This window comes from Clinocottus analis, unplaced genomic scaffold (genome assembly GCF_023055335.1).
Source record: "Clinocottus analis isolate CAN_PGR_092001 unplaced genomic scaffold, fCliAna1.0.p SCAF_18, whole genome shotgun sequence".
Taxonomy (NCBI): domain Eukaryota; kingdom Metazoa; phylum Chordata; class Actinopteri; order Perciformes; family Cottidae; genus Clinocottus; species Clinocottus analis.
In genome coordinates this window covers 10,907,254-10,979,170 of record NW_027175909.1, presented here as the reverse complement: position 1 = coordinate 10,979,170, position 71,917 = coordinate 10,907,254, and the positions used below count along the sequence as shown (strand labels likewise).

At 40.3% G+C, this 71,917-nt stretch overlaps 4 protein-coding genes across 6 annotated transcripts in view; 1 reads left to right on the top strand and 3 right to left on the bottom strand.

The window, feature by feature from the left end:
• The window catches only part of zbtb47b (zinc finger and BTB domain containing 47b), a 19,773-nt gene extending 11,045 nt beyond the window's left edge, over positions 1–8,728 (bottom strand). Inside the window, exon 1 of the mRNA XM_068582311.1 lies at positions 8,520–8,728. Coding sequence (XP_068438412.1) covers positions 8,520–8,522 — 3 coding nt within the window. The 5' untranslated portion in view covers positions 8,523–8,728. The remainder of the gene's footprint in view (positions 1–8,519) is intronic.
• Positions 8,729–11,164: 2,436 nt separating this feature from the next.
• nktr (natural killer cell triggering receptor) lies at positions 11,165–25,615 on the bottom strand. 3 transcript variants are annotated; one of them, XM_068582377.1, is made up of 17 exons: positions 25,514–25,615; positions 23,773–23,850; positions 23,014–23,088; positions 21,712–21,819; positions 21,271–21,315; positions 19,881–19,968; positions 19,065–19,094; positions 18,808–18,953; positions 17,566–17,782; positions 17,230–17,406; positions 17,046–17,133; positions 16,429–16,577; positions 13,721–16,348; positions 13,420–13,503; positions 12,955–13,014; positions 12,043–12,144; positions 11,165–11,839 (listed from the first exon to the last, which is right to left on the bottom strand). In XM_068582377.1, exons 2-17 carry the CDS (start codon positions 23,828–23,830, stop codon positions 11,770–11,772), a joined length of 4,125 nt encoding a protein of 1,374 aa, XP_068438478.1. In that variant the 5' UTR covers positions 23,831–23,850; positions 25,514–25,615; the 3' UTR covers positions 11,165–11,769. The 3 variants fall into 3 exon arrangements, with proteins under 3 accessions (XP_068438478.1, XP_068438477.1, XP_068438479.1); XM_068582376.1 differs by lacking the exon at positions 25,514–25,615 and having other exon boundaries at positions 23,773–25,315; XM_068582378.1 differs by lacking the exons at positions 23,014–23,088; positions 23,773–23,850; positions 25,514–25,615 and adding an exon at positions 20,973–20,996 and having other exon boundaries at positions 21,712–21,777.
• Positions 25,616–25,657: 42 nt separating this feature from the next.
• Positions 25,658–30,994, top strand: sec22c (SEC22 homolog C, vesicle trafficking protein). The gene is made up of 7 exons (XM_068582379.1): positions 25,658–25,911; positions 26,680–26,891; positions 27,102–27,265; positions 27,430–27,609; positions 27,764–27,882; positions 28,280–28,345; positions 28,437–30,994. Exons 2-7 carry the CDS (start codon positions 26,710–26,712, stop codon positions 28,635–28,637), a joined length of 912 nt encoding a protein of 303 aa, XP_068438480.1. The 5' UTR covers positions 25,658–25,911; positions 26,680–26,709; the 3' UTR covers positions 28,638–30,994.
• A 7,878-nt stretch (positions 30,995–38,872) lies between these two features.
• Positions 38,873–69,399, bottom strand: vipr1b (vasoactive intestinal peptide receptor 1b). Its single transcript, XM_068581527.1, has 13 exons — positions 69,346–69,399; positions 64,551–64,641; positions 62,363–62,473; positions 55,884–55,984; positions 53,432–53,529; positions 50,320–50,452; positions 46,846–46,999; positions 46,627–46,687; positions 46,471–46,543; positions 44,641–44,732; positions 43,925–44,054; positions 43,363–43,404; positions 38,873–42,269 (listed from the first exon to the last, which is right to left on the bottom strand). Exons 1-13 carry the CDS (start codon positions 69,397–69,399, stop codon positions 42,078–42,080), a joined length of 1,332 nt encoding a protein of 443 aa, XP_068437628.1. The 3' UTR covers positions 38,873–42,077.
• Between the last annotated feature and the right edge of the window lie 2,518 nt (positions 69,400–71,917).

The window sequence follows — 71,917 nt, the reverse complement described above, 5'->3', positions numbered from 1 at the left end:
CATCGCATTTGCCCAATTTTTTTAGGAAGATAATTAAGGCATCTAGAAAAGACAACACTTCCCCAACCGGCCTGATGGCAACACTTTCATTGAAATGAAAAAGTTTGATGCTTTGAAACTACTTCACCACTAACCCAGTGTTGATGAAGCTGTGATGAATGATGCGCAGGATTACTGCTCGGCCCAAGAGGAGGCTGCTGTATTCAACAGATGGAAAAAAACTCAAATCTTTTGGCAAATTATTGCTGTTGCTAATTCAGTGATCAGACTCAGAGGTGCAGGTCGAGCTCACAGTCAATGTGCCAATCAAAGCTTGTGACATGAAAGTAACCGGCGAATCGGCAGCCAGCTGGGCCATGTCAGGGTCGCTGGTATGCACTTGGCAGAGGCCCGGCTCTTGGACCCGAGCCAGACAGAGCCGGGTCCGACAATGAAATCCTTCTTTCTGATTTGACTTTACTGGTGAGAATGACCTTTTCTCTCCCACACCTTTGCACGAGATGGCCCGTGTGGATTTACTACTCTGTAAAGTTTGCGTCTCCGTCACTGTGGCTGTGCTGTGACCTCTGCAGAGCTGCCGTTTTAAAAAAATCAGTTTTTTACTTTAATCTAGTCGACTGCGGGGGCCACCTGTAACAGCAGCCTTGACCAAAGTGGAGCTGGAAAATATCTTGAAAGTTCATCCCTTTCAATGTTCCTCTTGTGTTCAAATAAAGCCACCGGTTCCCCAAACTGCTATCCCGCTGCTATTTTGCCTCCGCCGTGTCAGACGGCAGACTCATAAAGCCAGAGAAATAAAATTGGCATCTACTTCGACGGTCTTGTTTGCTTGCTGAGGTGAACAGACTGATCCATTAGCGGGGGCCAATGTCAGAGCGCAGCACAGAGTTGTGGACACATCGATAGTGCGAGGGAGGGCAGGTTGCATTCAGGCAGGAAGGAGTCTCGGGGGGGAAACACAGCGGGGGTTAAAGCTTTCTCTAAACCTGCAAGCAGACCGCTCAGACTGAACTCAGTGTCCTCTCACATCCCCGTCTTCATCTTTCTTAACAAACATCTGTGAGCTATAGACAAAACATAACATCACAGTATCGTTGTGTGTTACTGTAATAAACATATAAATTGCAAATTATTTGGACAGTCAGCTATTTGGATTATTCACCATCAAGTTTAAGTAAGTAAAAAGAAATATTCCTCTCTAAGTATGCAACTTCAAACAAATGACTGCGACCAGGAGTGTGGCTTTAATGCATAACGTCATAATTATGTTGAACATCAGTTTACATTTAATGTGTGATTTAGCGTAAATGAACCGCTTTGTAATTTAAATTGATATCGGAAAATATTGTTGTTGTCATAATGATATGTCCATATTGCTCAGCACTAACTTCTATCATTATTTGACAAAAATAAATAATAAATAAACTTTAACTCGCGTGATAGCAAGAAAACCATCATCAAGACAAGACTTGTCTGTCAAACTTGTGAAAAACGGCCATCACAATTTCCCAGAGCACAAATTGTTTGCCCAACCGACAGCCGCAAAAGAAAAATATTCAGTTTATAAAGATTCAAAGCAGAAAAAAGATAAACTACAAATCTTCTCTTGGAAGCAGCAATCTTTTCGCTTGATAAATTACTTTTACGACATTATACACATTTTTGATTTATTGTTTTGTCAACCAACGGTTTTTATCACAAAATCCATCATCATAAGTTGCATCTATTGTTCTTTTAGACCAAAACTGATACAATTAGTGTAATTATTAAATGAGTTGTTTCAAAGCAGTTCTTTAAATTCCACCAAACTACCTAAAAACAATCCATTTAAAACAAGAGCAACTTGCTGAATGTCAAACTGTCCGTATGCACAGTGAAGTTTCCACTTGAACATCACCATCGGAAATAAAATGAGATCACCAAACCATCCACAGCCATGGAGACAGCAATCCCTTGAGCTCAGGCATCAGCCCCTCTTGTCACCCAGTGGGTGGGTGGGTGGGTGGAGAGGGGGCGGGGGGGGGGTTGTGGGCCACTTCCACCCACGAAGCTCTCCAACCTACAGTAAAGAGCACACTCAGCAGCCCTCTTCACAGCGAGGCCGCCTGCTGAGCGGCTCGCCGTGACTGACACCCGGAGGAAGGAGAGCGGGCACCGTGTCAGGCCTCATCTCCCTCACGGGCACGGACATGGTAGGAGAGCAGAACACACACCGATCCCTGAGTCATCAGCAGCGCAGACGAGAGCAAAGCATGACAGACTCGAACGCAAACTCTCCACAGAGATCGCCCGGCTACAACGGGCGAGTTTGGCCTCACAGTGACGGCAAAGTGCTTCTACGTGGCGGGGTGCGGATCAGGTCACGCGTAAACACAACCACGCAGAACGAGACAAGGGCATGTCATTTCTGGCACAGTCCAATCAGACAGCCATTAAAAAGTCATCAGGCTAATGACTGACACCGTGTCCTCTGTGTGCTCAGCAGACCTGCCCCGCCGCCGAGGCCAAACGACAGACAGGTTTAGTCCCAGAGAAGCCGAGCCAGAGAGGCAGTTCTGACTCTCCGGGGTGAGAATCGCGGCTTAATCTTCGGGGCGTTATCTGGTCGAGCATACAGGCCGGGCAAGACTGGCACGGACGGAAAGCATTCTGCCAAATTGTCAGCGTTTATGTCCAGTCATGGATGGATTACTGAACAGGCCTATTGGGTACTGGCCCAGGGGCCTCAGGTCTCATGGGCCAGGGCCTCCAGTTACTGGACTGTCTGTATTTTGGAGAAGTAGAACCAATGACACAGCAATGCAAAGGTAAAACAAGCACAAAGCGACAAAAGCAGACTCCAAAGTGATGCAGAAGGACTCCACAAAGATGCGCACAGCAAACAGTCTTTTAGTCTGGCTGTCTTGCTCCTGTGTTAGAGGGGTGAGTGTGTGTGTGTGTGTGTGGGGGGGGGGGCTTTTATATGTCTGTGCTGCTTATAATCCGTCCATGTGTCTAGTGGAAGATTTCTCCTCTGTCTGCAGTCTGCACTCCCTCCTCTCCTCTCCTCTTTAAATCCAATCAGCACAGAGACCCAGCACTGACCTTGAGGTAGAAGAAGCATATACAGTAGCAGATGCACGAGCACACCCGCACACGTCTGCAACCCCAAACGCCCATGCAAGCGTACCTGCATCATAATCATGCATTTGTGCCCACGTCAGTACACAGGAAATAAATAAATCTGCCGTATGCGTTGACACTGCTGATGCATGCAAAGAGGATCTGAATGTGCCCGGACTCACATTATCCTGTTATCAAACATGTTGCTCTTAGGCGAGCCAGACTGGTAATATCACCAGAGACAAGGTCTCACTTTTAACAAGCCCTCCGGTGATCGTTAGAACGTCTATGATAAAAGAGAAAAATCTAATAAAAATCAATGTTCAATGACTAAAGGGGGAAGCAACAGCAGCGGTCGGCAGCATGCTCGCTGCTGAGGTCAAACGCGACACGGTCACATTAAAGTGGAGTTTAATACTCATCGGGATGACACTTTCTATCTGATAATCGTACTAAAGGCGGGTAGTTACACCTTGTGGCTATGGGATTATATAATTCAGAAAATTAGTGGCGCATGTGATGCAGATTGGTGGAGAAAAATCTGTCCTCATAGATCATCCAAACTCTGCATTTAAAGCTAAACACATGGATGCGTTGTGGTGTACTAAACAGACCTATTACCTCACTGTCTGGCTCTTTAGCTGCTCGATACTCCGCTATGGTTCACCAGGTAGCCGCTTACGTTGCCCGTCTGCTGTTTGGGGCTCCGCGGATAACGATCAGCGGTCAAAAGAAAAGAGCTATATATCACAAGCGGAACTGCCTCAAGTCATGGGAACTGAATGGGATTTCAGGTAAAAGTGTACGGCAGCACATTATCGGATGCAGCAAAAGGAGAATCCTAAATGACTTTAAAATGAGCTGCTAGTTTTTCACTTCTCTCTTTCCACTACTTTAGCTAATTATTTTATTCCCCTCGGGCCATTAAAACATTTAACTTTCTTAACCACAGTATTCACTGCTGGCTGCAATTAATAAAAGACAATATTATCAGCATTAGTGCTGCTCTAATCCCACACATCCCATCTCCACTCCACACTGTGGGCTTTTCCCAGTCCTAGTCTAGCAGCCTGGACTCGCCACAGTCGTGCCCTGGTGGAGCTCTCCACCAGCTTTCACCTTTAGATTTAAATACATTTCCATCTATATGTTAATGCAACCACAAGTGACAAGTCAATCTACAACTGATACGCGTTTACCCGAGCATGAAATTGGGATGCACAAACAAAAATAAGGATGAGAACAGCATGAGCAGCATCTTGGCGACGTACAGTACATTAGAATTTGACAACGTGAGCAGGATTGCCTCGACTGCATGATTTGCGAAGCGCTTTTTCCCGGCTTGTCCTTAGAACGTGCCGGACAACAGCATGTTTCATCTCTTTGGTGAAGTCCACGACAGTGCGTGTCGGCCAATCACAGGCGATGTTGAAAGGAGGCAATCAATCGGCGGTCGTCTGGAGTTGGGATGACTCGGACGAGCAGTTGGATAATCAAAGAAGCGGCCTCGAGGCGGTTGTAGGGGGGCAGCGATGAGGTTGGACTGTTCCGCACTGAGGCTCTGCCAGGAAGTTTGTGTCTGGACCGATGAGCTGGGAGAGGAAGCGCTGAGTCAGGAAGCCTGGCCAAGAGAGCGGCCCGTGGTGCTGGCATCTCCTACTCACACACACGTTACAGCGCTTCACACACCAGCGCTCCGCTGGAGTCCTAGCACACTGTTCCCAAGCCAGCGCCGCACACGCATGTGCATAACGGCGCGCTCACACACACACACACACACACACACACACACACACACACACACACGCCTGCTGTGCGTGCATTCATCAGCCAACACAGGAGATGCGACGCCAAATACCTGTGGCACAACCAAGTGTGCAGGGCTGCACAAACGAGATGTGTCTATTTGTGAAATATCAAGGTGGAAAAAGATCAGGAATCCCAATTTATCCAAATATGTACGGCACAAAGAGTGAAAGGTGCACCTTTGAGGTGATCTTCTCCAGACAAAAGATCATTCTGATGTGGAGCAGGTGCAGACATACCCGAGGGCAATTACACGGGAAGAAACTGTGATCTTCATTACCCCTTTTATAGTACGACACACCGAGAGAAGAGGCTAACGCAAGACTCTAAAGAGACCCTTATCAGAGGGATCTCTCTGGTGTCGCAATACTCTGTGTGTGTGTGTGTGTGTGTGTGTGTGTGTGTGTGTGTGTGTGTGTGGGTGTGTGTGTGTGCAGATGATATGTTTGATGAGAAGGTCAGAGAGGACGGAGGGAGAAAAAAAGAAGAAGAAAAAAAAGTAGAGGAGGAGCATCGGCTTTCTACAGCCGCAACCAATCAATGGACGGCAGAGAAACGGTGAATATGAGCAGAAAGGAATAGTTAGACATTTTTGGGAATGTATTTTGGTTTTCTATTGAAGAGTTATACTGATAGCGTCACTCTCACAATGACTGTACATTGGATATGGAGCTACAGCCGGTGACCGTTAGCTTAGCTAGCTTTGCTCGGACTGGAAACAGAAACTAAATCCTTCAAACTGATCTTCTAGCCGTTTGTCTAGACTTTATGCTAAGCTAACCAGCTGCTGGCTGGAGTTGTATATTTAGTGGCAGGCTACCGATCTGTCCTCATCTAACTTTCTGCAAGAAAGACAGTAGGTGAATTTCCCAAAAGGTTAAAAAAAGAAGTTTAGAATAAATAAGTGATTGGTTTTAGTTATAATAATATTGTGATGAAAGGAGTGTACTCTTCAAACTGATGTGCACACATTCTATCCTAACATTTGCACTTCTCTCAACCTTCCCTTCAGATAAACAGCATGAAATGGGTGCTTCGGAAGAATGTCTGTACAAACTAAACGTTAAACAAATATTTATGATGACTATCAGATCAAGCATCCCTACTTTCCTGCTTGGCAATTCTCTAAAAACAGCATAAAAACTCATTCCCATCAGCTTCAAAGCTCCCCATAAGTCTCTCCCTGGCCTGAATTCAGCTAAAAGCTATCAGATCCATTTAAACAGAAAACTCTCCCTATATCTTTAAACGCCTGGCAAAGGCTAATCAAAATCCTCATATCAAGTTTGGCAAAAGAAAAAAGCAGTTTGGCCTCTATGACAATGGGGTTCAAAGCTATGTTTTAAAAAGTCCCATCGTGGGTTAAATGAGTTTGTTGGTTTCCAAGATGAAAAGACGCCGACACCAGCTTGTCCTGCTGGGAAACAATACAAATGGATTCATACAAAGAGTAAAGTCAACCTTAATCACTTGGGAAAACTTGTGCCATTTTCACCAACAAGAACAAAAGAAAGCTTGCATAAGCCCAGTGACTTTGACCTTGCTCTCTGCAGCCGCGTCCACTGTTTCTTAATCTCGAGGGCCATAAATCAGCAGCACCTATACAGTGTAGTCAGAGTTTCCAAGGAGAGCGGCCTCCTACCAGGGGCCGAGGATGTCTGCTGTAGTTTGTTGCCCGGGCTCAGGAATGGCCGCACTTGTCACAAGGACTAAAGGCAGTTTCCTCGCTCAGCACCCAGAGACAGTGACGCCTCAAAGTCAAGGGTTGGCAGGAATGCCCTGGATAGGCAGTTACGTAAAACTCACAGCACCCTGCGAGGAGCGAGAGAAGGAGCTACTCGGGACCAACCAAACAGCGTGGGATGAAGGAGCAGTGAGTGGTATGAATATCGAAAAAGTGTGCATGTGTGACACAGATTTACAGATTCACAAATCCCTCAAATTAGGTGAAAAAGTAAAACAATCATTTGAAGAGAATGGAGGAGAGATGATGGGCCTCTGGGCATAGACATGTAAAAGCTACCCGGATCCTCTGACATAAGAGAAACACCCGCAAAGACTACAAACGACACGAGCACACCTGTCATGTTGTTCATAGTCATTTTGAGTCTAATCATACATGTTTTGTGTCTCTTTGTTGTCGTTTTGCGTCACTTTTTTTACTTGTTTTGTCTCTTTTTGTGGAAATGTTCTGTATCTTTGTATTGGTTTTATTGGTTTTCCAACTAGAAGTGTGAAAGGTCACTTCATAGGGACACTCTGGTCCAAGGGCCACCTGACCCCTTGGCCCCGGTAATAATAATAAAGCTTAATATGGTAGGCCTGTTCGGTAATCCAACCATGAATAAGGGAATTTGTGGATATAAAGCTATTGATGAATGCAAAATTAGCGGGAGACTAATCCGCTTTTGATGTCAACAAAGTAATTGCAGAAATTATCTGGGGCATGTTTACCAAAACAGTCAAAAGACACAATATCTCTCATCACCGGAGCATTGCATTCACCAAGCACACTTTGTACTTTGTCAGTGATTACTCTCGTGCGCGGCACACACAAAAAAACATTGAATAGAAAAAAAAGGGGACGAAAAACAGACCAAAATCTCTCTCTCTCCCTCTCTTTGCTCCCACCAGAAGCCACCCAGCGAGCACCAGGGCTAACCCCACTGACCTGACCCAGATATTAACCCAAGCCTCCAGATGTGAACGCGCACTGGGATTACTCCACCACTGCATCAAGCTCCACATGCTTTCCTAATGAGGCATCCTAATATGACCCTGGAGACAGAGCGGACTGTCTGCCTCACTATCTGCCTCCATTGCCAGAACTCTGTCTGTCTGTGCAGGATCATCTTCATACAATGCAAGGAAAAATTAAAAAATAAAATAAAAAAAGGTTGCAAATGAGAGTGTAAAAGTGAAGAAAAAGAAACTGAGCTCATGCAGCAGACAAAACACCCCACACAACTACACATGATTCCTCAAAACAGCACACTGTGACTATCAAACCGCATCACGGAGCATTTCAATTGCACGAGGACACTTCCAAGGATGACGTGCTGAATATCCAGACACCTCTCCGGCCGAGTGTCACCTGCAACAGAGTGAAGTTATCAAGCCACGAAGAGAGTGACATCTCCTCCTCTCGGAGACGACACACGAGGATGCATGAATGTCACCGCGAACTTGTCCTGCAGCGGCCGCCGGGGGAGAAAGCAGCACTTTCCCTCGCGCCGTGCTCCGTTTGCACCCGTCACGACCTGAGCCCTTTCGCAGGAGCGCCCTGATATGAAAGAATTTAACTCCTTCTCCGCATCAATGTAGCTATTGTAGCCATTGCATTCTTTCGGCAGCTTCAATTCCCCCCTCCACCCCCCCAACCCCCCCAACTTGTGCCGCGTCGGCAAGTTACAAACTTCGGGGTAGAAAGCAGAGAACACACGGTGGTGACAGCCGGCGGTACGAACACACGGCGAGGCGCAAAGTGCGCTAAGTTTCATCGGCCTGCTAAGTAGCTCAAATTTGCAAGAGATCAAAGAGGGACACACACACACACACACACACACCAAAAAAAAATAAACAAAAATGCAGCGCTCTTCTCCGTAGCCTACCATTTTGATCCAGCGTTTCGAGGCTCAAAGGAGTCCCAGAATAACTCCTTTCGCACCAGTTTTCCCCTCGCCATGAAAATGACCGTTGAATTGTCACATTTCTTCAGTTTTTGCCTTATCCTCAATCTTTTTTTTTCCCCCCCGTGCTGCTGTAGCATTCAGACAGACAAAAATGCAGAGGCTGCTTTTGCAGAAGGAATTGGTGATTGGAGCTCGGGGATCATATGGGCTTTTTGTCAGACGTTTTTAAAGGGACACGGTACCGTTTACCGTGGAGTTGCGAGACAGACGCGTTTCTTTGTACCGAGGGCTACTTGGATGAGGTTGGTTTCTTTTTCCCTTTTTTCCCCCCTTTTTGTTTGGCGTCAGCAGAGGAACTGTGGGAAGGACACGCAGCCATATGGCGCAAAACCCCGGTGCGCTTCCCCTCTCGCTGTGCGCTCGTGCAACGGTGTGACGTCACTTGGGCAGAGAGCTGCGGAGGTTCAGGACGTTCATTCATTTCCTCTGTTGCAGAAGTCATTGTAACTTCGTTTACACCACATATGAACAGCTGTCCGCGCCATATGTCGGCCCGTCATAACTTCTTCATGACCATGTCCCTGTATTTGCACGTATGAAAAATACCAGGGCCACACTAACCTCAGGTGCCCTGGGGCTAACATTACGTATTTAGTCAGGATTTTTGCATCATATAACCATATTATATGCATAACATAAACAGTTATAATAAAGGTGTTAAAACTAGATGCTGGCCTCCTCTGCGGGGCCTCTATATGAAGTAATAATAAAATACTTAGGGCCCCGATCATTTCTGTTAATATTGTGTTGAGGTGGTGCATACATACAAACGTCAATTGCCACTATAGGACTGTAATAAACGATACATGAAACTATTTCAAATTATTTTCTTGATTAATCAATTCATTGTTTTGACCTGATGTCATGCTTTTCAAGAAACGACATTCAAAACAATATCTTGTAATCTTCAAAAACACAAAAGATAGTCTGTTTACCATGCTCTGTGTTAATGTGCCAAGAACAATCAATTATCAGATAGTTGGCTTTTCATTTTCTGACACAACATTGGAGCCCCCATGCATGTGAGTTGCCGAGTTAATAATTCAGCTTTGTCGTTAACCCCCCTGAAGGATCCCTGAACCCCATTGCCATCATTCATTCCAGAGTACAATGTATGGAATAGAAGTCAATATGTTCATAACAAGGTGGGAAAAAAATTGATAGCAACCTGGAGCAAGTCTCATTCGTCACTTTATGTCTCGAACTCAGTGGAGCCCACAACACCAGTGTGGATACAGTGAAGCTGTCCACGCAAGCAAAGATGACAAAAATCTTAAAACTAATTTAGCATGAAAAGGTTTTTAATATAGAGTGTGCTGATTCTTAAAAAAATATGAAAAAATTGGGTGGTTTGGAATGCCTCACCAGCAAAAAAAAGTGTTCAATATTTAATACAGCATTTCAGACCTTGAGAAATTGACGAGGAGATATTCTGTGGAAGGTGACAGCCAGGTAAAGATTTTTCCTTATAAAACCTTCGGCATTGAACTCAAATGAAGCAATTTTGAAAGGAGCCTGGATATTTTGAGTCATAAAGACAGTATTTTGTGAAGGAAACATTCAGTGATTTAAAGGTTAGGCACGAGTAAAAGTCTTCTGGGCTATTTTATGACCTTGTGTAAACGTACAGTACATTGTAATTAGTTTTGTTTGATTTGCTTTTACTAAATATTATATGTGTTATATGCACACTAAGATGCACATACATACATTCAGACACTTATACACGCATACATTTACTCATGAATATTCATTAAAAATAAACAGAAGCCAATGCAGGAGCTCAACGCCTTCAACACAAGATGAACACGATTTCCTTAAATAAAAGGAAAAAAAGTCACATTTTTTGTTTTTTTGAGGCCCATAGAGGTGAAAGTATTTTGTTTTGTTTCCTGAAAAAAATAAAATCTATTTTTTAAAAAATCATCTTTTGAACTAATTGTCTTTCAAAGGTTGTTAATGGCCGATATTTGGGCTCTGAATTTTACTTTACCATTTTGCAAAATCCCCTAATAAGATAATTTCAAACACAAAGTGTAAAATGTATTAACAAATACCTCCATCAGCATCAAATCCATTAATTTATCCACCAGTGCATCACACGATGTATTCTGCGACAAAACAAATTAGTATAAGTCATCGAGAACAGGCCTGAATTGCAGATGAAAGAGAGTCACCGTTGCATTCAATGGGATCTGTATCTGATGGACGGTGCTTCATGTGAGAGAGAAACTCACACACCAGTTCTAACCGGCCGTAAACAATTAGCAAAGAGGGAACACATCCTAAATTAGTTTCAAGTGTGAACAATAATTTAACGGAGCAGTTTCACACTTTTTCTCATTCCAATGACGTAAGTGAAGTTATAGTTGCATGACATTTAATAGAGAAAAAAGAAAACTACAATGAGTATTTACAGTGCAGCTCACTGGATTTAGCTCACAGGTACAGACCGGCTGCAGTTCTGAAGTGAAAGCTAGATGGCGCCATTATAGAGGTACAATTTCTCCAGAAACTGACGTCTGTGCACAGTTACCTACTGAACATTGTGACATAAAAAAAAGAAATGTAGGCTTAAGATGTTGTGATATTTATTATGTGTAAACATTCCTAACTGTTCAGACATATTATACTTCGTTTACAGCTTTTAACATTCATGACCGAGTAATAAACGTGTGGAACAAAGACAAATTACAGCTTAACACTGCTACAAAAAGTGATTTCTTCCATTGAACAAAGGCTTCTTCTAGAAATAAGACAGAATTTAAGGCATAACCTCAACCTATACACACTAACTCCTCACAAACGTCAGAACCGAGAGGATTAGACACTCGCAATATAACATTTGTACATTTTAGAATACAAAAAAAGGTAGAAAATGAATATATCATTATGCAATATAAAATACATATAGCTTATTTATTTTTTTTATATATCTACGCTCTTGTTCTCAGCTGACAGGCCCTGAAAGAGGAAGATCTGCTTGTAAAGCGATTTACGTATTTACATTCGTTAATATTCAATCCCTCAGGCTGTCATACAGTACAACCGGGTGGACGATGACTTTTCCTCATGATAACAGTAACAGTGACGGCGTGCGTGCAGAGTGTCCACACTTTGTTGCGTTGATCTCTTTTGGCAGACTTCAAACCAACAACCTGCCGGCGGCTCAGCTGTACCGACTGCTGCCACTGTGACTGCTGCGCCTGGAAGAACTGCGGCTGGACGAGCGGTACGACCTGCGAGCGAGAGACGCCGATAAAAAAAACTTGACTTTCCACGTGTGCATTAATAGATGCCTACACCATACTGTATGCAGGGTACGTTTTGGTGTTGACATTGCAATGTAACATTCAACCACAGGGAGGAAAAAAGAAAAGGTTAAAAGGCTGAAGGTAGACCAGCCAGCTTGCTGGGTTCACCAAGGGGCAGAGCATCTTACCGGGATCGGCGGTCTGAGCTCCTGTAGCTGTCGCTCCGCCTGCGCCCTCGCCGCCTGCTCGCACTCCGACTCCGACTGGAATAGCTGTCGGAGGAGTCTGACCTGCATTGACGCACAGAGAGATTATTTTAGAGGCATCTCCAGAAGAGTGTTCAGTCACACAGATCTACTTGGTTTTACAAGAAAAAACACCGATCACACTGCGCGTGAAGATAAAGAACCACCAGTGATTGTATGACGAAGACATAGCACAGCTCTTTAGATGTGGTCCGCGTGCTTAGAGAAGAAAGATTGATTGGTTATTCCCGCTTCACGCTAGATAATATAATTAATGACTACAGATATGACGGATCTCTTCTAGGGCTGCAACTAAGCATTATGTTAATTATCGGCTGATTATTTTCTGGATACAGCAATTCCACTTTTGTTCTATAAAATGAAAGAAAAAGGCGAATAATGGGCAATACAGTTTCTAAAGCCTAAGGTGGCGTCTTTTATTATCTGATTTTGTCCTACAAACCTGAGGAAAAACTATTGCACAAGGAAAAAAACAGAAATCTTCACTTTCTATGAAAGCATGAATCAAAATAGCTAATAGAATAAATTAATATTCACCTACCTGTTTTATCTCTAAAGTCTTCACACAGAAGCCTTTTGGTGCTTGATGTGTATTACTAAGTATATATTTTACCCACGCAATTATATAAACTCTATTACTAAAAACGTAATGTTACAGCTTACGAAAACTGGCAGGTATATAAATACCTTTTAAACTCTCAACACTGAATTTAATTGTGATTAAAATATAAAATATTCTGTATATGGTGTTGACATGATCATGTTTATATTCATGATTATGAAGACTCATCAACAATTTAACGTTTCTACTTAAATATTAAATAGCTCACAGACCTGGATCTTCGATGGCGATTATATGAGCGACTTCTGGAATGACTTCTACTGGACGTCCGACTGAGAGAAGAAGAAAAAAATCAACAACTAAGATACACAAAAGAAGAATCATACATAAAATACATAATGGAAAATATACACAATACATTGTACAATATGTGTGTACAGTTTATTATTATTTTACCATGACACACAGGGTTTCTGACAAAATGACAATTTTCTGGACGACTTGTGCGAGAGTTTGTAAACTAATGTTTTGGCACAGTTGTGTTGTTGTTAAACCTGGAACCCATGGGGGTGACGCATTTCTTGACAAGGTTGAAATGTAAAATAAAGAGCACGGCAGTGAAGCGCTCCAAGGTTTCTTCTCTCTGTGGCCTCCGCTGCTTTAGGCTGAAAACGCTTCCCCTCTGGGACCCATTGAGGCGCCACAACAGATTCTTTAATGGGTGTTTCAGGGCGTACCTGTGACTCCTGTAACTTCGATACGTGCTGCTGCGAGAGCGCGACCGTCCTCTTCCACGTCTGCTCCGACTCCTACTGCGGCTCCTAAAATAATTAAATTGCGTTATAAATCACATTAAGATCGACCAAAAAAAAAAGTCGGTACTACAGACAACACAGACTGTTTTATACCGAATGATTCACATCCATCAACTTTATCGCCTCACAACATTATTGTCCCAGAAGCCTCTCCAGTATTTAGAAAGATTTACTGCTGCTGCCCTCGTGCTCCTCGTTTAAAGAAAAGTGCTTTTGGCCTCACCTGGAAAAGTAGCTGGAGCTGCGGGATCGACTCCTGGACCTGCTGGACGAGTGCGACCAGCCTCTGGAGCGGGACCGGTGACTGGAAGCCGAGCGAGATTTCTTCGGGGACCGCGTTCCCCGCGTGTTTCCCACAGAGAGGGAACTCTCCTCGCTGGAGCTCTCCTGGTTCCTCGGCCTCTGGTTGAGTCGCGCCGTCTTACGGACCTCATCGAACAGGGAGCCCGGTCGGACCCGGCTTTGGCTCTTGATCTCCATTCTCACTCCCTGCGTGTTGGGAGGCTCTGGAATGTGGACGTATTTTGCGGTGACGGGCGGCACATTCATGTTCTGGACAGCGGACGATCCTTTCAAAGGCCTCCACTTGAAATTAGTCACAGTGGTTGCTTCGTCCTGCGGGCCGCCCGCTGTAGTGGAGGTAACAGAAGGTGGCTCTTTGCGGTGGAGCAAAGCGCCATCTCTACTTGTCACATCCGAGGACCTGGAGGTGGATTTTAAGGTTAACTCGTTACTATTTAAATCCTGTGTGGCTGGATGTTCTACAATTTCAGCATCATGCTCTGGTGTACAAATGTCCATGTCATCTAATGCCTCTTGCTCCTTGACGCTGGGTAAATTAGCCCCGTTCCTCTTGGATGAGTGAAGATGAAGTTCAGGGTGTTTTGTTTTTTTGTTAATACATTCTTTCGCTTTCTGTTGCGCCCCCTCTTTTTCTGTATTAGGGTTCTTGTTTAAAGAGGTCAATTTTTCCTTGATGCTGCCCACATCAGGCCTTCCTTTGACAACTCTACAAGGACTCGGTTTCTCTCGTTTTGATTCATCCTCTTCTTCCTCCTCTCCAAACTCCAAAGGAGGTTGCCAGTGAAAAGTCTCTTTGAGCCTCTGATGTTTCCTCTTGGATCTCTTTCCTTTGTCCTTACTGCGATGGCTGCTGCTTTTGTTCTCACTTCTTCTCTTGTGTTTATGCTTACGTTTGGCCTTCTTTTTGCTCCTGTGCTTCTCCGGCGCCGAGGCCTTCTCAGGACTTTCCTCTGGCCGACCACAAGATTCATCAATCCTGTGTGACAGTGCAACCACTGCCTCCGACGACTTTCTGGAAGTCTCATAATCCGATTCTGTACTAGCTTCCCCTTCCTCTTTTTCAGATATAGCCAATGTCCTGGAGGTTATATTTTCACCATCACTTTCTGAATTCCATCCAGTAAGAGCAGACAATTTATTGTCAAGAGGTTTATTGGACTCAACTCCTTTTTTCTGCTTTTTCGACAGGGTAGCACTGTTGCTTTGGCTGACTTTATCACTGTCACTATCCCATTCAGACCTGCTATTAAAGCGCTCCGCCAGCATGGAGCTGCATTGCTTTGTTTCCTGATCCTGTGTGCTGCCGCTCTCTTTCATTTTCTCCAAAGAGACACTTCTCCTCGAGTCACTGATATCAGGACCACGCTCACTGCTCGCTCTCTTCTCTGATCCTTGCTGTGAAATGTACGTATCTACATTCTTGATCCTCCTCAGAGAGCTGTAATACTCTTTCCATTCCTTGTCTAGTGAACTCTTCTTGTTGCTGCATGTTTTCTGGGACTTTTCAGAGTCTTGTCTGCTGTAGGAAGATGATCTGCTTTTATACTTTTGAGGGGATCTAGACCTGGACCTACTATAACTTCTGCTCCTTGAGCGGCTGTATGAGCGGCTGTAGGACTTGCTTCTGGAGGACCTGCTGTGTGAGCGCCCTGCAGGTATGTGGCTTTCAGAGTCACCTGGCAGACACGTTGGTGTAATGGGAGTCTGAGCTTTTTCTGTAACACTAGCTACTGTTTGTCCAGTGGAGGAGCTGGGAGCTACTTTTGCTTTAATCTCCTGAATGTTGATGTAAGAAGGCTTCCATGGCTTTTGATCGGGTTTCCAGCGCGAAGGTGGGGGACTGTCGCTCATCGGGATCACTGGGGCACTTTCAGGAGCCGGGATACTCGGGAGTCTGGGGACAGGTGTGACTTTGCTCTCTGGAAGCTTTTCAGATATCACAGAGTCTGCTTTGTGCTGGCTGGCTTTCCTCTTTCTTGGGGATTTGGATAAACTCTTCTTTCTGGGAGGAGACAAAGATCTAGATCTGTACCTGGATCTTGATCTTGACCTGGATCTAGACCGGGATCGAGAAGAGGACTGAGATCTGGATCTAGACAAAGACTGACTTCTAGACCTCGAAAGGCTTCTGGATCTTGAATAGGACCTAGACCTCCCTCGAGATCTGGACTGACTTGATGAGTAGGATCTAGAGTAGGACCGTGAGTCTCTGACAGACAGCAAGAACCGCCGTCTCCTCCGGGTTGATGAATTTAGCTGATCTGAAGAAGAGTGGGTTGGAGAGCGGGATCTTCTGGATTTCCTCTCTGATGATACTGACCTTTGCCCCACTGACAGGGGAGGCTCTTGAGGTTTGCTCTCGGAGCTCTTCTTCTTGCTACGCTTGCGTTTTTTGGCCTTCTTCTTGTGTTTGGCTTTCTTCTTCTCTTTTTTTTGTTGGCGGTGCAAGCTGGACATCTCAGAGCTGCGGTCTGAGGAGTGTTCTGCAGACCGGGACCATGCAGAGTCACTTCTGTCCTCCCATCTGCTTGAGGATTGGTCATTCAATCTGTTAAGTAAAAAGATGCATGAAGAAGAATAAAGAAATAACGGATGTTTGAAGTTACAGCGTAAAATATGAAGTCCTACTTGTCTCCTTTGCTCCATCTCTCAATGCTCGGTGGTTGATAGACTTTGGTTCTCTTCATCTCTTCTTTCCAATGTGGTGGAGTTTCACTGCTACCACGCTCTTCCACAGATGCAGAGCGTGATTTAGACCTTGTGGGGGTGTGATATCTCTGCAACAACGAACATATATATTGCTATTTTAAACTACATTAAAAAGAATACATCAAAATTCTTGGCAGGTTCATTAGATGCCGGCCCAAATGTGACAATCTCCACCCACTTTTTGAGAACTACCATTGCACCATGCTTTTCTTGCAATCCAATTAGAGCAGACAGGATAAAGGGGCTGAAAAACACACGTGCTAAAACGCAGCGTTTATCTGCATATTATACATATTAAGAGCAGAAAAGTTATGCATGCAGAGATGAGCATAAAGGAAACATCCATCCTTCTCTTCTTGGATTGTGACTGCTTAAAATAAGCAATATCTACTGACAAACCCCTTGACACCAGCTGTGTGCAAATATTGGCTCTTGGAATTAGTCAAACAAGCAGACTACTCCATGAACAAATACTAAATGAGCCCCAGATCGGATTATCTAAACAGAAAAATCGCTCTTATTTGAGGCGAGCGTACCATTGTTCCTCTGCCTTTGATCTTCCGTCCAGACTTGGACACCGCTGGTTTCTGGTCAGTTGAAACAGACGTTTCTTCATTCTCAACTCTGAAAAGATCAAATTCCAAAGTGAAGAGCTATGGTTAATAACTTCAGTTTATACTTATCAATGATGAAACTGAAATATATTTAAAAAAAACTGACATCTCTGTTTTCTCTTCCTGAGATGGCATGTCGCGACGCAGCAGGAAGCGGTTCTCTGGCACCGGTGGGATTTCCTCCGGTCGGACGACAGGCTTCTCCCTCCTCCCACTCGGCTCCTTCTCTCCTTCCACCTCATTGTCTCCCTCCAGCATCTCTCTTTCCACAGGACTGTGTGAGCTTCAACACAATATCCAAAACAACATTTTGTTACTTTAAAAACAAACCCATCTCTCAGTTAATTGTCATCACTTATATTTATACTTAAAAAAACTGATCAGACTGAAGGTTCATGTGAGTAATAAGCAGGTAAAGTTGTGATCATGAGTAAAAAAATACTTTTGTTCGACGGGCTGAATGTTCTTCTCCGTCTTTGATTCCCTCCTTTTCTTTTTAGGTCGTTTACTCTTCGCGTGTCTCTTGTGCTTGCGATGTTTTAACTTTTCATCTGATTCGCTTTCAGATCCCACTGAAGAGGAAAATGCAGAGGACGAGTCATGGGAATTAAGAGACGAGTCAGCAGAATGGGAGGTCCTTTTCCTTTTGCCTTCAAGTACTGGAGAAAGAAACATAATGGCGTGTGTGTTATTTCATATACAATATGCTTCTTAGTAACAGTAATCAGGAAAGGGTTCAGGGTGGTGTAATCAGTACAACAACTAAAGCTTTGTTTGATTCTACTCGGTATGTTGGAGGCAATGAAAGCACGCCTGGCAGAGTCAGGTGGGCAGATGCCAACTGAACTTCACAGAGATCACCTTGCTGATCCTCATTAAACAGAAGATCAGGTTACACGCCATGTAACTAATGCCAGTGGGGGAATGCTGGCATTAAAATGCCAACCTCTTCCAGAATGAGCACAAAATATGACCCAGTTACAAGCATATGCAAAACCTTATTCCCGAAAGGAAATAAAACTAAAAGAGAAAAGTAATAAAAATGTGTTTTACGCTTTTGTAGTAAAGGTCCCTTGTGTAGGATGTTGAGGGTGTGGGATTTACTATTTATTAGGGTATAACTATTTGAATCTGAATGTAAGTATTATTGTATTTTCATTATCTTAAAATGAGCTCTTCACATCTACATAAGTAGCTACTCCACTATGTTGCAATGGCATGTTTTTACTGTGTACATGCTTCTACTGTAGCCTAGAACCGGCAAACCAAACACTGGCTCTAGAGAGGACCTTTCATGTTTTTATGTTCCCTGAAAACCGTCTGAGTTTGATGCGCTTGGTAAGAGAGGGGGAGGGATATTCAGGTGGTAGCAATCTGCAACCTCAACACTATCTTGCTCAGCTTCCAGTGGTCACTAAATCTTACACACTGGTCCACTGGCACTAATAAAAGTTGACGCTATCTATTTTGCAAGGTCACAGTCGCTGCATCTTGAGCTTAGCGCCGCTCGAGACAATTGTGACTGGTTTAAAAGAAATAGAAACAAGCCAGAGCGTTTTCTTTTTCCTTTATTCCAGAATGATAGATACAATGATTATGGCCTTTCCATTGGAACAACAATAAGAGAACAGAATGAAGCTAAACCTAAACCTACGAGAAAACACAGATCAGTCAATAAACTTACCATCATTAGCAGACTTTGTGAAAAGTTGTCCACAGTCCATCACTCGGACATCAGCGTAGGGTCTGCTGGCTGAATCAGTCTTCAGCCCTTCAACCTTCTTTATCACTTCAAATCCTGAGATGACGAGACCAAAGACGACGTGGACTCTGCACAAAAGAGAGAAAGAAATTGATGCCTGTTAGAGTTCACTATTAACAAAAGACCATTGCAATGCTCTCTGTAAGAGATTAAGTAACATTGGATTTTTTTTTTTTTACCCATCGAGGTGAGGTGCCGTCTTGGTTGTGCTGTTTTGCAGAAAATCCAATAAAGAAGCCAGGAAAGGTCAACCAATGGCAGTAGTAAGGGTCATGAGAAAGGGAGAAAAAGGAGGAAAAGAATGAGAATAAACAAGCAACTTTAACAAAGCATGGGTGCTACTGTGCCACAGGAAAAATCTCAAAAGGTAAAGAGTTTGTGAGAATGCCATTTGTTTAATGGTATTTGACTGCAAATTAATTTAGAAAAAACTGCCATTCACAGGCAAAACCCTCAACAATAGTGTATTGTCAATTATATGACCGTGTAAAGATCATACGATGGAAGGCAGTCAGTCTACATTTTCTTCTTTATGCTTCAAGAGTTTTTTATGAATTTATAATTTATGGTGACAACCTGTTTTAGTGATAAATTAAGTGAAATAATCTCAATCCATTTGTGAATATTGTTCAAAACATATCTAAAATGACCACTATACTGCAGAATAGTTGGTAATACAAACAGATGATGGATACAGTCAGGAGAGAGAGAGAGAAGCACAGCCTTGGAGACACATTACCTTGGAAGAGCAGGATGCTAGAGTTTCTGTAAATTTTACACAAGAATGGCAAGAGAAAAAAGTAACACATTTGTAGGTAAAAAAGAATGAATCCATGTTTCCCTGCACTTTGAACTACACACAGAGAGCGGGTGAATGACGTTCACACTCAATGACAAGTTCTACTCGACAGTTTCAAAGGGAACAGAAAGCAAATAAATAATGGAAGGGACAGGTTAAATGGTAAAGTTATTAAAAGGTGCAGAGTGTCACTCACATGAAAAACTGGGAACCGTTAGTGTCCTTCCCGCGATTGGCCATCGACAACAGGAAAGATCTGTCGTGTTTAAGAATGAAGTTCTCATCTGTTGGCAGCAGAGAGAGAGGGAGCGAAGTCTCAGAGTGCATCCTCTGATACATAACAACGGAAATAATCAGGGAAGAACAAGACAAAAGGAATAACCATTTTGAACCAACAATCTAATCATTGCCTCACCAACCTGTCCTTCCATACAAGCAGTTTTACAAAAGGTTTTTGTTTGTTACTTATAGTCATTTACTTAAGTTATGTGACGCAAACTGCTTGCAATGGATTGTCTATCCATTCTTTTGCTCTCATCAAGGTTACGTTATCCCCGGGATCATTACAAAATCCTCAATGATAGTGGATTTAAAAAGGATTGAGAAGATTTTTAGAAATAGCTAATGTTTCATAAGTTAGTTACTGCGTTACTATGTAAACTGGACCAAAAATAGGCAAGTACATGCGCACTCTGCTGAGTCACCTATTTAAAGTTGGTTTCAAGTTTCCTGTAGATGATTTTCATAGCAGACTAAATAGCGTGAACCAAACACACTGAATGCTTTAGCTAATTGGCCACACACACACACACACACACTCACACACACACACACACACACACTAAAGTGAATATAAATAGTTAATTGACTACATTTAGAATAAAACCATGGAGGTTTACTCATAAATATCATCAAGCGTTTTGTATGAAGGTTATTCTAATTTAAGATAACATGCTCCCAAACGCCTCAATCTTTATTTCATCATAATTAATCATAAACATCTTATTGCCACTGTGGTATTTTATGAGTCTTCCTATTTAGTCGAGAGCCTGGAGCACGTGTGTGACAACACGTCGTAGCAGTCATGTAGCTATAAATACCACATGTGTAACATTAAAAGTAACTTGAGCAGCACGAGGCCCAGTGTGGCTGTCTGAATAGAAAATCCTGAAGCTTCAGTACAAATGTGCATCTGCAGCGTTGCAAACATTTGCACCGTTTTGACTGACAGAGGAAGGTGGTGGAGACAATGTTGACATGGTGTTACTGAGCTGTGTACATCTCTTACCTTCTCATTTTGCAAAAGACCACTCTATAAATAAAAGAATATGTTGAAAGTTTAAGGCAGGTAGATTGTAGCTTTCAGTAATACCTATTCTCCATGCGGATTTGATAAAGCCCATTACTACTAAATAGAAGACAGCACTATACAATGGAAAAGTGAAGGTCAACAGAGTCATACAAAGGAAAATACAGAGAAAAAGGCATTATTACCACAGGCACATGCAACATTTTGTTCATGCAAAAGTAGCTAAGAGACATCAATAATAGAGAATGTTTTTGAGGTAATTAGATATTTACATTACCTTCAAAGTAGCCACCGTATATGGACTCTCCCCCTCTTCCATTTCCTGCAGAGATTAACACAATAATGTAATTTTAAGGAAATTACAGAACATTACAGAATAAAATGCTTTCTGCAGAATAAGTGCATTTTGGACAAAGAAAGTTTTGAATGTGTGTGTGTGTGTGTGTGTGTGTGTGTGTGTGTGTGTGTGTGTGTGTGTGTGTGTGTGTGTGTGTATAGGACACATCTTTTATGTGTCTGCCTCATTCAGTAAACATGTATGGTCTTCTGGATTACTGCCATTAAACATGTTTGCGCCAACTGACTAATAGTGTCTATATCAGTGTTTGCTTTAACTACTGTAGTTGCAGCTGTGAAACAATGCAAAATATTACTATCTTTTTTTTAAATAAACATCCACTTTTAAAGTCAAAGAGGTCATATGACATTATTACTGTACCTTCAGTGAAGTCGCCTCCCTGGACCATAAAGTTCTTTACAACTCTGTGAAAGGTGGAACCTTTGTAGCAAAGCTCTTTCCCTGTGATTTTGCCAGTTCCCTTTTCACCTGTAATTACACGCATGCGACAATGAGCTCTCATCTAAAACCAAAGACTCAACAGAACGGCTCTCACAAAAGGAGCTTTTGTGTATACCAGATGCCTTGAGGTGTTAAGACACGTTAGTCTTGAACGACGCCACATGGGGTTTATTCTAAACATGGGAAAGGACTTCAATAAACTGGACAGCTTTGTTCAGTTATTCTGTTGTTAAACCTCCTGTGCAGGACTGCAGAATTCATTAAGAAGATATCAACAGGGGACCGAATATTGCTCTGGAGCTATTGACCTCCCGGATTTCTCTTCCCTCAATTAGAAAGAAGACGTGAATGCAGGGATTTCATTAGTTGTGTTTACGGGTACTTTCTTAGGACAGAGGACTGGCTGTTTAAATGGGCAGCTTGGGTTGCTAATCTTTGAGTATTTTTTTACTTCACTGGTTCCTGCATTGTTCCAAGGGTTCAGTTTCTAATAGTGTGAGCTTATCCCCTCCTAAAAGGACACAGAGACTTTTGCGAAAGCCACATCAAATTGCCCAGCAGGTTTGTGTATATTTCTGTGTTATGTTGCGTCTTTGTGTCCAGGGAAAGGAACAGACTAACCAGCCATCTCCCATGTCTGCCCTTGTCAGCATCACATTCCCGTTGGGCAGTTGGGGTGAAAAATGAGATGGAGGATCGATCCGCAGTCTGTTTACAGATTTATGGCTATCTCTAGGCAGACTGCCACTACTACAGTACACTGTGTTCTGCTCAGTGGGATGACATATATAAGGAGGACCAGGACCCCTCTATCCGTGCAGTGACTCCATCTGTCACTTGACAATTTACACTGCAGCCATTAGCTCCTTTCCTCAAGCTATCAAATGATGAGAAGGTTATGTAGTGTGATACTGTGAATCTTATTTTTAATTCATGTCTCATATTGTTATTCATTGATCTACTCATTATGATTATTTTTTTGGCAGAGCCAGGAAATATTAGAAAGAGATGTGAAATGCGACAAGACATGATTGTTAATTTGAGGAGAAACCAACAGAAATTTGAGTGAGGACTATCGTGTTAAGATTTATAGTTGTCCTGAGAAATGCAAACAGATCACTTTTATGTTACGCTCTTCAACAGGATTCTATGTTTTTTAACAGCTTGGTTAATGCAGTGAATGTTGCAAAAGCATGACACAGTAAAACTGTGTTTACTCACCTGTGCACAAAGAGAGAAAGTTTTTGCTTGTCTTGGGACAAACATCCGAAAAAAGTTGGAAGACTATGCGCCCAACTATAAAACACATGCAAAAAAGGAAAAATATTAGTTCAGTTCCCCTTGTAGGTAGAACATTTAAAAATATATATATTTCAAGATTATATGAGGCTTTGTCAATATAAATGTTGTGTTACAAAAAACAATGAGGAAAGAAAATTAATAGACCAAAGACCCAATTAAGAGTAACCCAAATGTTACTAGACTGTACACTTTTAATTACCTTGTAACCATTAGAACAATCCTGTGGTGAAGCTCAGGCCTTATAGAATGTTTTCCATAGCTAGATGCAAATCTGAAACTATTTCGAGCCTGATGGAGGTTTGTTTTGTCCTTCCCTGTCCATATTTGAGTCAGCTCCTACTGCAATAACAGCTATCTAGTCTGAGGCCATTAAACTGACCACTTAGACCGTGCTTGAAATGTACAATGCTAATAGCTTCTCAGCTCAGCTTAGATTTCAATATCATCATTCAGTACAGATCCGATTACAAAACCAGTCTACCAAGCCAGTGCACCCCAGGGTGTTCCAGTATAAGTTTGTACAACCAAATGATTATTGATTAGATGCTCAAAGGCTACCAAAACAACCTATGTGCTATGCAGTTTAAACAGATCAAAGTAATCGGCTATGAAGATGAGCTGAGGCTGTTCACATCACACTAATTCTCATACCTGTAGAGTGATTTTAAATTCTCTTACCTGGCTCCCGGTTGAGCTCCACATCAAAGTAGCACTGAGGGCGGTCTTTCACCCCCATTCTGATCAACGTCTGATGGTCTAAAATGTTGAAAGAGTACAAAAAAAATACTAAGCTGGAAAAATAATAAGGTTCCTTTTCACTTGAAGAAGCAGAAAGCTACTGAAGTGTACACCTACAACATACAGCACATTTAGAAGAGTGTGTTGGAAACAATGTAGAGAGACTAAAAGACAGAGAGGGAGGATAGGAACAGAAAGGGGAGGAGAGAGAAGGATGGGAGGAGAGAAATATGGGGAAATGTACTGGCTACGCAAATCAGAGCACAGCACAGCTTCTTGGCTGTAATTTGTAACTCCGTTTCCACTGTCCACTTACATATCATTGTCACAGCGAAATGTCCCAACCTGGTTAATAACATAGTCACAGTGGGAGTAGACAGAAATTAATCTTTAAGGTGTGTTGGTGGCCTTTTGTTTTGACATGTACGACAATGTTTTCAATTAGCCAGTACAACCAATGCAAGCAAACACCAACCAATTGACAACACCTAAACTAATGACTAATACGCCCGTCTTGTCATGCACCGTTTCGTGGGGCAAGTGCAAGAATGTAGGACAGACACTATTTGTCAGCAATTATTTATTAAAAGCATAATTGTCTCACAATTTCCATGATACAGGCAACATATTGTTCAGAAAATGTCACTGTGTTGCTATAATAGTTATGACCTCGCATGGGGAGAGGTCATAACTATGTTTGGGTGTGCTGGCATAGTCTAACAAGGGGAACAGAGAGAATGCATTATTCTACTGGACCTGCTGTAAGACCATTGATAGTCGCAAACCACAAGGAACGAGATGTGGCTTTTACTTGATTAAGCCTTTTCTGCAGAGTAAAAGGAAAGACATGTCTACAACTTAAATCTGTCAAACTTTATTTTTAAGCAAACTTATGAACAGCTGCTAAAGCACCTGTGCTGTACAGCTAACGTGTTTGATGCACCGGTGTAAGCGACCGTATTAAGTGGAGTCTGTCAGCCAAACGCGTCTGGAGAGTCACCGGTTAACACGGTCGCTTGTTAAACCGTAACACCGAGGATGGTATTGTACAATCATAGTTAAACCTCCCCTGATAAATATAGAGCATATATAGTGTTGTCAAATATTTAGTTAGTTGCATTTGTAGTTTTTTTGTAGTTGTAATGTGTGCTACATGTCATGCAAATCACGAAGACCACAGTGGCTAATACCGTTAACAGTATATGCAACATAACGTATAAATGCATTTTAATGCACCACAAATATTGTCAACGCAAACAAGAAACAGCCGCTCATCAGGCTCGGCATTTCACTAATCTAACACTACAAATCGGTTAACTAGGGTTTTCAACTAACTCCATGTTCAGCCACGACTTGGTCAACGCTAACTAGCTGTTAGTAGGGCACACATTATATTCTCAACAACGACAGGTTCAAGCCACATTTAGTGCAATAACAGAACTGTAAATAAAAACGGGCTACTCATCTAACAGCAGCTCGAAGAGCTAACGTTGACACAAATGTTTGCGTTTCCAAAATGGTTGAGCTAGCTTTCACCGCTAACAGCTAGTAAGGGTCGCTATTTTAAATTCACTAGCTTACGTTCGTAATTTTTTGTCTCGACCGCAATTACGTTCACATATAAAGTAACGTTGGAAGCTCACAGATCATCCACATGTTTAAATGAGATGGGGTAACTAACCTCTGTACAGTAGCTAGAAAGTCAAATAGCTACCCGACAACACTGCGTTAACTTCACTTTTAAGTGAAGACTTTGCGTTCGGGCTTTGCGGGAAACGCATTTTTGTCCCTTTCGAGGATCCGTAGAAGATTTGTTGTGGTTTTGTTATATCCGGAAAACGATTTCAAGTTAGCACGTTGGCTATATTTAATAACACTTCTTACGTATGTGTCATAATAATGTATTCAAGTTGTTTGGATGTTAATCTCAGTGAATATAAATAGTACGATTGCACTCGTAACGGGTCTCTGAAGCTGGCTACTTGCTTGTGGTGTTTCCTTTAAATGATGGTGTAACGTCGGTCAGCTAACATCTAGTAGCTCAGTAACAAGCTGCAGCATGAAACCTGTGACAATGAGGTAAGGTGTTATTACACGGATGTCATTTAACTTACACTGATATCTATATTGTTTCCCAAGCAGAGCAAAGATGAACGAGACTGCTCAATTTGTAAATCTACTCCGTTACTAATAATATACACTCAGTCTAGATGTGCACCTGCCGGAACTGGTCCGGGTTAAAAAAAATAAAATTTAAAAAAAACCTCAACAGTCCTGTATTCATTATTCCTTTATGAAGGTGCATATAGCAACACTAAGTTTGCTGCACTCCCAATACAAGTTTCCAATATTTAGGATTCCCTCACTTTGCCTCTTAGAATAATTCAGTATGATTAAACAATAAACATGCCTCATAACCTTCATAAACCAGGATGTATTTAAAGGCTGTTTTATAAAACTAATAGTTTTAGCTAAGTATACCTAAGTTGAGCTTAAATGATTTGTTGATTATTTACAGTAAGTCAATTTGGAGTAAATTGATCTGCAACTATCTTTATATTCATTTAAGCCATTTTTAATTAACAAAAGCTCAATCCTCAGTAATACATATTTGTTGCTTCTCTTTTTCTGGCGTCATAGTAAGTAGAAGGCACTGCTCTTCAAACATTACCAAACATTTAGATATCCAGTGTGGGCTTTAAGGACTTGTGATGAGCATTTTTTACTATTTCTTTTTATTTTATTTTTATTTTATAGATCAAAATTAAATCAAATCATGAAAGTAATGTAGTTAGACCCCTAACATTGCGATACTGATGATATGATCTTTCTCTTTACCCTATGTAGGCTGTGTGCTCTCCATGGACCTTGTGGATCATGTCTCTGATCCTGTTTGCCTTTGTGGTCCGGGTGAGGGATGGACTCCCCCTGTCGGCCTCCACAGACTTCGAACACAACCGCGAGCTGCAGGAGAGAAAGCAGCAGCTCAGGACCATCAGCAAGGCATTGGCCCGTTTCCCTGACAGAGGGACCATTGAGGGTCGGGAGCTCAACATCTAGTAAGGTTTCAGGGGAAAAAAGCAGCAGCAGACTCTTTCAGTTGTGCCCAACAATACACACAATACACAGGCTAAAGAGAATCAGTGTATTTGGGATTTTGGGATCCTGAAGATGGACAGAATGTTGTCCATTTGATAACAGGTGCTTCCATGTCCCACTGCGTCAGGCTGTTTGTTTACTAAACACCTTTTCTCCTCTCACCTGTTTAGCTTCGTCTCTTCAGAGGGTGTATCCTACATGACCGTGTGCCACTGCAGCCTCCCTGTTGCTAAGGCCTTCTGCTTCCTGGAAGATCTGCGCTGGGAGTTCACAGCATGCTTCAATAGCACTGTTGTTGCCTTGGCAGCCAGGCCATATCCGTTTTTGGAATTTGGTGAGTAGGAAGAGAAATGCTGTTATCTAGAGTTGGAATTGCAAATAATTTTGCTTTGAAATCAAATAGGTTGTGTTGAATAACGAACAAAGCTGCTGTGCAGTAATGCTTGATACTAGAGATACTTTGATTAATCCTGATGTTACATTGCTGCACATTGACAGACAGCACCATTCAGAAGCTGAAGCAGCATTACAACCAGAGCGGTGGTCCGGCCCTGGAGGTGACATTGGCAGAGGTCCAGGAGGATCTGAGGGCCCATCCACCAAAAGTAATTACCTTGGAGGAAGTGGAGCTCACCAACGGCACTGCAAATGGGCACATGGATCAAGGTCCTGGGTCTGGTGAGACTGACCATATGACTTTTACACAGTAGCATTTACAATACTGTGGTTTATTATTCTGTGTTTATGTAACGCATGAATGAGGAAATGTTCTTGACATTTTCTGTTATTATTATTTTGCACTATTTATTTCACTTTTTTTTTGTTGAAACAGGTCAGAATGGAAGACTTCAACCAGTGACAGCTGCAGGCATCCTCTCGCTGGTCCTAAACATCGCGTGTGCATCTTTGAACATAATCCGTGGTGTTCACCTCATAGAGTACACGTTCCAGGTATGGCCAGTGCCATGCTATCGCTAGTGCTCCAAATATATCTAAAATAGAAGTACAGTATGTTGATGTTTTGTATCATTTATTGATATACATTATATTTCTATAAACAGAAAGAATGCTGTACCATGGTTTTGCTTTGTTCTGTTTCGTTGGGCATTTTATTTTGAAATTGTCATATATGAGTTAACATTATTTCAATGTTAGGCTGGCAGAACTGGCTGCTGTGCATTTGAATTTTGCTGTGAAAGCAGAGGTTTGATAATGATGAGGTCTGCACGAAACTGTAAACTTTTCACTCTTGTGTGAGTCGGCTATAATCTGAAATAAATGTGGTACAGTTTAAATGATGTGGACTTTGGCCTGCGTGACACTAATTGTTTTCCTTTTCTACACACAGGATGATTATGAAAGCATCTGGAATGTTGTGGCATTTCTTCTGGCGTTTGTCTGCTGCGTGTCGCAGGTAACTGCAGTTCACACGTTTATTGCAAAGTGAAACCCACCCAAGTCTAAGTCTCTCTGACAGCATGTCAATGACCTCTCTGTGTCCACAGTGCCACCTCTACCTGTTCCACTCTTCTCTGAAGAAGCTCAAGTCCTTCACTCTGTTGATCGTGATTGTCCTATGCAACCTCTACCTGCTCGGCCTGAGGAACCCGTGGCAGCTGATCTTCCACATTTCAGTCGCCTCCCTCTCCACCTTCCTCATCCTCACCCGCAAACTCCAAGACAGAACCAATGACTGCGGGGTCTGAGGAGCAGAGGACACTTTACTGTTCTGCACCACTCACAGCTCTTACAGTGCAGGTGAGAAAGACGGGCAAGCAAATGGCTCGAGCCACATGAGTTATGAAGATGTTGTTTGGCTTTTTAACAAAAAACATATTCACACATTTCTGTGTGATCACGGAAAAGGATAATTCAGTTAATATTTTCTTGAATACCGTATGTACTTGCACTTTGTGTACATTTGTTTCCAAGACTTTAAAAAGCAAATAGAAAAACAAAACAAAACAAACAAAACAAAATAATTAAAGGAGAGGTCTGTTTTAGGAACAGAATGTTTGTGCCATCCTGTCCAGTTTTTGAAGAAAAGGATTTTCCTCTGCCAGAATTTATATTTTTCCTGTAGAAAGAATAATTTCAGCACAGCCCTAACTCTTAAGCTAGCCATGCTTTTTAAAACAAAATAATATTAAATTTGTGCTCAATGTCAGCTCAGTATTATTTCTTCTATTAATTAGCTGCATTAATTACCTTTATATAATCTGTTTATCGATGCTACGTAACAGTTGATGATTGTAACAGACTGGAGATTTAATTGTCACATGTAATAGGCACACAACACACATCTATATCAACCTCCATTAGTGCTTTAGGGTTTGATTTAAGATCAGTGACAGCTGAGTAGTGCAGCTATTTTTATTTGGTTTCCACAAGTTGCTCATGAGGTGACAGTAAGACTCTAATGCAAAGGTGGAAATGTAAAGCTGTGGGTTGTTTGATGCCTTACTGTGTGACAATTGTTTTTAGTTGGTTGAATTGTGTTGACTTATGTACAAATACACCGGCAAGTGCTCAGCTAGTCATTGCAAAGTTTCAAATGTAAGGGCTTTGTTATTTAAGGACTTAGTGGAAACTACATTAAATACTGAGGGAATATTAGTCTTACAGTCATGTAAGGTATGATGTTATGGCATTTTGATTTTTAAAGTTTGTGATAAAAAGGACAATTTAACACATTACATCCATTTCAAACCCATTTTTTATTACAAATTCAAACCTTTTAGTTTGTCTGTTTTTTTTCTATTGCTCTCTGCATTCTCAAAATGTAAACTGCGGGTAAGAATATGATAGGTAAAATACTATTTAAATTTGTTGGAAAAAAAATGTTTGACTGCACTATTAGGCTTTAGATATTTTTATGTTGGGTATGGCAATTGTTCTTGAATGTGTTGCATATCGGTTTTGCTATTTATATTCTGATTTGTGTTTACTTGGTTGATTTTTTTTTAATCTTCATTCAGGGTTTATACACAGCTCACTACCTGTATTTCTCAGTTTGATATAAACATGGAAATCACATGGTAAGAATCTATGTTTTCAAATAGAACACTAGCGCGGCCTAATAAAGTCTCCGTTTAGTTTATTTTGTGGATTTAGCTTCTTAGACATTGATTTTTAATAGCTTAACAGTAATGCACTAATGTCTGTTAAGAGGGATTACATTATTAGTTCATAGTGTTTGTCAGACAAGTAAGAGTTGTGGCATTGTATATTTTTTAATTGGACTAATTAATCAGAAAGAGAGAAGACTGTAAGAGAGAATTTTACGGGAAAGTGGTTGCATCTCATCAGACAATCCAAATGTCCCTCAAAATAATGTACAAAAAAAGTCACTTTTAGCTTGTAGTTTACAAAGTGTGAGGAAACTCAGAAGTTTTCACTGGAAACATAAAATATAGTGTAGCTGTAGATATCACAATGGGCCTCTTATTAATAAATTTTCAATTTGTTCTCAAGTCGATTGTGCTCTCTTGGTATTTTGGTTAATTGCTGAGAATGGGACTGGCGCGTCACGCTTGATGCTCTGTCCAACCAAACTCTGAGCAGGACGTTGACGATGCTGCGATGTATTCGATACAAGGGAGGTTTACCATTTCCACCGTAGCCTACAAGTTATTGACCAAATGAATTGTAAAATAATGTTGCCGCCAATATTATTCTAAAGATGCAGAACCAAATATTGTGGGGAATATTTAAACACTTGAAATGGAATGAAGGATACTTTAGTTGATTATGGTGGTTTATAACATGTAATAGAAATACACTGGACAGTGAACACGTGGTAGCCTTCTCTTATTATGTTTTTCTTTTATTATGTACAATCTGAATACAGGCACCGGTTTAATAATCATTCAGGTTTAGAAGTATGTTTGATTGGAGGCAGTCAGCAGAATGGCGTTATTTGTAATCGGGGTCTTATGAGGTTCAGTGGTTTTTGTGGCTGCAACCTGTTTGTAATAATTGGTAGTGATGTAACTATGTCATTCATTGTAAATGCCAAATACACTGGTGTTCACAGGGCTTTATTATTTCCTGCTGTGGTAAAACTGACATTTTGTTAATAAATAGTGTCTTTTTTCCATTTGTTGATCTGATTTGTGTGTCTAAGAAATTATGATTACCTCCATGTAGTGATCAGACAACATACGAGGTCTTTTTATTATTAGGCTATGTTTTACTTTTTAAAGCGTGTCTATATGTCACATACAGATAAAAAGCAAAGCAGGATAGGCATAGAGGAAATATATAAATATAAGTGAAATTTAACTTATTGCAGGACACTTTGAACATCAAATGTAATTATATTGATGTATTTTTCCAATATTACACCAGATGGAGCCCTTTCACAAGTTACTGATCTTCATAAATGTTCACGTCAGCAAAGAGAATTGCTCAGTTTTATTTTATGAGTTGATATTTATCAATATAAGCTCTGCTACAGCCTCAGCCCAAATTTACACTGGGCTTCAGATGATCGTTCACATTGAGGTTTAAACAGCTGGAGCAGTGAAATCAAGTACAATATTTCATACTTTAAACCACATTGTGAAACAACTATACGGTCTGTATGTTCATTTAAAGTTGTCAGACAAACAGTTTATATTGGCAACTGCCACAACAAGCAGATGGCCGCGAGAAGGCTCGGGAAATTGAGTGCAAACGTTTTCTGTTTAAAAAGCCATTTGAAAAGTAACATTTCTTCTGCCTTTAAATCAGGTAAGTGTCCTGATCATCAAAACAAGACTTGGGCTTTAATCAAATTTACAATAAAGAAGACAGCTTTTGGTGAGAAATGGTGGTGTTTGATGTGTTCTGTCAAGTCAGCTTAAGGGAGAAGATATACCTTGGAGGGTGATGGAGGAAAAACTCAGTTTCAAAACAATTAAAACAAAGTCATTGAGTTTGTTTAGTTTTTTTATCCAGAACTTTATAAAGTTATAACATTGGCTCTAGTCCTCATTAAGGCAGTTTTAATCCCCCTCAAATCAATAGAGTAGGTCTTATACTGAGCTATGGATTGACTGTTAGACCTTTGATCTAAAGCTACATCCCTCACCTCTGGAGACACCAATAAAACCCTCCCATAAATATCTGACTCCCTGTCTCTATTGACATTTTTATTTTAGAAAACAGTCGTCTCATTAGCCATTAAGCCTGCAGAGTGTTTGTCAGCATTTTCATGTACATTTAGGATGGACATTTAAAGTTGCACCCTAGTAACGAATATAATATGTTGTCATGCGGTCTCCATGCCATCATAAATGTGCCATCACTCCTGCTACATCGGAGTTATCAGCTTCAGTGACCCTCATTTGGATGAACCTCTTCCGTCCTAATTGGCAACGGCTGCTGGTGTTGAGATGCTGCGCTCTCTTCCTTAACAAATAGGCTTAACAGCCTGGGTGGTCCTGCTGAAATGTTCCTCTCGCTCAAAGCCGAGTGCCTCCTCTGCTGCCACATATCCACAGAGCAGCACCGCTGGAGTTTAATGTTTGCCTTATCAGCTCAGAGTAATAATAGAATACACAGCAAACGACTTTTAGATGATTTATTACAGTGTTTGCTACCTGGTTCTATTTCCATTGTGTTGAAATAGTGGATTTTTTTTTCGTAAATATGATGGTTATTACACACATACAATCTCTGGGCTATTTCCCGTCTCTGGGCTGTTTGTTGTCACTGACTGATATTTGATGACGTGCGTTACATCTGCATCCATGTCAGACAACAGCTAACTTGGGCTGTACAAGCACCCTGTTTGATTAAGACTGTGGAGTAGTGGTCCTAATTTAAAAATATCAATTATAATTTAATAATATTAAAAATATAATAATTGTCTGTGCCACTTGAACCTATGAGTTGCGAATACAAGTTGCGAACACAAGTAAGCTAGTAATAAATTAAACAATGGTTAAAATAGATAGTAATACTAATACTGATACTAATATTAATAGACAAAGAGTTTAGCTAATTAGCTAATGTTAAATGTAATTAATGCATAAGTGAAATAGAAAGCATTTCACATGTTGAAATAAATAAAATATGTATCTAAAATAGCTGAAAGTAACATTTAGGCTAACAGTAAGCAAGCTATGTACGCCTTATAATGAATGATATAAGTATATTATTAGTAGAAATAGATAACTAAATGAATGGATTAACAGTTGAAATGGAAAATGCAGTTTACAGAACAGTTGGTTCACACAATAACCAATGGATAGAGGTGGAGAAATGGCTAAAATAGTTTGCTGAAAGTAGGCTGCTGGTGGAAATAATTAACTATAATTAAACACTTGAGGTAGTAGATAAATGGTTGAAAGTAATGGAATGGTGAAATATCTAAACGTTAAGTCAGCTATAGCTAAAAGATCAATTATTGGATAAGCATAATAAATAGCTGCCACCATTTGACCAAACCGACCTAAATGTAGTTAATGTGCACCTAATATCCACTTTCATACAGTAAATGATTAAAACTGGGTTGGGAACCATGGTTGTGGTTGATATGGAAATAACTGTGGCAGCAGCTGACCAAAACCATCTAATTCAAAAGACCAAACTTCTTCTCTTATATTTTAATGTGATGGCAGGAAGTCTTATGGGAGCTCAAATAACTGTGTGAAATTACTTTGAGGCCTGGTAGATTTAATCAAGGTGAGTCGCTCTGGCACCTTCTCTTATCTAGCCTATTTAATTTATGTCTCAGATCGACTGCCGATATGTCATATATAATATCCATTAATTTCAAACCCATTATTCATCTCTAATTTCCCGGTGCTGTGACTGTCAGTCTCCCTGTGGAGATCTCCAATATCAAAATAGGGGAGTTAAATGTCCCCTTTCCGCTTCAACAGCAGGTGGTTTATATTTATGATTTATCTGGCCGGTCAGACAAATAACGTTTAAGGCTCAAGTATAATTGTTTGGCCATTTCGGGGAAACTAGCTATAAACGCGGAGACATGTCACCATTGTTTATATGGCAAACAAAAGAGTGGCTTCCACACCCAGCACATGCAAAGCAACATTTGGAATTGTGTTTATGGCAAATGTCATATATTCACTCCCTTTTAGCTCTGCTTTTTTCTCAACCTGAGGGAGATATTTCACTCTTTAATCCACATGTTCGTTGCTCCCTGCTGCTGGGTAGCTCACCATCAGGTTTTTTAGTCCAACCCCACTGTGAGCGGAGAGACTGAACCAAAACTATAGCACTGTGAGACGTAAAGCCAAAACAACAAGTTAAAACACACTAAATAGCCAACAATGAGTTGGGGGATGATTTGTCAGACCCTTCTTGTATGTTATAAGACGAACCATTGTTAATATGTATATTAAAAAAATGATTATAGCAGCTTTAAATGAACTATTATGAATATGGATTATTTTTTTAATCCAGAAACCTTTACAGTTTTGTATTCTTCTAATGTTTAGATTGTGTGTGGTTTCTTAAATGATGCAGAAGTAATGGCTAAGCTTTTACATTCACACCATGTCAGCTGTGTTGTGTTGATTCCCGTCTGGTACTCAGGAACTAACGGCGTTACAGGATGTCCTGCTTATTAGGATGTTCAACAATTCATAAGCCCAGCGGCTTTGAACATTCCCTGCTCAATGGCTCGGATCAAGCAATGCATAAAATCAGAAACCCAACCAACTTTACTTGCAAGCGTCTCCTACTTTCTTGAGCCATCTATCAAGTTTCTTCATGGCAAATTAATTTCCTGCCACTCGAATTGTCAGAATAATTGATCCAAAAAGATGCAGCTAATACGATAAAGCTCAGATTCAAATTAAATTAATCGCATTGGAAACAGCAAATTAAAAAACAATCTCACCACAACGTCCATTTCAGTAGCTGTTGTCAATAATATAAAAGGATATAATCTGATTTACTCTATTAGTTGTTGAGAAAACGTTTTCATTACAAACGTCATTGTCTATTTAGTAACTGATCTGGAGCTGGAAAAGGATTAATACTTTATCCTTTCACATTACTGGCTATCAAACCTTATGAAGTGAACTGACTGTTGGTGTTTGATGATTTTAAATCTTTGCGTTTTCTCAAATATATATGGGAATTATGATACAATATGATACTGTAACACCCTGTGTATTCTGTGCATCTTCCGTTTCCTGATTGTTTATTCCCTTCACCTGTTCTCGTTCCAGACTCCTCCCCCATCGTGTGCCTTTCCACTGTGTGAATGTAAAGCCCCGCCCTCATTGTTTCCCCCTACGGCTCTCTACCTGTTTGCCCCTTTTGTATTTAGTCTGTCTTTCCATTGTCAGTTGCAGGACTGTCTTCTTTATCTCCCATGTCTGTACGGCGCGTTCCAGCTGTAGCTGTAGTTTTCCCGTACCAGCCTTCATATTTGTCTGTGACTCATCATACTCAATAAAACTTTATTTAGTATATTTACTATTACAGAGTGTTATATTATATTACTTGTGACACAGTAAATGGACACATGTGCTGTGTAACGCCTACGCCTTACACAGCACAGGCCGCCGTGCTTCTGCTCCAAACACACCATCAGACCTTGTGCAATAACTCTCTTAGCCCAGACGTAAATACAATGCAATCGTTTCACCCAGACGAGATGGCATGCTTTAAATACTTCATGAGTCATTTGTCTTCCAAACTGAATTATGTATTTATGTCAAAAGAGAGATCAAGCATCCTGTCATTGTACAAATGTGTGGAACGGTTTCCCAGGCTTGTTTACACCTCGGCTAAACATGAATCATAGAGAGTAGCTTTCTAACATTTTCTTCCATAGCGTTGGCAGTGACGGATCAGTTTACATCATGAATGTAAGTGCATGTGTGAGAAGAAGGGTTTCGTAATGATTGTGTAGTGTATTCATCATGACCGAGTGAACCTTACCAATCAAGATAAAAGGGCAATGGACAACAATGCACCATAGTGGCCGTAGTGAACGGAAGGAAACACTCACATCTCTTTAAAGCTGTTAATTCATGAATATTTTTGTCCCAGTGGTAGCAGAACAAGCTAAAACAATGTAAAAACATAGGCACCATTGATTTCTTATGGGTGGATATGTTACATGTAAACAGTTTATGTTATATAGTTATATGTAAACAATAGCTTATATACATGTTTTTAAGATTTTACAAGTCTTTAAAAAGGCAGTTAAATGGTTAGGTGTTGGTGCAGCACTACAGTTTAAGAACAGATGTATGATCTCTGTACGTGTAATGCTATTTTGTTACATTTAACTCACATTATACGTAAACCTCATTTTGATACTGTATGTATGTCCATGAGGCATGGCTCTAATGGGTCAGTCAGGAGCATTTCATTTTCCAGCTGGCATTGGTTGGCAAGTTCAAGGTATGATGTGTTCTTAGATGCAGACAAGAAGGTCAAAGCTGCAGTAAGACATCCTCTCTCTGTGTGAAAGAGAAGAAAGTCAAGCTTTTGCCTCCACTCTTTCAAGTAGTCCCTGTGACTGTTGGAGTCACACATCTCGACTACAGAGTTCATTCAAAAGAATCATTGATACACGGTGGCTTATTCCTCCAGCTCTGCCTCTGAGAAGTGGCTTCTGATGCTCATCAGCATGACTCACAGCCACAGATCAGATCAGATCAGATCAGACGGCTTCTCTTTGAATCAGCAGTCAGAGGTAATCAAAGCAGCCCCTTAGCCGTTTGGACAGAGCTAACGTGTTTGCTCAATCGCTGGTTCTTTACGAACTTTGCTTTATTTGTAACATGAATATTTAACTATAGTGTCATGAATATTGGAAGATACCTAAAGGCAAGACACCTGTCTCACATTTTAAGAGCCGTTGGGAGTCTGAAAATAACTTCCTTAACCTTCTCTCCTGTCTCCAGCAGCCCACTGCCTGTTTTATGAACTCTGACAGAAAGTCACTTCAAAACATAGACTGTCATTTTAAGATTACTGGTATACTCAAGAGGTTATCAAACTAGAAAAAAAATGCATCATATACAACAATACAGCACCTTTTTTATTCAACATATGGGCCTCGGGGCTGTTGTTTTTTATACACTGCATCGTGTTAATATTTCATGCACCAACTTTCAACCCAGCAAATCCCTTTATTCACAATCATTACAGTTCCTAATAATTAATGGTATTATGGGCATGCTCATTTCCACGTTACGGAGAGAGCTGATAAAACATTAGACCGCAGAGCGGCTTCTCTGTGAAACCGGGCATGGCATGGTGTGTTTGTTAATCTTTTTACGGCACATAGCATCCAGCCCCGGCTGAATTCACTCTTCTTCATGGTGCTGCGCACAGCAAGAGGCCCGCTGTGCTCAAAGGCAGTGAGTGAACCAATAAACCTGAGGGACAACAGACGGATTAACTCAAATTGCTGGAGTTTCATTACACCAAAGCAAACTCAGCGGGCAAGTTGTTCTTGTCAAATATTGGAGCCTAACTGGAGTTCAACTGGCATCGGGAGGAACTGGAGCGAAAGTTGCTTTGATTTCTGAAAGGAAGAATGATTCAGATCCTCTTACCCAGTGGGTGAAGAAGTACTGAGAAAGTAGAAGTAGTATACCATATTCAATATTACAAGTGAAAGCCCTACATTAAAACATAAGTATATTTAAATTAAAAAAACAAAGAATTTGACCTAGGAGATTACAATTTCTGATCTTTTAGCTGAATGTTTGGTCTGTTTTACTGTAAACATATGAAAACAAACAGCATCATAAAACATGATCAACATAGAGTGGTTTCCTCTAAAACAAAACATGTGGATTAATTTGAAATTGAGTCCAATCATGTGTAGCATTGACGTTTAAGTGATGTTGTAGCAAGACACTGTGCAGGGAGATAAACTATAGTAATCAGATTTATTATAATTTTCTTTTATGTTTTAAATGTAACATTGAAATACGTTAAGAGGTACTTTACAAACATATATACATGACAATGTAGGAAATTGTGTTCTTCTGAAATGTAATGGAGTTAAAATATATAGTAACACAAAATACTCAAAAGAAGTACAACCTCCCTCAAAGTACAAAACTAAAATGTACTATTTACTTTCCATCATTGTTATCTCACTGGATTTATGTAAGTGATGTCAAAAGGTTATACTAGCTTTATTGAGCTGAGAGATCTGAAGCCCTTAAAAAGCGTGACACGGTGTTCAGACGCTTTTTCCTTGTTAGGGCACCGTGACCACAATGAAGTGAAAAAGTACAGCAATTCACTGCCGGGATAATTCCTCTCTGTGAGCTGGAGGAAGTGACTCGAACATTTTTGAGCTGTCTGTTAAAACCCATTGTTTCCTAAAGAACGCAATGTGCTGCTTCCTGACCGTTTACATCAGCTGGAACATCAAGCTGTCTGCTTGCTGGAGGTGTGCGAATTTGAAGTCATCTTCAGAGAGTTGTATACAATGTGACTATTTTAAATAAAAAATACCTTCATTTTTTTTTTTAAATTAGCATATTTAAATGAACAACTTCCCCTTTGAGCCTCTCTGGGAGTCCAATTTTGTAATTTTTTTTTAAAGGAGCCAACTGTAGGCCAGGCCCTTGTTATAGCAGATAGCGCTCATAAATAAGCTTCAATTAGGCGACAGTGTTACAGTCAATGAGGATATTACAACTGATGCGATCAATTAGATTGTGTAGTCGTGTCCACCCTCTGGTTCCTCCTGCAACTGCTCTGTCAGCACCGTTTGCAGTGTTCCCACTTTGAGCCCGGTAAGCTGCTCGTTGACGGCTCGGCCATGTTGAGAGCCGAATAGAGACAATCACTCAATCTTAAAATTTGCTGTGAATTCCAAATCTTTTTAAAACAATGTTAAAGCAAAGTGTGTTGTGGAGTTTCACATAATCTCCATACAAAATAAAATATTCAGTAGCTCCGCTTGTATATTTCTTAAATATTTAATTTCATACAGTTTTAGTGGAACAGTGGTAAAAATGTTTGGGAGTTACATTTCCTGCCAAGACAAGTCTTAACATGCAATGTACAACATTATTAATAATAAAAAAAACTCTTGTTTAGGAACTAAGTGGCCTTAGGTGTGTATGTCAAGTTAAGCTGATGAATACTTAAAGTATATTTGTAGCTTCACAATGCATTGCACTAGTGTTACACACATTGCACGAACAAATCAACTATCAAATCTTAAACAACACAATATCCAGTTTGTAAATGAATCTGTACATGCTTCAGGACTGAACACTAACTGTAAAGAGCTACACATTAGAATGATTGTTGATTTCATATCACTTCATATTTGCTCACTGATACAAAACGACCAGGTCACCTAAACACAAAAAGATAATATCTAGAAACAGCTGTGAATAATTTGATAACACTGTATTCTTGGATTGTTTCTTCGGTATGTTGGCCTACAAATCTATTTACATTCACCATTATTATTATTACTTATTAATTAGGTATATTTACTAAACTAAATTAAACTTCACTGACTACCAAAGCCCAGCACCAAACAATGGGGGAGAATAAGTATTTAAGGGAATAGTTTGACATTTTGGGAAATTTACTTATTTGCTCTCTTGACAGGAATTAGATGAGACGATTGATACCATTCAAGTGGTGTACATCTTCTCAACTGTTGACCAGAAAGTGAATGTAATATTCCTTTATGCTTTTCCCCTGAGAAAAACATCACATATACAGAGCCTTTTGCTGTAATTTAATTTGAAGATCAATATTAGCATGTGTTGATTTCACTGGCCCATTAAATCAGCAGCGGGTTAAGATTGTTATTTTCCTGCATAAAGTTGGATCTTCTGTATGTTCCCTCCTGCATGAACATTTAAGTGACCTTGTCAAGTCACCTTGTAATCTGAGAAAAGCCCAATGACAGCATTGTTGTGACAGGACCAGTCTTCCTTGTCGCCTGGCTTTGCTTTACATACCAGCTTCAATGGTCTCTACTGACATGTCGGGTTCAAACTCCTCCACAGTTTCAACCTGACAAGTCAATGGAGAGTTCAGGAAATATTTGTCAACATGGAGAATCTACCAAAGCACCACCAAGACAGCTTCTCTGTACAAGTCGGTGGACTGCTTTAAGTGAGATGCAGTTTCTTCTATTTAGCTGTTAAGCTAAGCATTAAGCCACAGATGGCTACATAAACAACACATGAACAAACATCAATTACAGTCACATTACTGATACATGATATGGCACAACAACCCATAGTAATTTCTTTTGTCTGTACAATGTAAATGACTACTGTAGAGAAAATGTAAACATTCATGAACTGAGTTGCTTAAAGATGCAATGTGTAATACTGAGCCGCTTACTCCAAAGAAACAGAGGGCAGCATTTCATCTTAAATATTGGCTCCATACAATCTAAATTTACAATTGTCAGTTGTATCAAGACTATGGCAGGGCAAGAAAACATAAAGTTCAACCAATTTGCTGATACTCCTTTGAGAACCGGTAAAAATAACACTGCTATCTTATAATCTTTACATGTGGCGTTGCTTATAGTCTACGTTTACGCTGTCTGTGTGTTTACTGTGACACTAACCAGGGCCTGTAGTGTTACGTTTTGATAGTTTGATTATTGCTCTTTTCTGGGTGGCAGAGACGCTGGGCCGAAGCTGTGTAAAGCTGTGTAGAAAGAGTGTAGAAGCTGTGTAGCAGCAGCAACAGAAAGTCATTAGGCGGGGAGTTGCAGCCCTGGTGCTGGGGTGCTGACTGAAGCCGCGTCCATCCTCTGGAGCCACACATGTTGTACTCACTGCACTTTGATCCAATAAATAAACTATAAAACGTAAGCATATAATGGATGTATCATTAATAAGCCCGTCGGTGCAGCTCCACTTCTTCACTCTCTCATGTTGGAGGGCAGACTGACTCACTATCGCTTCTGGAGATACTAGTATTACAAGATAGGACGGGCTCATTTCAGTAGATATCTCTGCAAAACAATGCATTGATCTCTTTGACATGACCTCAACACTCTAACATCCTCACAGTCTCTTGGTACATTTCAAAAATATATTTGAAGCTCAAATTCTTTAATATCTTACACATTGCACCTTTAAAAGGCATTTACTCTCCAGAGCAGCCGACAGCCGGTGAAGATTTGATTGAATGTGTCACTTCAAAACACTGGAACAGGCACTCGTCAGTGATCGGCACGACACTGCCACAGTGCCCCAACAGAAAACGACCATAATACACAGGCTCAGAATCACAAAAAAACAAAAGGGATGACTGTACTGGTAAAAGGGACGGCAAAGGACAATCAGTCTCAGCGATAGTCTCAGATAGTGCAGAGAAGGGCATTTATATTCTGAACCCATCACTGGGAATCAGCATCACACCGGTCAACCCAGTCTGAAACGTCATTTGTTTGCCATTTGTGGAAAAAGAATTTCAAACTGGTTATCAGACACTTTTTTTTCTGTCTTCTTACACAGTGAGGAAAGCAAAAAATGTTGCACACTGTTTTACTATTTTTGGTTGCCTAAAAATATACTTTTCGATCACTAAGTATACTTACATTCAAAAACACAGTAACACATTTCTGGTACTGTCTGTGATGCACTCATTAACAACGAGTTTTACTTCAACCTCTCTTCTCCTAATGGCTGTGTCTTCGCACCCGCCTTGTTCATTTGTTGCGGTAGGAATCCACTAAGTATTATCTAATCAGCGACAGGGTGTAATGACATCAGATTGCAGGATGCTGGTGCAGCTCACAATTGGATTCCCTCACCTAACCCATTCATCTGTGACATTAAGCATTGCCTGGTGTCGGAGCAACATGAACCTAATAACAATTGACCAAATGGCCCATCCTGATTTGACCCACAAATTCATCTATACATGTGCGCTGAACCTCAAAATACAAACAAGTGAATGGTTCTCATTCAAATGTGAAAAAGCTGTGCTTGTGAAGCAATGTACCTGTATCTTTGTCACTCATGCCCAGTCATTTTAAGAAGCGTGGAGATTAAAGCTGCTTAGAAGCTGTCACACTATTTCGTCACTAAAGCAACACATCATCCAAGAGCGTATGTGCTAATGAGGCGGTGTGCATTTATTTGTCTGCCTAATGGTTGGCATGAGAGTATTTTGTACAGCATGTATGTCTGTAAAACTGTTTGTGTGAGTCATATGCTAGATAGGTCGTCGTTACAGGAGGACGAGGCCCGGCGTGTTTTCGGGCTGCATCGTGTCAACATGGTGATCTGGGTGCTGAAGTTGTTGCTGTTGCCAATAGACGGATGTTGGTATTTGGTGTCCGAGCCCATGTATCTCTGCAGGTGCCACCTTCGCCACTTCCTCTTGATCTCTCCTTGCACCTACAATGGATTAGAATAATAAGACTTTAATGGGCACACAAAACCCTCCACCATGTGAAGACAGCGATTCATTGGAGGAGCCATATTGGATGAGCGTCACACAAATGAAACTTAAACTATTTCACAATAAACACTCTCAAAAACAGCCAATGAAATGTGCATGTTTTTCACGTCAACGTTGGTACATGTAAATGCATGAAAACTGTAAACAACCCATCAATTCCTCTTGTGTAGCCCACCAACTCGATTCTGATAAGTCATTATGTCGTGGCGAATCAACTGAAAATATATTTTGCATGGGAGTTATATTGCTGTGGGATCTACCATAGTATCACAGTGGAGTTGCCTACAGTAACAACAAATATAGCGTTTAGCTCTGGCTCATATTAGAAAATGAGCAACACTAGAAAATGAAAAGACAAGAGACAAGATAATTCATCTCGGAGGGAAACAACTAAGGAGCATCAGTCCACCACGTGATTACTGCATTTGTACAAGTTACGTGAAATAACTAGAAAACAGCTCTAACAGGGTTAGAAAAAACACACTTTTTTAATTTCAACAAACACGAAACATTATAAGCTTCATGAATTATTCGATTGTATTTTAGAGGCTCCAGTTATTCATCAACACGATACCACCACAGCTTTAGAAAAGAACAAAGATTAAAATTCAGACAGCATCGTGTCGAGCCTTGCCATCCAAACCATCACTGTGATTCAATTTGGCTCTGCACTGCAGAAAATAACTAACAGGTATCCTCTGCAGACATTACCGAAGAGCTTGCTGTCAAGAAGGCTGTGCTTTTTACAGCCCTCCCATCCTGCAGGCAGAGAGCAGAAAACGTGCTGCGAGGAGGTCCAAGGGAAGCAACAGCACTAGTGACTCACACTAACAGCTCCATCCACCTTTCAGGACTATTTGTAAATGTAAGTGATGCATAGAGGGAGCCACAGAAAAACTACAAACTAACTAGATTTTCTAAGAATCAACACTTTGCTGACTCTGCATGGAAATCTTTAAACAGTTCCCTGCGTGTGTGTGTGTGTGTGTCTGTGTGTGTGTGTGTGTGTGTGTGAGGGGGGGTTCCTACCTCTCCGTTGAGGAAGCAGTAAAGAACTGCGACTACAAAGCCCTAAATGGAAAGAAAACCCAGTTAAGAGCAATAACGTTGTGTGTCATGGTGAAAGCTGTTATATTGTCCAAACAACTATTTTCAAATAGAAGATGTGTCTTGAATGGAAAAACTATGCATTATGAACAATTTCTAGTTTACAGCAATAATGGGAAAGAGTGATGAGAAGAACGATAGAGAGAATAAGATGGAAAGGTGTCCTTGGTTTCAAAATATTTCTCCATCGTTCCTCAATGTGTTGAACTAAAATAGCAGTGCAACACTGCCACTGAATGAGCCAGCAGAGCCCCTGGAGACCTGCCATGGTTTCTTTAATAGAAACACTTGCAGGTCCGGGTTGGAAGGAAGCCCAATCATTACTTACAGCCTTGAATTAAATTAGATTTGGAAAAATTTGAAAAAAGTGTTTTTGTGTTCGATAACCTTCATGAAAGGCATCAAATACAAATGAATTGTAAAAACCTGATGTAAAAGCATTTTTTTTTAAGAATAACTTCTTTTGAACAAGTTGAAGCTATACCTGAAATGACCCCAGAATCAAGTCAAAAACCAGTCGCAGCTCAGTCTTCACTTGCTCTGGGATGAATGCAAAGACAATAAAATTGATCCCAAACAGAGGAATCAGAAGCAGCGTTGACTTTGCCAGCCTCCTGAAACAACAAAGCAGAAAGGAACAAATGTCTCCCTCTGGTGAAACCAATTTTCAATCCCTCTCTATATATGCCAATAATGAAATGCAACTCCAGAGTACTTTTCATTTGAAATTTCAGCTCTGAGGACCAGATATGGGAAAAAAAACTCCATTAAAAGTGTCAGTGGGAAAATAGCTCATGCATTCTGGCCGGCTTATGAGATGCTCTCCATCACAGGGAAACACTTAAACACATAGAGCTCTATATATCTGTGCAAAGCAGCTGCCAGGGAAAGGCTACTGTGCTGAGTACCGCATGCTAAGGCTGCCGATGAATTCATTTTCTGAAGTTGAAAAACGATTGTCCATCCTTGAATTGCTTTGAGAACATAAAGTTCAAAGTAGCCACAGAAAGAATGGAATTTTCACCGAATGTTGAATCTTACTTTCAGCCTGTGAGATAACCTTTGTTCTGCAAATGCAGCTCATTTTCACAGAATGTGGACCGAATACAGCCCAAGATAGAAATCAGTAATAGTTCATCTTATCCGAGATGATTAATTGTCAAAATGTACAACATAAATATGGCTATAAATTATACTTACGAGTACTGGTTGGACTCATTTCTTCCAATATCTGGACAGTTGATTTTCTGACGAAGTATTCGTATGATGCAGATGAATAGAATAAAGTTCATCTGTGGAGATTTGAGAACAGTATCGGCGGTTAAATGGGATTTATTGCTATTTTTTCAAAAACATTTGTACATGGATTAAAAGCTGGTTTCAAAGTCGCCTCTGAACTAATACATATGGAGGAATGTTTTTGGGTTATGCAGTTCATGACAGAAGCTTGTTATTATATTTTATGTAACTCTAATTTCATTTTGTTTTGTTTTGTTTTACCTCTGAACTTGCAACACACTCAGGAACACAAAAGGTGTTCATGTTGCTTTGTTTCCTGCATTGGTGAATTTGTATGCACCAATGTAGGGTGAAATTGTATTGTATGTATGAAAATAAAAACACAAAATGCAGGCAAAGGTGACCATTTAAAGTGTAAAAATAGAATAGAATATGAAAAAGTAAGGCTTGCAGGCATTCTGTATTGCTGTCAAATATGTATTTACTTTATCAAAACATTTCCCACATATCAGCGGTGTCTGAGAAGTTATAGATTTCTGGGAAAAAAGGAACATTAATTAATTAATGAGAACAAAGGCATTATTTTAAGAAAAAACTCTACCTGCATTATCATCAGGGGTACATTACGATATTGCTCTGCTCTCTGCTGATATGATAATATTGCACTCAGTTTAATGTGCTGCAATGCGAGCAATAAAGGAACGGGTCGGGCTTCAGACAGTATTCGCCGCGAACAGAAGGACTGGTCAACAAGTGATTCTGCTCCACCGCTCTTCTGTGAGTGTGTCTGTTCACTCCAAAGATAATGTAAAAAAAAACATTTGCTCACATATCGGACAATATAGACAATTCTGTCCTCCAAAAGTATTGGTGGGCCAGCCGTATGCAATTCTACATCTTTGCACAAACGTCAGCCAGCGCTGCTGCAGATAAAAAGTGACAGAGGGGTCTGACAGCCGGGCTGCTGATCCTGATCCTGATGTGAAAGAACACAACTAAACCTGCTGATTCTGCTGCCGAGCAAAGACCGGCGAAAAATACATTCTGAGGCAGGTTTCTACTGACATTACCATCCCTACAGCCATGCTGCTAAAGAGGCAAATAAAAAAAACATCTGAAGTTTATCTCTAGGTAAGAACACAAAGCAGTGTCAAAATGTTGTGCTGAGATGCAGGTCATTTACTAGTGACTTTAACTAGTTTTACATCTCAACACTTAACACACGCCACTGTAGCTTCTCGATGGGGCGGGGGGGCAGCCAGTTTGGTTTTCACCAAAGTTCATTACAAACAACAGTCAATCTTTGTGTTTTATGCTAAGCTAATCTAATTGCCTCGATCTCCAAATTCGATGCACTGATATTAGAATGATATTGATCTTCTGATATAACTCTGAGACGAATACTGTCGAATCCATTAACTCCCGAAGCACATTTAAATGTCATACTATTTTTTCCAGGGCACACTGAGCACATCTACAAACATTCCTCTCTTCAACCTTTGTAGATGAAGTCGATAATGATAGATGGACAAGTGGATTGTAATTATTCTGTCACCTTTTCAGAGTGAAATTTGAACTTAACAAGCTCTCAGTTGTGTCGACATAGAGCAGAAATACCAAAGACAATATGGAGTTCAAAAGAATGCCAACAAATCACACTGACAGGTAAGTCAGGTGGACCGATGATAACTGACAAGGATGTTTTCTTTCTCAGTGGCAATTACTTTCACTTTCATGTTGATGTAATGGAAATTGACTGATAAAAGAAGTGCTCAAGGCGTGTAAACTCACCAGGATTGACGCCAAAATAGGAGTTTTAATGATCCACCAGAACACATCAGTGTTCTCGATTATATCCCAGCACCTGGTGAAGAATGGAACAATATTCATGTACAAGTTGAAATCAAAGCAAAATCAAGACTCGGTCCCCTGGTGTTTATTTCTTACCCCACGTCGTTAAAGTAGGCTTTAGTGATGCTCCAAGCTGTGATGAAAATTGTCGGACCACCTTGGGACATAATACAAAATAAAAAAAGATGTATAAGTGACCACCGAAATGATTATTGTATCCCATCGGCACGGGTCACCAGCTGTTTTTCATCTTCAGCTGAGGTCTCACCCCAGGACAGCAGATCCAATAAAGACATATAAGTTTGGCGTTCTCACCCCAGCCGATCAGAATGTAAGCCCAGAAGTATTTCCTCTCGGAGAAGAAAGAGACAGCCAGCAATGCGTGAAGATAAAGGCCTTCCACCAGCAGCCAGAAGAAACTGGCCATTATACAGTACTGGAAGAACACAATCACTACTTTGCAGCCAACCTGGTCATGAACACAAAAACAGACATCTCACAATTATAGTGAAGTGGATACATATTGAACAGGTATGTATTACAGGGCAATGCCATTCCCTATAGGAGCAGAATTGCACTTAGAAAATGGGAAAATGCACATATTTACATTTTCATTCGGTGCAGACTGCTCATGTTTTCAGTTTATCTCGGAGCATTCAATCACAGGAATAAGCCGTCAGTAAATTAGAAATGATGGCAGGCTTACATTGAAGTAATAAACAAAGCACATTCTGCATCACAAAAGTAGTCCCTTTAAAGCATTTTCATTTAAAGCAAAATTGGCTTTCTTAAGCTGGATTCTCCGATGGTACAATGAATGAATTCAAGACTTTGACTTAATAGTAAGGCACCTTTTTTAAAGTGTATGATGCTTTATAGGTCACCCGTGGGCCCTTCGGTTTATCGTCCTGCAGCATATTTGCATATTGTATTTTAGCCAGAAGCGGAATTTTAGTTTTACAGAAAGAACTTAACATTTACAACTGCAGTAATATTGACAGCCGGAGAAGTTAATGCTTGTTAATGGAAAATTACAAATCATTCAAAAGTATTATTGAACCACGTGAGGCTATTAGTTAGTCCTTATAGAGGATGGCTTATTAGAAAATATGTGGTACCATTTAATCATTTACAAATGCAGAATACCAAACTGTGTTCTATCAAACATCAGTATTCGGCACTGCGAAATAAACAATAGATGCAACAAATAATATCTGTAAAATAGGAAAGTGCAGAAATGTTCCAGCAGATTCTTTAGCAAGAAAAAGGACGTCGACCATGCAGGATAACACAATCAGCTCTATTCTGGTTGGCTGACAGCACAAAAGCCCAAAACTTCCATCAGGACGGGTGGATTCCTTAAAAATTCAGTTTGCTGCTGCTGAATGCTGAGCGGCGAGGCTGCTGTTGAACTCGTTACACAAGGATGCGTATAAAAGGTTCATTTTACTAATGGTGTGGGTGGGCTGAGCTGATGTGTGGAGCCTGTAGCTCTTTGACTGATACACACTACAGAAGCCACATACAAGCTGTTTCAGGATCGCAGAGATGGAAGGCATCACATAGGTAAGACACATCAATACTCTGCCCATTCAAAAATATGGATAGTGACCCTGAGGGCATTGAGCACTTTGCCAGATGAAGCAAGATGTGAGATGAATAGGGAGGAGGATGAAAGGATGGAATCACATTATGGATATGGAAGTGTGGACAGTATTTACCGTGGAACATACAAATATGATAAAGAAACAAAACTTAGTGGATATAAATGATGCAACAGCCGAAACAACCCACTGACATTAAAGCACAAACAAGAGCCCACAGAAAGAAGCCATCTTATACCGCTGAAAACACACTGAAAAATGCCACACCTCTGCTCTCAACGTTAAATAAATTATATTTAGTTATACAATGATACTATATCCAGCAGTACAAAGTGTCTAGCGTAAGTTTACACACACAGTTATACATCAGAAATAATAAATCAAACTGAATAAATACTTTTTCTATGATATATATTTAGTGGTCAATACTGGACTTGTATTTAAGTCAAAGTTAATGTTAATGGTGCTTTTATTTAATTTAAGGACTGTTCTTCATCAAACACACAAAGGCTACTAGTGGAAATTTACACGTATAAATTTTACATTTTTTTTATAACAATAAATTGTTTTACATGGATGTTAAGTATAAGCTGGCAGTCAAGCTGACATGGATATTGAGGAGTCAATGTATGAACTGTTTGCTGGAGCTCCATTTAAAAAATAAATAAAAACCTACCACCAGTAAGTAGAATGTGGAAGAACAATGCCACACACACACACACACACACACACACACACGCACACACACGCACGCACACACACACACACGTCAGTAACCGAGCCAACAGCTGTAATGGAAGTAATGCCGAGGTCATGATGAGCGCTGTAGCACCAAACCTGTGTCTATAATGACGTTTTCAGCCGACCCGTGACAGCGGCTGGCTCTTGTCATCCAAACAGTTCCATTAACACGATGGAGACAGCTGAAAAGAGCTCGCTAATAAACACACTCAGAGGCCCCTCTGGTCATGTGGCCACATCATGTAATGTAAACCTCATGTTCGCAGGCCCAACTGTGGTCACGGCGGTCGCTGTGGGTGAGTGTTAGTATAGTGTTAGTGTGAGTATCTGGTGGGGAATAAAGCTGACAGGAAGACGTCCAAACATTGTGGTTTGGTATAAGTCCAAGCATAAATGACTTGTAGACTTGGCATTGTAGCCTTGTCCCATGGGTTAAACATCTTCAGCTACTGTTTAATGTAGTTTTGTCTTATACATTTCTAAAGATATATATTTTGCTGTATGAGAGACAACCCTCCTTTAGGATGTCAGTCAGGTTGAATTTGGACTCATATTAAATATCCTGTAATAGTTTTTGTTGTCGTGAGTCGATTACTCACGACTTGAGCATGACTCTGAATATATGAGTGTGATTGTTATGGCTGGAAGGCCATGTTGGTCCACCATTCTTCCTGTTTCCATGCTGTAATACTATCTGGCACAGTTGCGCTCTTCAAGACATCCTCAAGATCAGGTAATAAATTGGGCCCTTGTTAAGTCTGTCGAGATTGTACTTAAGCGCTGCATATTCCCACAAATAATTAAAGCACCATATGCCAGGAACTTTAGGGCCCCCTGGAGCTCTGAGGTTGGTAATCTCGTCTCGCTGAATGGTCCTAAAAGTCAGGCTCTAATGAACAAATCCTACTAATAAAGCAACAGAATATGTAAAGATGCAATAGAGCAATACAATTGATTCATACAGTGATTCCTTTTATTTCCCGAGGCAATAAAATACCTCAAAAAGGATATTGAGAAAAAAACAAAAACAAAAATAAAGGCTTAAAGCTCATGTGTCCTGTAAAACGTTAATGAAATGATACTAAACTATACGTTGACTCTATTTGGTGCTTGATTTAGTGAAAGTGGTTATTTGACAGTGCCACTTAAATTCCCGACCTATCTCCTGTCAAACATGTGCAGAACAGAAATCCACCTTTCCAGTTCCCAGTGTTTGATGTGCCAAGCTAAAATGTACAAAGTGTCACTTGGTAACCATGTTCATCTACATTCAACCTCATGAGATGTCTCATTAATGTCGGTGCAATGTGGTTAATTAGTGTCACGTTCACCGGTTGAGCTTCGTACAAAAGTTTGACTTCTTCAGGGTTCAAGAACAACGGGAATCGTTCATCCCTAAAACACCCACAGCGAACACCTGGTGCATCTTTGGCAACTAACTCACAGAGCCTGAGGAGCAGTTGTCCACCTCCCCGACCTCGTACAGGACGACATCCTTGATGAACACAGCGATGGCCTTCAGGATGAACGACACAAACAGATGCATGTGGATGTAGTTCCTCGTGCAGTGGAGCTTCCTAGGATGCACAGAAAGAGATGTCGAGATCAAGACAAAGAGACAGCACACAAACAATGCAATAAAGAACACCTTCATTTCAATTATTTAATGTCTTTGGAGTTGATTGCTTAACAAACTCTCACAGCAAATCCCAGACTGACTCCACTCATTATTGAACTCATGAGCTCCTTTTATCGTCGCGTGGGCGGATCTGCTTTAACACGTAATGAATGCTTTTCATGGTCCTTCTCACGCCTCGCCAATAAAGACGAGAGAGAGGTGGATTTCAAGATGACAAGACAGAAACATATTGAAATGCTCAAGCATTGATTTTGTAATACTTCTTGACGTCCTGATTGCATTATCATACTTGAGACGATTAAATTATTAGGCGGAGAGCCGGGCACAGATGTCTGCAGCTGTGTCGAGGCTCTCGTTAGCTCGGGTCATCCGTTTATGCTTGTTCTCAGGCAGCACATGCCCAATCACTTCCCCTCAGGAATCAGTCAAGTTTAATCTTATCTCACAGCTAGAAAAGCTTGTTGATGTACTGTCACAGCAGTTTAAGATGACAATAATAGCCTTTTCATTAAATGCTTCTTTTTCTCTGCCATGTCAAAGACATCGACATTTAGAACAAGTTTGTGGCTGAATGAAATCACCGTCTAACTTGTCGTGGCACATACTGAGAAAGAAGAAAGCTTAGCAGAAAGAAAGTTATAAAATGTGTAATCATTTTTTTTGTATTTTGGGGGCAAATTCAAGCTCTAATCTTCATCACTATGTCATTTTCCTTAATACCACAGATATGATTTTGTGTCTTGGGTCATAATCAAAACATTTTATACAATTTCCTGCAGAAGGATAAATAACTTAACCCTTTTTTTTTTCAAAGGCAATAAACGTTAGTTGTATCGATATGTCTGAACATGTACACACACATTTACACAGATCCTCCCATATACATATGATACAAATATGTGCCAACTTATGTCAGTTAACATTTTGTATGAATCATCAAGGTTATTGATAAAATAATCAAAAGTATGTTTTCTTCTGGAAGTAAAAGCATCCTCAATTACAATAACATCTAAATTGCCCCATAGATCATGATATAGACAAAAGTAAAATTTATTTTGTTTACACTAAGAATCTCTCATCTTAATCTAACCCTCTGTAACTATCAGCTTTAACAGGCTGCCAGTCTGTTAAAGCTGATAGTTACAGAGGGTTATAACATCTTGTATGTTTGGCTAATTATGAAGGTTTCCATCTGGAAACACAACTTCTGGGGTCGTATATGGAAAGTTAGATTGTTTTGAGGGACAGAAACAAGTGGAACAAAGTGATGTGACATCTGCTCTATAAAGTAAAGCTCATATTTTCAAGAGATAGTGCGAAACTGACCATATGCCATTTTCTTGACCCGTACTTATAATCAGTGGTATCTTTGAGATACAGGTGTGACTCTCCACATCCCACCAACACTCATTAATACCCCTCACTATGAAGCCCCTCGGCTCCCTTCAGCTCTCCTTCTGGCTCAAACCTGTTGCTTTTATTTTGTTTTATCATGACTTCGTCCTGTGCTGTGGCAAAAAAAAAAGTCTCAGTTGGACACATTTCCACAACTAGAGCGGGTCTTTGTGAAAAACATGAAAAGAGGCTCTAGACGGTGACTTACTTACACAGTGAACAACAAGGAGACAAATGAACATTCTACAAAAAGAAAAGTAATTTCCTGTTTCCTCTCTCTCTGTAAAGACGGGTATATGGTAGTGAATGACTGACTGGGTGGAAGAATGAAAATACTTATTGCATCACATTACTTTGGCCAGGAATTTAAGGAGGCGAAGCGATCATAGTGGATGACTCATGGAACAAGCTAAAGTGTACTTCTGTGGATTTTTGCAGCAGAGCAAATACAGCACAAAAGAATACATATGTGCACAAATAAATCCATCTACTATTGGATATTAATGGGTTTCTTTAATCTCTGATATAAAAGTTACATACAATAAAGCACTGTATTGTTTATGAATAGTCTTGAAGGATGACGTATCTGTGATCTTAGTTCTCCCTGACACCGAAACGGTGATGGTCTTTGAGGCTCAATCCCTGACTTGTGAAATATCAAACATCAGTCTCTCTCATCCACATTAATCTCTTAACCGCTGCAAACGTGTGCCATCAAAAGATCGGGTGACTGAAATGCATGAAAGGATCATCAGGTTTAAAGCATTTCTATTTTTTCTTTTTGCCTTTCAGTTTAGCATAAGCCTTGAAGCTGCACTGATCAGATATAATGGAATCCCAGTTCAGTGTTTGATGCGGCACACTGAAATGTATTTACTGACATGTTGTCGGTACGCCCAGCAGGGATAACGTCAATGGCATCAAGATTCAAGGTGAATTGATCATATGCTCTCTGCAGGGTCCTGCAGAGGAGACTGTTTTTGTTCTTTATTCTATCCTTTTATCCTTCTTCTGACCACTTGAGGCAAGGAAACAGTTTTTTTTTATCTCTCAGGAATTATAAAAGTCAATGGTGCAAATTGTTGAGAAATATACAAAACTCTGATATACAGTTTTGTTGCAGGGGGGCATAGTTAAAAAAAAACTTCCTGCTGCTTGGTTGCCACAATTTGAGTTGCCAATTTAACTTCATGTGATGGTGGTGAACACATGCCCATAAATTTGCTTTCAAATCATAGAACGACGCTCTGTAAACAGCAGAAGTTGCCTTGGACTCATCACATTTTTAAACTTTCTTTATTGTCGAAGTAATCCAAGGACAAAGTAATCCAAGGACAGTTGTCTGTACATAAATGAGAACATTACAAACAAAAACTAATTTGGCATAGTTGTAATAGGGACAATTTGCCTAAATGTAACACATAGTGTATGCTAACAAAAATAATAAATTAGCATTATGGGTGATGATTCTTGAACAACAAACTGCTGACAGTGAAAACAGTGTTTTTGTATTCCTACGTACCTGAAGATGCAGAGGATCACAATAGCTGTGGTGAGAGATATGAGGGAGACACTGTGGCCAATGGTGTAGCCAATCTTCACTTGCCAGAAAAACTTGCCCTGAAGAAAAAAAAACAAGTCACACTTTTGTACATTTCACCATAAAAAGTCATGTGCTGCTTTTTATTACAGTAGTGGTTTCCAACTTGAGAGTCAGTAGCCTGTATGTATTCAACTGTGTACAGCTTTAAAGTATCTGTACTATCCATGGCTGCACTACTTGTACTTCATTACATCTGAGAGGCTCATATTGTACTTTTTACAACAAGTACTTGACATCAGTAAATATCAGATACTTTTTATGATTTGACATTATAGAAAAACACATGATGAAATTCAAAAACACATCTTTTTTTTACTTCTTACGGTCTAATACTGTATTTCTACTGTCCTCTAGCAACAACTCAACGCTTCTCTGTGTGATGGGGCAGGGTGTGGACATGGTCTTATATTACAGAAAGTAAAAAAAAAAGGGTAAAAATACAAATTCCATTCCATAGAAATGCGTGACTTTATTTCAGCACATTTTCAGAGTAGCCTCACAATGTTGCTGCCATGGCACTGCATGTTTTGTGCTTGATGAAAATGAGATTAAGAGCACACTGCATCCTCTGGCACACTGAGGTATCAAGTATGCAGAAAAACGGACATCGAATCCCTTTTAGTGTACTTCACCAGCCGGGTCCCTCCTGACTTCCCATGTGGCATACTAATGAGGCCGCCTCTGCGACTCAGACAGCAGAGTGCCCACCCAGAAAGCTTTTACCACCTGTAGTTCACATCCACTCTTCACCCTGCACCACCTCCATCAACACAGACAAGATCAGCTCTCACTGCATTTAAACTAAACTAAATAAGAACAACATTTGATCTATTTAGTCCCTTTTCTAACCCTGAAGGCAACTTGAATAACCCCGAATGACTCATAATGGAGATAACAGAGGCAGGAATTATGAACTGGCTCGGCCTTATCAGTGAAAAGTGTGTTGTGCTTCAAAGACGTGTGCCTTCTTCAGCAAACAATAAAGATTGTTGACTTCTCGGTATGTTGAGTTCATAAACACAGTCAGACTAGTTTTTCTTTTTAGGACAAGTATTCTTTAATAAGAGCTTGAAGGAGCAGTTCAACATGTTTTGCCAATGTTGCTGTATTGTCTGTCGCTCAGTACCAACCAACTGATAAGTATCACCTAACTGCAGCTCTCCTGCAGGTCTTTCAGCCCAGGCAGACACAGTTAGCGGCTAATTGCTGATCACAGTGGAGCATTTAGGAGCTAAAAAGACAAATAGTTCCCTCAGGAGTTGGTGTGGAGAGTGAATGCTGGACCTGCATATATCAGGTGGCCAGACACAACTCCAAATGAATACTAATTGTGCTGCATATCTGCTGGATGTGTATTCGGGCAACTGTTTGCTCACAAGTTCACCACAGGAACCAAAAAGGCGATAATGTGTTAGCTAGCTCCGCTAGACTTAGCAAGACTGGAATCAAGAAGGCTGTCTCAAACAAAACAGCAACCTACAAACACCTTTAAAGCTGCTTGATTTAAAAAGATGTTATTAAATGTATTAGTCCAATAAGAACGACAATGTGTGTGGTTTTTTTTTTACAAAAAGTTAAGTGCATTAAATGTATCTTGGCTAACAGGCATTCAGTTCTGTTTGTGTGAGTGAGTGACTGTGTGGAGTTTGCATGTTCTACCGGCATCAGCGTGGGTTCTCTTCAGGTTCTCCGGCTTCCTCCCACAGTCCAAAGACATGCAGCTTAGGTTAATTGAGGACTCAAAATGGCCGGGCAGTGTGAATGGTTGTCTGTCTCTTCGCTTCAGCCCTGCAATATTTGGGTAACCTGTCCAGGTTTGGAGCTTTGAAAAGAGCCATGCTGGCTGTTTTGTGCTAAGCTAGGTTAATTAAAGCCAGATAGCACGAGCTCCCTACATAACACACAGATGGTATTGACCTTTTAATCCAACTCTAGACTACATAGCAATTTTCCTCCAATACATCCTTTAAATAAAACTCAGCAGGAGAAAAAACAATTTATCTGGATGTCTTGAAATATGCTGCTATAACAATAATATAAAAGCTAATATTTTTCAAAGCCCTGGCATGGAAGCAGGCTACAAATGTTTTGTTAAGTGTTACGCTGTGATACTTTTATTTCATCCCAATTGCTTGTTGCATGTCCTAACACAAGGCAGACACTGCCGTCGTGACACCAACAATCTACAACTGTTTTCCTGATCGACTCAACAACAACACCCACCCACAGAGAAAAGGAAAGACGTTTTAATGCAATTATTCCTGCCCACTGGTTCTCGAGATGATTTCCCACTGTGCTGCTGAGCTCATTCACAATGGGACCATTGGGTATCTGTACCGCTGCCTCTTATAGACGGCCATGTTTTACTCACATCATCGCTAGTGCCGTTGAGATTGTATCCACAGTTCATGGCAATATCAATGGGCTGCATCTCAGTCCAGCCGTCTGCTGTGCAGGTTTTGGAGAGGTTACCTAGAGATGGAGATGACATAAAGAGGTCACAGCCACCCAGACAGGAGATTTCCCCTTCACTTGTTCACCAACTTTGTTTGAAATTGGTCAAACACTCCATGTACTGCTGTGAGACATACTGTGACATTGTCAGTGACCTCATATTGTGGGTTGTTGGGTCACTGCAAAAACTACAAAACCTCAAACTGCTGTGCGAGTCTCTAGCTCTAATGTGAGCCATTACTGACTTGTGCATTATCTGTGGCTGCAGAAAGGCACATATAACGAGGACTAGTTGATTTTGTAGGCTTGTTTTTTGACAAGCTGGAGTGCGATTTCTGTCCCTTGTTTCCGACTTTTGTTTTAATATTTTCTATATATATTTATATTGGTTTACTTTAATTTTGTTTCTATGCATTGGGTTTTTCTAAATCTTGACTTAACATAGTTGGCACTTAGTCGTGACTTTTCTGCTGGTGATGTGATGTGCTTCACATTTCTTCATTTGTGTTAATATTTATTCTCTACCATCACGATTGTGTACAGTCTTTGGCATGTGCTCCTCTATTTATTGATTTTGTTGCTATATTGTTGGTTTTCTTTTGCTTCTTTTGTGAAGTGTTTAAAAGCCTCTGTAGTCAAGGCAACTGTCTGTAATTAAAATTCAATGAAAAATCAGTCACAAAAAACGCATTACTGTAGAACACCAAGGTTATCAGTTCTTTCCCTGGAATTCGAAATAACCTGCTATTTCTCAGCCAAAGACATACTTTTTGTACTTAATTGCAAGTGCACCGATCTGAAAGAGAAGCAGAAATAGTCTGTAATTTGCTTTATTCATGGGATTTATCAATGGTTTATTCATTATTTGTCTGGCACCCAGGGTTCATGTAAATAGCTTAACCCAAGAGACCCCAACCACAATGTGACCGACAGACTAGTTGCTCAGTGAGAAAGTAGACAATTAGAATTAAATGTTATACACGGGCGATGAGATGGAGGCAGCAAGAGACTGTTGTGTAGAAGTGATGCTCAGTCAGGGAGAGGTCGTGTGACTGAAATGTCGTGTTTCCTAAGGTCATTGCTGGGGTTGTATTTGAGTGGCATGCTTAGATGATGTTTGTGACTTCCCCCTCATCTTGTCTTTTATTTTGACCTCAATTCATTCCTTTAATAACCTAAAAGGTCAAAGAGTTGTTATTATAAACATAAACGTTGGCCATTATGGGACAAATCAGAGGATCAGAGTGCAAAGGACTGTATATCTTTCACAGCATTAGTCCAATTATTTGAGATATTTTAGTCTGGATGTTGCTAACATGGCTAATACATATTTCTGAAGTTCAACTCTATTGAGGTTGCCCTGATGGTAAAGTCAAATATCATGAGCTTCATTTCACAGATGACTAACTGGGCAGACGACATGCTGCTCCCTCGGGTCAGATCAGTTTCCTCTTAACCTGGAAATGTCGAAGAGGAGAAAGCTCAGCAGACATATCAACCTGTTGTTAAAGCCAGAGTCCGTGTAAAGATTGATGTTTAGAAAGTGAGTCAGAAAGAAAGTACAAAAGAAAGAATGAGGGAGGTAAAGTTTTACTTTACTTTCTGAGTTTTAGAGAGATTTCTCTGAGCTGCAGTCTCAGTCTGTGTCTGTTTGTCTCTCTTTGAGTCTGAATGTGAATTCCAGCAGTTTTGCACACACTCCTTTTTAGCGGTACTGCCTTCCCAAGAATTGATCAAACTTCCACTGAGTCCCTTTTTTCATGTTTGAGTTTGTATGAAGCACTTTACTTTCTCACTAGGTTTCCAAAAAGAAAAAATATGTTTTTTTTTAAATCTTTTTATGTTTCCTCACATTAAAGTTGTGAGTAACACAAAGACTTTTCTACACCTTGATTGGAGTTGCAAAGTGTAAAACATTTGTCTCATGTCACAACAAAAGATGAATTGCTGTGATGTCTGCCGAGCTGAAACGTCTAACACTACATGAGACTGGCAAGACAAACTTTAGTTGTAAAATGGCACAGACATAATGAATAGCTGCTTGTTCTTATACTGAAAACATGAACATATATGCTTATTGTTTGTCATATTCCAGGTAAGTTTTAGCCTTTTATAATCAGAAGCCGAAAGTAAACTTTTATGAAACTTCGGGATGAGATGAAACAAGTTAAAAGCAATTCCTTCTTGTTGACTTTCCCTATTAAAAGGTAAATCAGTCACAAGGTAGATTTTTAAAAGAAAACCTCCATGATTTCAAGTCTATGAGTCAACTAAGATGTGGTTTGTGCAAAAAGGAAAAGGCCAAAAATATTTGTAGTCTCGGTGTGAATGAAAGTGAAGATTTGTATTCCAAAAGTACATTTCCATCCATTTGTTGCTTTATTTTTTTCTATCATTTTTGCAAAAAAATTGACAATGTCGAACAGTATTATGTGACACAATGAAATTGCTTTGTTGCTTGTGTTATTGGTAATCACAAATTGCACTATAAATGCAAATGTGAATGTATGGCTCGGAGAATTAATCCATGTCAAAGCACAAAATCAAACATGCAAAATAAACAAACTCTCATGGGTTTCCCACTGCACATCATTTTAGAAGATGGAAGTATGACAAACTAGGCAGTTGTCGTCTATCTATTTTGTTTGTTCTCAGTGGGAAAAAAAGGCCTCCTGAGTAATAATTTATGTGTTTTATGTGTTCATTCTCAAGCTAAGAGAAATCACACAAAAGATTACAGAAAAGGGCTTATATGGCTCTCAATTAGATGAAAATATGAAGAAATTGTTCTAATTTGAGCCCAAATTGCTACTGAGATATACATACAATACATAGTGGTAAGTGTGTCTGACATTGACATGTGTCCAATTTAAATCGCTATCACAGAGTAGTTTATGAAAAACTCAAACCCCGGTGGAGTGGTGGTCTCTCACCATCTCACAATTTTATTCAAAGCATTTTCTTTTCAGATTTCTGCCATGCTGCCATCAGTACACATTCAGGTTTAAAATACAACCTCCATTTGTGAAATGTCACATTTCTCTGTGTCTCCAATTTTCAGTTTGACTCTCTGAGATGCTAATGTGTGTATGAGCACAGTAACACTCCCAGAAGAGGGGGAAATACCCACGTATGCATGCACAAATAGCTCAGGAGAGAAAGAGCATATTTCAATTTCAATGACTACCAAAGAGGCGATGGAGCTGCTTTTTTCACACCAACCGAATATAGATAAAAAAAGGTATTGGCAGCAGCTTTTCAGGTTCAGGGAGGTTCTGAGACACAAAAAGACAAGAAAATATGGAAAAAGTTGCAGTAGAAACGTACAAGTGAATCAGGATGTACACCTAATAATCGTTTTAAAGAAACAAAAGTATGGTTAGACATTAAAACCCTGATGCCACTCTCATGTCCAATAAATATGAGCTAGTTGAATAAATAAAAAGGAGATGTATGGTATGTATATACAGCATGTGCTTACAGCATCTTCCTCATTTCCACTTTAAGAGCAAAGACAAGTTAGGGAAACAATGGGAATTGTAGTGACCAAGATTCAGCAATACATATATTTGATTAATTCACCATTGTATTGTATCTTGAGGTGAAAGAAAGCAACACAGAGCTGCACAGTAAGAGACAAGAAGACGGACACAGAGAGGGGTAGTATAATGTGCTTTCACATTAAATAGTCTTTTTACTTGTTTACTTATTCATCTCATTAGAGGGTTGTATGTATTTACAGTGTGTATTCCCCAGTGAGATGACATCTGTGAGGTAAAAACCCCATTAGATATGAATAGTTGGATTATATAGCACATCTTTCCTTCAGGGGGAAATACTGCACTGGGTCATAGAGGCAGAGGCACAATAAGAGCAAGTAAAAAGCTGCAGGGGGATATAGTCCAGAAGTGTTGAAAAGAAGAAATTTATATTCATCAGCAGAGATCTGAAATTGACTCTTTGAGAAGCGGGAAAAGCATCTGAAGGAGAGGTTTGGGTCAGGTAGCATCACAGAAAACTAGAGTTCACGCTGATCTGCCCCACAGCCCACCATGATGTGATATGTGTTTAAAATTTAACAACCAACATGCTTGACAACGTCTCAGCATGCTCCTAATGAGACAATGGATGGCGTGGTGGAGTATGCAGGCAGTACCCGGAGGATGAGGTTATCAAGCACGCATACAAGCATGTGGGGGCCACATGAGATCTTGAGAAGCATTTTGAGTTGCAGAAATTGAATTTTTGGCAAAACGGAGTAGTCTGCTACATCATTTTTTCACTCTGATTTTGGGGTGTCTATGAAATCAAGCCCTGTGTAGGCTGAAACTTTTATTTCCACCAAAAGATGTGGCATCCTTTCGTTCCTAAGACATTAAACGGTCCATATTAGTATAGATATCCAACATAATTTTTTTTTCACATAGAGATTTGATGCGTTTTCAAAATGTTCCCTTTGAAATTGGCCAATGAGTGAAAACAGCAGGTGTCTGATGATGGAGGGAATGAGAGGTCTTAGGCCAGATAGCAGCATAAAAGGTCAGATGTATCATGGGAAGGTCTCTAAAAACATCTGAAACATACAGGAAATCACCAGAGAGAGCAACACATATATCTATATACAGTATATATATCCTGGCTTTACATATTACGCTGCTTTTTGTCAGAACAATGGAAGTTACGGTTCCTGAACATAACATTCACATGCAAAGTGAATGAATACATTTTTTCACTGAAACCACAATGTCAAACATATCGTTTGGGATTTGAGAATTTATCTATAAGCCTGAATTTTTCTGAATACCGAGACGTCTTAATCTAGTGTGTAAACTAAGTTAACGATGGTTGTATAATATATAAATGTGGTATTCAGTTCAGGAGTGGTGAGGCGTCGAATCACTTTGGATTGTCAGAAGAAAGAAATCTACATTTACACAAAGGAGTTACCAGAAGAAAATGTCTATTTATGGGGAACCGAGGAACCGTGTTCTCACAACACTTGAACACCGAGCACTAACTATGTCAAAAATACAGTCTCACAAATGTTTTTGGAAGGAGTCATCTGTTGGGAGGCAGTGTTGTGATTTATTACATCGGTCCAACGGTTCGATGGTGACAACGTCTCTGTCATTTTCTTTCATCCTCGAAGGCTTTCAGTGTCACGAATGGAGGCTGTTGTGCTACACTGAACAAGCAAAGTAAGTTTCTGTTTGTGGAGTCAGGTTGCTTAGGGACCAAATGGTTTGATAATGCAGCTATTTGACATGTTGTGCAATTTGAGTCCTTGGAAATGTGCAGGCCACGGAGGAGTTGATGCTGCGAGAATCAAGGACACAAGCTTTTCAAAGACAAGGAGGAAAATGAAAGAAAGGCAACATTTTTTTTTTAAAAACAGGAAAAATGTAAAACCCTGTTAATGTAGGAGACAGAGTTGCAGAGGAAGGTTTTATTGGTAGACAAAAGGTGATTCAACAAAGCACAATCACAAAGTGTTTCTCTTTTTTATCTTCGGTTAGTGAATCATGTCTCTTCCTGTAACAGTGGTTTCAGGATGAGCTGGATTCCTGCTTGTTTTCTTAGACCCACGTCAACGCTACATACCATAGACAGTAACCTGGATTAAACATTATCTGAGGTCTGAGGTAGCTGGAGAACTAACAAGAAATAGCAGAAATCTCTTATTTTTGTTATGCGCCACACAAGTCATACAGTCAGCGTTATTATGGGATTTTTAACAGAACATTGACGATAAGGCGCACTGGTCGAGAAGAGCAGCAGGGCGGTCTATTACTCTCGCTCTTTGAATTGATGACGAATGTAAAAATATGGGACATTTTACAAGTTCTTCATGTAAATACCAAGGATGGCATGGTGCTCTTTATGGGGCTCATGAATTAATATTGTTCGCCGTGGGCTTTCAGCATGCAGGGTTTCTAATAATTGTCTGATTATCCAGGGGAGGTGGTGGCAAAACCACCAGTTTGATGACTTTAAAATGTCCATTTGCATGCAAGCAACACATTAAATATTCAGTCACTATCTACCAAGGGCTTGATTGTATGCAAATACACTTCATATCAAAATACAAAAAAGGGAATAAATGAAAATACATAAATGTGTTAACCAGCCCTGAGCTAATAGCAAAAAGACTCTAACATCACAAGGTCCATTTCTGGCACCTAAAAGTTTGTTTGCATTCAAAATAAATGACTCCTCTAATACATATATTAATATTAAATAACATATATTTACATGAAGAACGTTGTCATTTGCTTACTGGAATTTCTTGCTTTGAATTGATTTTACTGCGGAATATTCATCCAGTTCTGATCAACTGTGAGAAAATTGTTCTTTATGCATGTTGTGTTTACATAAAGTGAAGGAAGACGTGTTTACCTTTGTGCTCGTCGCTGAAGTAGCTGAAGTAAGTGGGGCAAGTTATTGTAACCGCCTCTCCGACTCTGGCTGGAGGCCAACAGGCGATGATGTCCCACATGCCTTGGCACCCTGCCAGGAGGAGACAGTACCGTTAACATGGCATCACTCATGTGACGACAGACAAACACATACATGCTTAAATCACGCGCTTCACATAAAACACAGCAGCATTTTGAGAGACAAAAATATTATAATAGATATGTGGATTTATGTCACACATTCGGTACGAAATCCATCAACTAAAACGGTGTTCGTTAAATACTGCACATCATTTTAACGGTTGAACGTGGGAACACAAACAATGTTAGGTTGACATCCATCTGCATTAAATAAATTTCAAAGACATTTTGGCATTTATGTCTGTGCAGGCTTGTTGGAAACAATCGTGCGATGGAAGCACAGTCTGAAACAATTTCTGCCAGAGTAGAGACCTTCTTGAGTTTTGCACAATGCTCTTTCTGTCTGTCTGTCTGTCTGTCTGTCTGTCTGTCTGTATGTGTGTGTGTGTGTGTGTGTGTGTGTGTGTGTGTGTGCGTGTGCGTGTGCGTGTGCGTGTGTGTGTGGTGCTACATTGACGCTGGACACCCAAATACACAAACATAAACTTTCTATGCCTGTTCTGTTTCGAGAAAGCAAAGGAATTGCAGAACTATCCCTATATTCAAAATGTTGCATTAGCACGGTCTGTGAATGTATGGTTACACTGCTAATTGATTTATTAGGGATGTAACCTGTGAGAGCTACCTTCCTGTTGAGGAAGCAGATAGGGAAAGAGAGATGAGGGTCATTGCAGAGATAAGGAGGAGCACTGTTTGTGTATATTCACTTAATGCACTCTGCAGTAAGTACAGTCTCTCATTTTTAAAAACAAGCCCATATGGAGATATTACTCTGTATTTCTGAGGCATGTTTATTCAGAGTAGAGGTCAGACTATGTGCACTATTTCATATATTTATTGACTCCGGCAAATACAGTGGGTGAACCATGGATGTTCAACTATCACTTCACTATGACAGTGAGAGTTATCATTGAATACTTTCATGACCTAAATATCCAATCATAACTTCCGTCAAGGTTATTTTAATGCTTCAACCTTATAATGTCATGTCCACTGGCTGTAATGGCTCTGCCCACTCACACAGGTGTTTATAATTATTGTGGCTGATTAGACCTCCATTCAGATCCACAAAATTACAACTGTGCGACGCTCCGCCTGTCAGGGATGATGAAACATTACAATGACTCCAAAGTGTTTCTGCCTCAGGAAAAATGATTAAGAGCACTTATTATTCTGCTTTCAGTTTGGGAGATAATGACACTTTTACTTTTGCCTGCAGCTCCCACAATGCTTTGGGTAATGTACACAGTAAGTCAAATGTTTCTATGGAGTTGGTTATTAAGCTGTGGACTACCACTTAAGCCTCTCTTAGTCTGTATTTGTTACATTTTTTGGCAAACCGGCACTATTCAAAGTTGTCTATTAGTGGTTACAGACATATTATTAAGAGTGTCTTTTTTCTATTTATTTTTAGTGGATCTTCAAGTCAACGCTATGTAAATATGTGTATTATGTCTGTGTACAAATTTCAATGCAAATTGTGGCAGCCGAGCAGTAAGGGTTAATTGTCTTTCCTCTCACGCAGCATCTTTGCCTCAAGAGAGCTCTTTCCCTCAAAACGCCCGTTGGCGAAGCGCAGTTTAAAAACCTCTGCTACAGAGTTAACTACTTTTTGCCTGTTGGGGAGTATAAGAGTGAACAAGGAAGTGATTTTGGACTCAACTTCACTTAATATCTGGACAGTAATACAAAGGGTGAAGGTGTAATTCGTCCCATCGTATAAGATGCAAGAAAAACGAACAGAAGAGTTGGGAGATGTCATTCAAACAAAGTTATACCCACATACCACCGAGTAAAACACAGCCAGAAAAAGTGAAAACACCATCCTTCAACTCCGACAACAATATGGTTTCTTTACTTTAAGGCGTGATCGTGATAGTCGACTGAGGTAAAGTTAGCAATTGTATTTCTGTCAGCTATAACAGTGCTTGATCTATAAACTGCCACACTTGCTTCATTACTTATTTCCTCTAAATAGCATAAACACCCAGAACAGAGAGGAAAATGTTAGTTTTTTTTAGAAATACCTGAAGAGACGTTCCCAAAGGAGGTGTCCTCACAGCGCTCCCTCTCCAGCTCGATCTCGTTCACCACGTCACACATCTGCACCGATAACACCTGTGCAAGAGGCAGAAAGCACTCTAGTAAGGTTAATGGTGGCAGCAATCGAACGTGCTTCCATCACGCTGCAATTAGGCGCTCAAAGAATTCATATTCAGCCAGGTTGAGGCCGGCAGACAGATTACATCCCAGCGAATATGTTCCATTACATATTTTATTCAGCAATTCCCTTTAGCACATTCATGCAGCGATGGCCTCTCATGCCATGTTTTCCTATTACAGCGAACCCCCTGGCTAATAATACACCGAAATGTTCTCTATGTCTGAAATCCCTCTTGCCTGGCAAATAGATGCTATCATGGAAATGGATTAGGAAGTGGAGAAGAGAGCCACTGAGTAATCTACTGCGATTGTTCATCTGTGTCAACAAAAGGCTGAAAAATGCGGGCTGACAGCCGCTGGCGGAAAGCCGGTGGGTCAATGAAAATGTGTAAGACGAGCAGCGAGGAGCTTGAGAAGGTCAGTGGAGATGAAGAGAGAGAGAGAGAGAGAGAGAGAGAGAGAGAGAGAGAGAGAGAGAGAGAGAGAGAGAGAGAGAGAGAGAGAGAGAGAGAGAGAGAGAATTCGCGAACTCCCAAGAAGGAGCTTTGCCCCGCGATCAAAGCTACAACACCCACAAGACTCAAGGCAGTAAAGGTCAAAGAAGAGAAGAGCGATGCAGCCAAAAAGTGCATAATATATTAATACAATCCGTGTTCTGCTAATTGGTCCTCATAGATGTCTTTACTTGTCTGTTTTTTGAGCCGCCACCACCAAGGTGCAGCTGTGAAGCATGAAATGATCCTTATCAATCGTCCACAAATGACCCGTTTAGTCCAGGGTTGAGCTCCCAATAAAACCTCTAATGTGAACAGCTGTACACTACTCACCTCAGATTCCATTTCGTTTATGAAGAAGAGAAACAACAACGCTCTAGTTCTTAATGTCTCTCACGGTCCTGTTGAGCATATGCATCGTAGTGCAATGACTCAATTTGATGAGGCCGAACAAACCCAGAAGAACGCCTTATTCATTATTTGCAACAACATCAGAAACAAGCTATAAGCAGAGTATTTTATATGTTCTTAAAACATGTCTGAAGGGAAACTTTAAATCATATATTGGGATTTGGATTTGGCTTAAGCTCAAAGTTACTGATTTTCTAAAATACTGCTGTAGCACACAACCGAATGAGCCGTTTACTTGAAGGCGTAACAACCTTGCATCAAAGCAACAGCTACCTGTAGGTAAACAACAAAACGCTATGTCATACCTCCATGTTATCACTTCTCAACACAACATTTCAGAGCCTCAGTCATCGCCTCACTCACTCTCTCCCCCCATGGACGAGGTCGTCTTGACACTATCACAACCCACAGAACTTTGCTCACAGGAGTCTTTGCCTGCAACCGATTACAGCAGAAAATCCAACATATCCTGAAGTTGCAGCACAGGCCGGGAGGCAGGAAATTAATCTGCGAACATTATCTTGGCAGAGCAACACGGATGGAGGAGGAAATCTCATGTTGGTCCGACCCTTTGGTAACCTTGTTTTTGATTGGCATGAAATTGATTATCAGGCAGCGTAATAATGCAATCTGTGAAATATGATATAACATCAGCGCTGTAATCCCCATACCAAGTAGAGCTACTGATACATTATTAAAGTACAAGTTTGATTCATAAAAATATATATTATATATGATCAAATCATCCAAGCCTGGATTATTCAAAAGGATCAAAGAGGGAGACTGCTTCAGGTGCCACATGCGCTCCAGGTTTGTTTGTTTTTTGTAAATTGATTGATTGCACATGAGTTAGGTAATTTGCACTTTAAAGGAAATAAGGAAGGAGGATGTGTAGAAGGTCACTGTGTCATGGTCTAGTTTTAGGATCTTTAATATGTATGTGTTTAATTTAAGGCCATAACAGATTAAGTGGGTCCACTCTGTAATCAAATGTCTGCTGTGAAAAGGGGCCTTATTATGCTGCTTGTGTTGTGGGGAACACTTAAATCCAGACATTTTAAAATGAAGGCACAGACCGCGGGTTTGTTCTCCAAACTCTAGCTAACAAGCCAGATTTACAGATTAATATGATATGAAAGTGGAGCGTTGTTTTTGTTTTCTTTTTGCCACTGGTTTTGGCAAACCAGTGGCAACAAACCTAAAGTTTCCCTAATGCTGCATAAACAGTAGAGAGACTGAAACAAAGTCCCTCATCAGGGGGGAATAGACATGATGCTGGAATGTGTGCATGTACTTAGACTGTAGGCTGCTGGATTAAGCCATCTTCATTGCATAGAGATAGTTTATTAGTTCATATGTACTAAGCCTGTATGTTGTAAGCCAGGACACAGAAAGAGGGGACCAATGATAACAAAATAATCATATTTCCTCATGGATGAAGATACAACAGGGAACGAAGAAAGGTCCTGTCCCAGATGATTTAGTCTTGAGGCCCAGTTAGAGATGTTGAAAACGTATAATTGATCAAATCAATACTTTGGACAGTCATGAATTTAGCTGTAGTGGGCAATGAATCAAAAAATCCCAAACTATGAAGATGATAAGTGGACCTCTGCAGAGCCTTAGGGACACACACAGTGTCTCCATGAGCCAAACTGCTCATAAATACCTGCCAGCTTTGATAGTTTGTTAGCACGGAGCTCATCACGAGGGCTGCCAGGAGTGTTGCTTCAGGTTTTTAGTTACTGCTGTCATTTCAAATGGCTGCCAGTCTAACGGTCGAATAAAAAAGCTGAGAGAAAAATGAAAGGAGAAGCTTGCGCCACACAATGCAAAGTAATGTGGTTATCTCCATCCTACGCTTCACTGGAGAGCAACAACTGCATCATGTGTGTAACTCTTCAGCCTCATGTGGTTTCACTTTGGCTTCATTAGCCAGCCAGCTAAATGTGGGAATTGGACACAATTTGATTTAACACTTTTTCAGCCAAATAAACTTCAACACCGAAATTAGTGTTAGGTTCCAATAAAGAAATGTCCAAAGTCCAAATATCACAAGACATCTTGCTGTAATCTGAGTACAGACAGACAGCGATAATTTCAAATTAGTCAAATTATATTTCACAAAAAACAACACAAAATACCTCCATTGAAAAAACATAATGGCAATTTATTTTGTAAAAGTACCTAATAACGTTAGCTAGGTTAGCAGAAACGGAAATCTCCTAAACGAAGGTATCTGATTTTTTCTGTTTCTCTCAGACGGTTTCATGTTTGGAAAGAAGCAGGAAGGAGACACCATTCTCACCCTCCCTCCTATCTTCTCTTCTCCCATCTGCATTGTGTTAAACAGAAAACAATGACATCTAGCAGCCACTGACAGGCACGTTTTAACTAAGTATGGGATTTTCTGTGACTCGACATCTCAACATGTCAGATGATTGTGTAAATGTAAAGCAGACATCCTGGACAGTGGAAAGCACAGGCACTAGCACATGCTTTGGTGCCTATAAGAGCTTCTAAAATATGTCAACACGTGAGGTATCTGCTTGATCTTTTAAAGCCAGACATCTGAGAGTGCATGGTTAGAAGTGAGGAGGAAGACATTTTCACACAGTCACTTGGATGTTGACAGTCTATTTGGCATGGAAAGAGCTGCAGAGACTGTCTTGAAGTATGGTGTCAGATGATAAAATCCACCCAAAGACACAACCAGTACCACAGGATAACATGTTTAACTTAGAACCAGACTTATTTTCCATTTTCTTTCACATATTTCTGAAATTGCAACAAACAGCATTGTCATTCCTGATCCCTGAAATCACACTGATATCTGTCAGAGAGATGCAGAAGTCAGGAGTTGGGAGAATCATTGAGAGGAGCAGCAGCAGAGCACTTCTGACATTTCTTAATGGAGATCAAAAAAATCTTTTGGGGAAATAAGACGTAACTGCTGATGACACTTGGTTTTAACAAGCCTAATGAAAAGACCAAAATCTCAGGGCAATTTAGGTCATGCCAACAGGTTCTTATTGTACCAGATGGGTTATGTCACTTTAAAAATTAAATAAGTCCCTCAAACAGTGTTTATTTAAGACCAAGGAGTGTGCACTCTCATGTGCACACAGCATTCCCTGCAGCAAAGTGCTACTGCACTGACGTAAGTGGAAATGCTCAAAGGATTCCCTTCAAAAATCTAAAACCACAGGGAGCACAATATACATTTCAAAAAATGTAGTCCGTAGTTCAGTTAAATTGTTGTGGCCGAGGAGAGAGTTATTTATGAGATTAAGTTATTTCTGCGTATAGCTGTTCTGTCTTCACACGTTAAAAACCAGCAAGTAATACTCTCTGATGTAGAGGAATGACATCAGACTACATGTAAAAGTGTCTCAACTCTGGTATTGTTAAGGACGAGCTCACCATTTCAGTTTTGAGTTCAAATTCTGACTTCTTAAAGTCAGATGTTTCAGACAGGTGACATCATGGATTGAGAACATCTATAAAATAAATGTAAAAAAGTAACATGTCTTAAATAGGTTAAAATGCCAGATGATACATCACCATAAACACTCTTTGCATTGTACCAATATGTAGCCACATTTGGAGCAAACAAAATGTGCTTTTAAAACTCAAATCCTGCCACTGAGATCCTCCTATCTCAAAGGCTTTATAAAAAGAATAGCCAAACCATTCAAGACACTTTTAAAAATAAAAGACACTATATTGTTAAATCAAACGACAGCCTACTCACTTTTGGCAGATGTCCGTAGAACAGCAAAAGAAAGAACATCTGCGAGGCATCCATCCTGTCTTTTAGTTTGAGACTTTTCTTCTCAAAAGCACCTCGGTATCTGGAGGACCTCTCTTGATAGACACGTTAAAGTGTGTGAAGACGCCGCCGCTGTGTTTACGTGTTCGCATCAGTGTGGGATAAACCGCTGCTGCTCCATCGGACTGCGCTTTTCTCTGTGCGCTCGTGCAGCAGGAGAGCTGCGCGTGCTGGACTGACTGAGCCTCCAGCTCTCCGCCTATCGCGGCTGCGCACGACCTGCAGGAGGCGGTGTGCTTGTTATCAATGCCAGACTAATGTGGGTAAGTAAGTAAGAAGACACTTCATTCATTATTGTTTGACTTGTGATTTATCGGGATGTCAGTAAACAGGCGTCCGACCAAATGTAGTGCAGTTTTTTTTTTTTTAACGAATTTTAGGAACTTCTGGCATATTGTAGATTCTTACTGTTTTTTATTACTGTTCTACTGTTTATTATTTATATTACTTGTTTAATAATGTGTTACTGTCTCTTGTGTGCACTTTACCTCTTTGCTGCTGTAACCCTGAAAATGTTCCCACTAATAAAGAAAGGATTATTTTATCTTATTAAATAAAATGTATTTTTCCTGAGAGTTCCTCAAAATATGCCATAGGTGTGATAATTCTCCAGTCAGGTGCCATTTTACAACTGCAGAAAAATATAACTAAATTGTTTCTAATAGCTTGTTTCTAACAGTAAGTAGATTAAAGAAATGAGAAAAATAGATAATTTGTGTTAAATTGTAGTCTCCAAACAGATTGGAAGTTTTCTTCTTCTGTTAGTGGACGTTTAAGTCACATGCTTCATTAATTTGCTTAGTATGTTTCAATATTTGTAATGTTGCTTTCGTTGATGCAACAACTTTTCCACCTCAGAATTACATCAAATAATGTTATGCAATATTTGAGGCTGTTTTCTTTTGGTGTTGTTTTTAGTGTTTTTTCAGCATCTCCACTAAAAAAAACTTTTAAAACAGGTACATGGAAAGGCTCCTATAGTTACAACATAGTTTGAAGTAGTCTGTAAAGCTTGTGCGATTTTGTATATGAAATACAAATGAACATGACATAAAAATGAGAACGTTTCCACAAGTTCATGAGGAACCTTTTAACCCCTGACTGGATGAATATTCCTCTTAAAACATTTTTTACTTATGGTCCTGTGAAAAGTCTTGGAACAATCATGGAAAACAAACTAGATTTCACAAAACAAATCCTGAGTTCTTTAATCTAGCAGTTTGAAGATATGACGTTATAAATATGCACAACAATGACAGTCCTAGGCAGAGAGCTATGAAGACTTCTAGGTGTCCAGCAGCTCTTCAACATAATTTGGCAATAAAGCCGCATGATTTGTGAGACAATGTCTCACAAAAATATAGAGAGGCATCCACAGATGCCTCTCTATAGACGCTTACTTTGCATGATAAAAAACAAGTCCATTACCCAAATGGGACTGGCGCATCCTCTTGAAACCACTAATGCATAAAGATGAGAACGGTTTAATCAAGAATAAGACGTCGTGCAAATACTTATGTAAGTCATCAACGAAACATAAAAACAGAGAGAGTGTGGAAGAAAGATTTTTTTTTCAACTGTGAAATGTAATTTATGTGAAAGTAGAGGAAGGTGGTGACAAAGTGGGCTTCACCGGGTCAAAGGACGGGTGGGGAAATGATCTAAAGACCCTTTCAGCACCTCAGCACAATCTGTCACAAACAATTGGTCCCCTGCACGACACCGCTGCATCCATCCTGCATTACTGGCTGCGGCATCAGTCGTCCATCTTCTCCATCTTCTTCAGCCACAGTCCCACGCTCAGGCTGTCAGTGTCACCGCTGATCGACCTCTCACAGCTGACCGGACCTCACAGCACACTTTTATCCTCAGTCTCTGTGACAGGCCGAGTTCAACCCGCGAGGCATTTCTCGTCATGAGCCCGCCCATGAATATGGATGGTAAATATGCTTTGCACGAGCCTAAACAACAACAAAATGTCTCATTTCATCTTTTTCTGTAAGTCGCTGAAGAGGCAATGAATGATAACGAATTACCAAACTAATATGATATTATATTACTTACCAGTAGGATCAGCTGTTTCATTACACCCATGTCACATCCTCTCTTTTTAAATTTAGAAAGCGCAAGATGTAATTTCACAAGCAGCCACAGTTATTTACAACCCAGTCGTTAGAATTGAATGTTGGTGTTTCTGCTTGGTGTTATTGAGCCAAAAATACATTTCATGTCAACAATTGTACTTGTATATCAAAATCAGTGTTTTAACCACTTGTGGTACTTCTTTGTCTGTGTACAGTTCAGGTTTAGACTACAAAACTACTGCTTGCTTTTGGAATTAAGACAGAACCTGATCATCGGTCTCACGTTTGGCCCAACCATTCACTCGAAGAAGGCTTACATGTAATTTAAATGAGCATTTGTGACGTGTCAAAAACACATAATAACCTTGAAACGCAATGGAAAATGTCGTTGTGTTGTATGGAAAGATAAT

Coding starts and splice junctions, on each gene's coding strand:
- nktr (XM_068582377.1), bottom strand. CDS start 23,830: ATGGGGGTGAAAGACCGCCCTCAGTGCTACTTTGATGTGGAGCTCAAC. Junction 17,134..17,229: donor CAGGAAGAGAAAACAGAGAT/GTCAGTTTTTTT, acceptor TGATCTTTTCAG/AGTTGAGAATGAAGAAACGT. Junction 16,349..16,428: donor AGATGGAGCAAAGGAGACAA/GTAGGACTTCAT, acceptor TTTACTTAACAG/ATTGAATGACCAATCCTCAA.
- sec22c (XM_068582379.1), top strand. CDS start 26,710: ATGTCTCTGATCCTGTTTGCCTTTGTGGTCCGGGTGAGGGATGGACTC. Junction 27,266..27,429: donor ATATCCGTTTTTGGAATTTG/GTGAGTAGGAAG, acceptor GCACATTGACAG/ACAGCACCATTCAGAAGCTG. Junction 27,883..28,279: donor TCATAGAGTACACGTTCCAG/GTATGGCCAGTG, acceptor TTCTACACACAG/GATGATTATGAAAGCATCTG.
- vipr1b (XM_068581527.1), bottom strand. CDS start 69,399: ATGGATGCCTCGCAGATGTTCTTTCTTTTGCTGTTCTACGGACATCTG. Junction 46,688..46,845: donor TTACATTCTGATCGGCTGGG/GTGAGAACGCCA, acceptor TTATGTCCCAAG/GTGGTCCGACAATTTTCATC. Junction 43,405..43,924: donor TGATTCTGGGGTCATTTCAG/GTATAGCTTCAA, acceptor CTTTCCATTTAG/GGCTTTGTAGTCGCAGTTCT.